Source organism: Glycine soja, chromosome 15 (genome assembly GCF_004193775.1).
Source record: "Glycine soja cultivar W05 chromosome 15, ASM419377v2, whole genome shotgun sequence".
Taxonomy (NCBI): Eukaryota; Viridiplantae; Streptophyta; class Magnoliopsida; order Fabales; family Fabaceae; genus Glycine; species Glycine soja.
This window is the reverse complement of record NC_041016.1, coordinates 46,226,314-46,298,402: the sequence shown is the minus strand read 5'-3', so window position 1 is coordinate 46,298,402 and position 72,089 is coordinate 46,226,314. Positions and strand designations below refer to the sequence as shown.

At 33.0% G+C, this 72,089-nt stretch overlaps 3 protein-coding genes across 4 annotated transcripts; 1 reads left to right on the top strand and 2 right to left on the bottom strand.

Moving 5' to 3' along the window:
* Positions 1-13,793: 13,793 nt before the first annotated feature.
* Positions 13,794-16,942, bottom strand: LOC114387589 (nuclear pore complex protein NUP93A-like). Of its 2 annotated transcripts, none has more exons than XM_028347791.1 (5): positions 16,702-16,942; positions 16,072-16,207; positions 15,507-15,560; positions 15,335-15,418; positions 13,794-15,004 (listed from the first exon to the last, which is right to left on the bottom strand). In XM_028347791.1, the coding sequence occupies exons 2-5, from the start codon at positions 16,141-16,143 to the stop codon at positions 14,906-14,908; spliced, it is 309 nt and encodes a 102-aa protein (XP_028203592.1). In that variant the 5' UTR covers positions 16,144-16,207; positions 16,702-16,942; the 3' UTR covers positions 13,794-14,905. The 2 variants fall into 2 exon arrangements, with proteins under 2 accessions (XP_028203592.1, XP_028203593.1); XM_028347792.1 differs by having other exon boundaries at positions 13,794-14,997.
* A 108-nt stretch (positions 16,943-17,050) lies between these two features.
* On the bottom strand, positions 17,051-18,314 carry LOC114386214 (NADP-dependent malic enzyme-like). The gene is made up of 5 exons (XM_028346190.1): positions 18,304-18,314; positions 17,960-18,098; positions 17,771-17,861; positions 17,497-17,625; positions 17,051-17,353 (listed from the first exon to the last, which is right to left on the bottom strand). The coding sequence occupies exons 1-5, from the start codon at positions 18,312-18,314 to the stop codon at positions 17,265-17,267; spliced, it is 459 nt and encodes a 152-aa protein (XP_028201991.1). The 3' UTR covers positions 17,051-17,264.
* Positions 18,315-51,549: 33,235 nt separating this feature from the next.
* On the top strand, positions 51,550-53,397 carry LOC114386478 (spermidine hydroxycinnamoyl transferase-like). Its single transcript, XM_028346496.1, has one exon. It carries the CDS (start codon positions 51,807-51,809, stop codon positions 53,184-53,186), a length of 1,380 nt encoding a protein of 459 aa, XP_028202297.1. The 5' UTR covers positions 51,550-51,806; the 3' UTR covers positions 53,187-53,397.
* The last annotated feature ends 18,692 nt before the right edge of the window (positions 53,398-72,089 follow it).

The following is a 72,089-nucleotide window of genomic DNA, read 5'->3' as shown; positions in this document are numbered from 1 at the left end:
AATTAATACATGTATTTAGAGATAAACAATTGCAGATAAGGCCAAGTCCCTTCAAACAATTAAGGACATAATAAAATGTAAGAAATCTAAATCAGCATAGAGAATGGCTTATCATTTTAAGTCTCTAACAAAGTAAGTTTTTAATAGAATGGTAAGAGTGCATTATAGACAAAAATCATCCAAGAAAAAGTGAGATGATAAGGAAGATAAAAATGCTTTCCCAAATATGTAGTTTATCATTAGAAGGAAAACTTATATAACATGGAGATAAATAAGAAAAAATGGAAATACTAAGGATTTTCAAGCTCTTAATTGTCAAGACAAGAACACTAAATTTGGGCACCCACACTCCCATTGAAAGTTTTCAACTTAAAAAGGCCGCTCTGTATTCTGACATATCACCCCTTCTCATCATCAATGCACTAACAAAAAGCATACCACAAAATTCTCTCTCTAGTAGTCAAGCCACAAAAAACACTACACGACACCGCCAAACAAATCCCGTGCGTATTTGGAAACCAATTTGCCCCCGACTCGAACGACCAACACAACAACATAGCACACGACAGAAACAAAAACCTAACAATTCTCAAACCACACCAAAACAAAAACAAAAACAAAAAATAACAAAAACCTCAAAAAAAATAGGGGTTAACAACAGAACAACAAAAACAACAGAAATTACAAGCATTGCTGCTGCAGTTTCTCTGGCATTGCCGTCGATATGGAGCATGGTGCTGGCATCGGAGTAAAACTGGTGCATGAACTCGGGTTGGCTTTGAAGCACCTGATAGTATTGTCCTATGAAGTACGTTTCTACCTGAACGAACAAAAAAAAAAACCAAAAACACGTGATTCAAGTTTTTGATATGAGCTGATACGAATCAAAGAAGAGAAGAAGAACAAGAAGAGAGGAAGAAGAAGAAAAACCTGAGCTGCAGTGACGGGAATGGGAAAGGGCGTGACCATTGAAGAAAATGGAAAAACCCTTCAAAACCCTAACATTGCGAATTCAGATCTTCAATTGAACCCTCCCTTCCTTGTTTTCCTGCTAGATCCACACGCACGCGCAGACAAAAGGGGGTAAACATTTTATTATTATTATTATTTTTTGCATTGCTTTCTTCACGGGTTGGATTTCTTTCTATTTTGTGCTGAAGAGATGAATGAAGATGTGTGCTCTGCTGTTATTAACGTGTGCTTCTTTGCACCAATGAGTGGCACTATAACAATTTCAAATACATATATAAAACCCGAAAGAAAAAAAAGACATATTTTCCAAAAAAAGTTATGTACTGCACAGAATCGTTTATGTTATTATCCAATTAAATTATAAACTAATTAACTTTATGTCATGTTGACGTTTATTTATAATTAAATAATAATAATAATAATATAAAATTATTTTATAATAATAATAATAATAATATAAAATTAATTTATATTAATAATAATATAAGTATAAAAATATATAAATCTACTCCACTCACATTAAATAAAAAAATTGTTAATTGCTAAATATAAATTATTTTATAATAAAAATATATTGAAAATATTTATTTAACAGTTATTTTTGGCTTAAATGATAAAAATTGATATTTTTTATTATTTATGGCTTGGAGATATGAAAAGATAAGATTACAAGATCCAAAAGATATTGATATCTACTAAATATGAGCTAATTTGAAAATATTTTTTGGATCTTGTAATCTTATCTTTTCATATCTCCAAGGCATAAATAATAAAAGTATCAATTTTTATCATTTAAGCAAAAAATAACTGCTAAATAAATATTTTCAACGATATTTTTAATATATTTTTATTATAAAATAACTCATACTTAGCAGTTATCAAAAACCATGCATTAATATAAAGAGAAAAGTAGATTATGCAAAACAGTAACTTTTTCATGAGACTTTATAATCAAATTATCTTAGACATTGTTTATTTACTCTTATAAATCTATTAGACCTGACATAGTACCTTGCTCAAATATGGTGGGTTTGGAAGTGGAACTGTAACAATATCTTTAAATTCAACCTTCTATAAAAAAAAAATTTCTTGTAGTGTATTAGTAATAATTTTTAATTTTTATTGTAGTGTATTAATAATAAATATTAATTTTTATAAGATATAATTGTTTTTACCAACATTCTATAAAAGTTAAACTCTATTATTAAAAATAGTTTTTTTCAAATGAACTAATATGCAATAATTTATATAAATGTGTGTTATATTCAAATGATAAACAAAATTTATTTTAAAATTTTAGTTTTATTTTTAAATGCTTACCTTTTGAATTTGTTATTGTTTATTAATTATTATATTTTTTAAAATTAAAATATAATTAATAACTCAACATATGATTTTTTTAAAAATATATAAATAATTAAAGAAAAATTTTTTATATTAACATCGGTTATTTGAAAATCGATGTCGTTAAGCACTTACAACATCGGTTTTTAAATAACCAATGTTAAAACTGAATTTAGTGCGATTTTAACATCGATTTTCAAATAACCGATGTTAAAACTGAATTTTTTTAACATTGGTTACTTGAAAACCGATGTCGTTAAGCACTTACAACATCGGTTTTCAAATATCCAATGTTAAAATTACACTAAATTCAATTTTAACATCGGTTATTTGAAAACCGATGTTGTAAGTGCTTAACGACGTCAGTTTTCAAGTAACCGATGTTAATAGAACGATGTTAAAACTCATTTTTTTAGTAGTGATTTAGCGATCAAAATGGTAACTACCCTATTTTTCCTAAATATTAAATTATTAAATTTTTCAATGCATTTTTTTTATCATAATGTAGTCATCAACATGGAGACTAATAGGACTTTCCAGAATTATATTTTCAAATAATTTAAATAAAATTAGCGAATGAATTAGAGATAGATGTTTGGTGGTTGTATTACTCTTAAGTCAAGAAAAGAGACAACCACCGGCCCCAAAATAGTTTATAATAGTGACCAATTACATCAGTAGCTGGATAGTGACTGATGAAATTAAAACTTCAAAAGCTAATGGTTTAGCAACTTGGGTTTTTGGGACCATATTTTTAGCGACCAATTTATCAATTGATTTTGTTGGCAGCTGAATGGCATTTTTTGTGTTATAGCCTTCTCAAGGTACTTGATTGTTAGAAGAAAGATAAAAGCCTTGAAAAATATATCAATGAAACATGGTCTACCCTACATGTAGAAGGTTGGGGTGCTTATGTCTTAAAAAGAAACTCAAAGGTTGGGGTGCTTATGTCTTAAAAAGAATTTACCAGAATTGTTTTGGGAGGCAATAGGGTAATGAGTTGTTGCTAAGACAAAAGTCAAGAACTGTTTAGAGAGTAACACAAAATTATTTCATACAATGGTGCATTGGAGAAAAAGGTAATATACACACTAGTGCAAAGATGGGATTTTAGAGTAGCTTTTTAGAATGATTATAAACGCCCCATTCTAGAAAAAAAAAATGCAGTGACATTTTTGAAAATAAAGACTTTGTTTTTAGAACGGTTGTAGGGAAACCATTCTTAAAACCTTCACACATAACAAAACTCTAAAAGTACATATTTGCACTTTGCTCTTACTCCCTTCTCCCTCGATGTGCTTTACTCTCATAGTGTCTCCCTCATCGCCCTTACACTCCCTTCCTTGCCCACTGTTATTCTTCCACCGAATTGTTGTCACTCTGACTGTCTTCCTTGCACTCCATCCCTTAGCGCGTTGGGAAACCTTAGAAGAGGATCAATCAGTAGGTTTCACACTCAGTGCGCCACCAGCTCTCCCAGCCTGGAGTTTGTCCCTTCTCGCGCTTAGCGCGCCCAGCTCGCTAAGCCAAAATTCACTTACTCACACTTAGCGAGCAAATCGCACTAAGCGAGCCTTCAGAATCTAAAACATTCAAGACCTTTTAAAACAATGAAGATTAGTGAAAATGATATATACTGAAGAGAGGTCTGAAAGAGAAGAAACCAAAATGATAGAGCTTCAGCTACAAGATAGTTTTAGGTTTTGGGAGTGATTCTAGGTTTCTAAAGGTGGAAAAGACATCCTCACCATTTGTAAACTCAGTTTCCCTTCCAAAAATCTCTTCTTGGTGCTCAAAGTAACTACCTTGCAATCGAAGGCTAAGCCTCTTGTTGGGGATTTTTACTGAACATTGATGTAATATTTTCTTACTATCTATTTGAAGTTGTTTTTATGTGTTCATTGCTTCTATCTGTGCTTATTTCTTGCATGCTCGTGTCTTGATCACCTATTTATGTGTAAAGTTAGGATTTATAGTACTGGGAAGTGCTTTAAATCCTTAGAACTTGATAGAGCAGGCTAGAGAACTGTATGTCTTGACACAAAGTGTAGGGATTTAGTTTATTTTAAGTCGTAATCTTAATGCAACTCGTTTAGGCTTAGTTCGACGAAGGATCTAGAACAAAGTTTAAATAGAGTTAGGCTCATTCACTCGAGGAATCGTGGTTTGGGTAGTTATTTTCGGCATATAACACTAAAACAACCTTAAATGGAGAAAATACTTAGTAACATCAAATAGGTTTAGTAGAATGACCCAACGTTTTTAATCATTTGTTTTATCTCTCATTGCTAGATAGTTAATTTTGTAGTTACTTTAGACTTGTAGACATAACTTCTTTTTATAGTCACTTGCTTTACACAAATGTTTACTCATTGAACACATATTTTTAGAATGAAACAAGTTCACTGAGATTCGATACCCGGTTCTTACTGTTTTATATTACTTGTGCGACTCAGTATACTTACTGATTAGCATCACAGATTAATTCATTTAGCGAAACAAGTTTTTGCCGCGAACAAGTTTTTGGCGCTGTTGCCGAGGACTTTGTTCTTCGTACTTGGTTGTTTGCATAGTTCAATTTTAAAGCAATCAATTTTATCTTTTAACTTTTATTTTTATTTTTAACTATTTTCTATTTTTCTTTATTCACTCTTACATTAAAAAAAAAGACTTTTTTTCTTGAGATTCTATGCTTGCAGGGTGGAACCTCAGAAGAACTTAATCCATGGAAGACATTGTAAGGATGGAAGATCTTTTTAAGAGGTGGACTGAGTATCTTGATAGTCGACAATCAAGGGTCAGTCACTCACCACCGATAAATTATGATTTTTGTGGAGGAGAGCATTGTAATGACAATTGTCATCTCTACTCCATGAATAACTCTTGGTGGGGACAAGAGTTACTCCCTTACAATCAATATGAAGAAGAAAGAACTCCTAATCTTGAAGGTGTGTTTGCGGAATTCATGGCATACCATGCTAGCTCTAAAGCCAATCAAAACTCAATGCAAAATCAGGAAATTCATGTTGGCAAGAGCTACTCCATAGAAAATTATCAATGGGAGCAAGAGTTACAACCCTACAATCATTATGAAGAAGAAAGAGGTTCTAATCTAGATAATCTATTGAAGCAATTCACGGAAACAACTGAATCTACTCAACGAGCATTTAAAAGTTTAGAAATTCAAGTTGGTAAGCTAGCAGAAGAAGTGGCCAAATTTGTGGCCACAAGTGAAGAAAACTTTGCAGAAGTTGAAGCTCATGAGGAAAGCCTTGTAGAAGAGCATGATTCAAGAGAAAAAGATGAAGAAAAAAATGAGGAGAAAGCACAACAATGGGAGGAGTGCTCACAAGTAAAATTTCGACAAGAAAGTATTCTCCAAGTCAATACCGCTCCTCATCAATTGATTGACAAGAAATGCATGGAGAATGTGATAAATATTTAAGCGTCATTTTCTCCTTGATCACCAACACTTCCCTTGCAATAATATGGAAGGAATTTCAAGGATACATGATTTTCATGGAGTTTCTAGCTGAGAATTGAAAATGCAAGGAAAATGTTTTCTATGTGACCTTCATGCCACCTTGAAGTATTTGGCCGTCAAGCTAGTGACGTTTAATAATTGTGTTAGTTGGTTTATTTGTTGATGTCTTGATGTTAGGTCGATTTTGGTTATGCCCATGATTCTGTGAATATTTGTGCTTGTTAATTTGAGTACAAATGTTTTTGTTGTTGTTGTTTATTGTCTAATTATGCTATGCACTCAGCAGTGTGCGCTTAGCACGCATGGGCAACTAAGCCCAATGTGGTGCGCTAAGCCCAATAATGTCTTTGGAGCTAGAATTAATTGTTTGGGCTTAGCACACAAGTCTGGGCTTAGCGCACAAGTTCAGGCTTAGCCAAAAAAAAAAATTCAAAATTTCTTGTGGTTTTATTTTGGCATGTTTGGTTGAATTGATTGCATGATTGATAGATTGCGTACTGATGATTAATGTTGTGAAATTTCCGATTTTGAGTGAGCACGCTTTATTGTTGATTGATTGTTTTGCGAATTAAATGCACGTGAGTGAGTTGGTTAGCTTGCATAACAATAAATTATGGATGAAAAAATAAATGCTTCACATTACCATGTGAGTTGTGTGCACCTTAATTTCCAGAGAGCGACTGATTTCATTTTTTCAATTTTGCATAATTCTTGAACTGCTTGAGTGCATACATGATGTGGATATGATCAAGGCCTTGTTGTTTATTTTAATTTCAGCCACTTAGCCAAATAGTTACCCTATGTTAATGAATGATTGAATCCCTTGCACCCTTTTGAGCCTAAATGTGAATGAATGTGTCATTGAACCCTGAGCAAAATGCAAATGCTATTTTTGTGCACCCAACCTTAGGCTATAGGAGAGCATTATTATGGATCAAGACAAATTTGTTCCAACTTTGGGGGAGTGTTTTGGGTAAATTATGTTCCAGGAATATGAGTAACAAACACATAGAGAATCAGAACTACATTCTTTTGTAATACCTATCATCGTAGAAAAAAAAGGGGGAAATATGAGTTGAAAGCAAATGCATACCAAAAAAAAAAAACCTTTGGGCACTGTTAATTGTGGCATGTCAATAAAGGTTGGGAGGTCAAAGAAAAAGTGGTTCTTTAAGTAGACAAGGAATAGGTGAATGCTCTCCTTGAACCTAAGTGTTTGAATCTAAGAAAAACCATGATTTTCTTGTTAACCCAACCACGTTATAAGCTTACTAAAGTCCTTAGTGATCGATATCATGTATGTGCTCTGCCTTTTGCTTTTTCTTAGAAATTACTAGACTAGAAAGTTTCTTTGCATTGTAAACAACTTGCAAATGTCCTTCGTTGGATAAAACATAATAACAACCTACTCTAATTATGCCATGAGATTGAAGGTTTAAAATGAGTTGATCTTAATATCCTAGTATCATTATATCAACAAAACAAATGAAGCTAATTGGCAAGGTGTCCTGTTGATAACGAGACACCATCCTATTGAGTTTAAGGTCTAGCCTAGACTCCTAGATAAATTTGTTTCAACATGGCACTTAACATAAGAAATCTTGGCCATTGACTTAATCATGCAATACAACATTGGTTATAAGTTACTATGACAATCATATATTAAGACTAACCTGATTGGGATTAGATACCTTAGGAAACACAACACAAGTGTCCTTCCTGATTTATACCAAAATTTTGTATTAAAAAAATGGAGATTTGATGTGTATCAAAACATACAAACATAAACTAGGTACGGTGCAAGAGCAAGAGAAACTATGAAATTTAATTAAATCAATTTTATTCAAATTACTTAAACTAATTCACGTGGGTAAAAGGGTCAGATTCAAATCACTATTGCCAAATAAAACTTATTAAAACCATCTTTGACTCAAAACAAGGTCGTCCAAGTTTACAAAAGAACTCAAGTTAAATAGTGGAATAAAATAAAGTAAAATACATGTTTGCAACATCATGCAATTAAAATAGAAACACATGCCCTAATATCACATCTTATCAAAGCATTGTGTCCTAGTGTCCTCTAGCATGAGGTTCTTTAAAGTCATCCACCTAGTCATCTGCTTCCCCGAACACAAGGTTTGAGATCAACATAGGATCCAAACATAAACAACACATAGTGAGTGAGTTATCACATTTCTAAATAAAATACAGAAAAACAAAGACATAATAAAAATACATTATAGAAATATTTATAACATAGCTCAACTTAACACAATCCACGTCACTTCACCACTTCATCATTTAAAATTCATTTTTCAATCACCAAGCACATTACACATGAATCACACACTCGAATCAAGACGCAACAACACTCTCCAATTTTATAATAAACAATTCACAGAAGTTATGTAACAATTATACTAAGACTCAAACTTATATGCAGTTTGGTACCATGATAGTGAAAAACTACATTGGGCGCTTAGGAGACATAACAAGACACGCCACACAATGGGTATATCAAGTCAATCTCACTAAGTAAAATCATAAGGTGACTAGTTAGGGTCACTCTATTTTGCGAGAATGCTTCAACCATATGGGATCAACATAGACTTAAAGGAGCACTCAAACCGAGTGTATTTACCCCTATGCCTAGACTTCAAAGAATCCGTTAGGGCCTCACCTTCCTAATTGAAGTCCAACCCCTAAAACAAATTTTGCACATAGACATTGCTCATGAATTATACAATACCAATGACTTCTAAAACATGTTTAACACATTGCACTACAATTTAACACTTCATGTTCCAAACTTGGAACTATTGCACTACAAAATTGATTCACTTAACTTGTTGGTCATCATAACCATAGTAATCAATTCAAGGCAAGCTTAGCTGCTAAAGACAACATTCATATACACGGGTAAGATTATTGTGACATTACATGCTTTAAGCCAACCAACAAACACCAGGTATTTCTGTCAATTTTAACAAAGCCACTAATCCTACTCATTACACTTGACGAAGCTAATATGTGATAGTTCCATCAGCAATCGAAAAGTGGTACAATGGATGAACTCCATGGAGGGAACCCTCTCCCCCCACCTCTGCTTTTGGAAAGTATAAACTAAAATCAGGCTCTGATATTCAATTATATGTGTACACTATAAGGCTAGGTACTAGTAGTTCATACAAATCACTCACACCAACAAATACTCATGGTACAATTGTGGGCTTGTCAGGTTCAAGGAGTTTAATGGGCTAATTGAATCAACAGTGCATTGGTGTTGTACACACTCATGACAAGAAAAGCCCTAACCTAGAAGGTCAAGGAAGAGAGCTCAAGGATTTTAATGGGTACTTACTTGTTTGACGGTGATGGCACACGATAGGCAGCACAACACACGGGAGGCAGTTCAACTGTTGGTCAGTTGGGGGGAGTGAGGGCATGATACACACGACACATGTGAGTACATAAGTTGAGTGAGGGAGGGCATGAGGGAGGGACAGTGGGTGAGGTCAGACTATGCGGTTAGGGAGACCACGATGGACAGGGTGGCAATTTTCTAAATAGAGTTAACAAATACGATGATGGTTTTATGCAAAATCGTCGTCATTTTTGTTCCCTCTATTTACAAAATTGTCACTATGTTGCCTTCTAAGATGGTCCGTATAACTGTTGTCATATTCAAGTCATTTTTTTTTGTATTCAAATGGCAACTAAAACAGTTTCAACTAAATCCGTGGTCATTTTAATTCCACTAATTACAACTTTACCACCAAGTGACATTCTAAGACGGTTCCACATAACTGCCTTAGAATGTGTGTCATAAAAAATATAATTTTTAGTAGTGAGCCACTTGTGGATCTAGATGACCATGCATATGCATGTGTATCTAGAGTTCAAAACATCAAATTAACTTAGAAGGCATCACTATCTCCACAAGTTCAATGGTAATTAATAACAAAATTCAGGTATTGGGATAGAATCCGAACAGTCCAACTTAAAGTACCCTATTAAAATACTTCTTCAACTCCCTTGTTTTGATAGTAGCCAATAGCTTATCATGAATTGACCTTCATGTCCTATATAACATCCTTCTTTGCGCTATGCTTGATTTAACGAGAAAATATCAAGAAAATATTGTTAGCTGATTGTGGTATAGTTTGGTAAAAAAAAAAAGAGCTGATTTGAATTGATTAGGCATGTTCAGACATGAGAGATATGTATAATTATGTTGTTGCCCTGCTTTGTTTTACTTGTAAAAAAATTTATTCATAGAAAAAATGTAAGGTCATGGCAATGCAATAGCAACGATATATCAAAGAACTGTTCTAAAATGAGTCACAATGATATATTTAACACTGAAAGGATCTATTTGGTGAAGTCAAAATATCAATGAAATGAAGAGAAATGGGAACTTAAGTTATATTAAACTTCCATAATCTGATTGGATTGAAATACAAAAGAAATCTTTAAAAACGGTGTGGGTCTCACAAAAAAAAAAACCTTTCATGCAAAGTTGTGAAGGAAAACAAGTGTTTTTGTTTGATTGAACTCCATGGATCTAGGTATTTCTTAAACTCTTCTCTCGATAATATGACTTAATATGTCTGATGCTCATTTGGTATTTTATATTATTTGTTAAAATTCCAAAAAGAACTACAATTCTCAAGCTTTCAGTCACATCCAGTTTGTAAAAAAAGGATTATATAAAAAAGATCTCTCTCTCTCCACACAATACTATTTTGTTTTATAAATATTAAGGCCAAAAAAAGTTTGAAAAATGAATGCATAATAATCTATTATTGAAAAACTAAAGTCAAATATTCATTAAATCCATTATTAAACATCATTGTTCTTCCCCCAATAAGTGATAAAATATATGTATTTAAAATATACTTTGTATTAAATGTCTAACTAATTAATATACTCCATTTGACACCATTGAGAGGAATTTTTGGTTCTTCTATAAAGCTTTTTACAAGAATGAAGTATTGTTTCATTATTTACCCTTACAAAAATACAATAAGTATCTATTTGTTTTTATTTAAGTGATGTCTAATGCTCTTAGACTTTTTTTTTTTTACATCACCGAAAATAAGTTAATGATTACTAACAAGGGTAAAATTGGTATATTAATAAAAAAATTAAAGCCCCATCAAACCAACAAGTTTAGAAATTTTTATTAATTGGTCCATGTAATTTTGTTACAAATGTCTTATCCTAATATATTAAAAAAAAAGGAAAAGTAACAATTAAAAAAAAAGTAATCGAAAGAGCCTTTATTTTGGGAAGAAAAAGAGTGCGCCAAAACTTTCTTACTTTATATTTCATCCATTTCATATTATATGAAGTATAAGGTTTAGACACATGTGTATTTAACAAGAAGAATGTAATAAAAGGTAAAGGAAAAGTAAATTTCAATAAACAAATACATAATAATCAATTAATGAAAACATGAAGCCAAATATTCATTATGTATAGCATTAAATTCATTATCCTTCTCTTGATAATAAATAATAAATATGTATTTAAAATCCACTATCTGTTACATGTATCACTTGTTAATGCAATTTATCAAAAAATGCTAGAAATAATTAAAACCAATTGTCTAAACTGCCCTTATTTAATTTGAGAGGTAAAAGTATGTAAAAATTCCATTATTTTATATTATAAAAGATGAGGAGTGCTAGTAGCTTGACTTTTAACACACTCCTTGAAACACAAACTTTCTAACTGGTTAAAATTAATTGAAAGCCACAAAATTAGGAGAAATAATAATTAATTATCATGTGTGACCAACAATTTTTTTTTAATTTTAACCAATTCAAAAGTGTTCAAAAGAATGTGTCAAAAAGATGTGTTCCTGACATTTTTCATAGGTACATGTTTGGGTAAAGGACATAAAATAGAATGAAAAAAAACATGGTAGACCTATTTCACTTGTTTCCCGAACTTAAATAATCGTCATATGAAAATTCAATAATAGAAAAAGAGAAACCTTTCTTCAATGAGAATAACTTCTCATTTTAATTAATCTTCAATTCTCCTAATCAATGGTTGGCAAGGTAAAAACAAGTTTGATGAGTATGACTACAATAGTATAGTAGTATATAACTCATTCTAGTATAATAGAAAAAACAGATTGCTAATAAGATTAATAATTTAAATTATATTTCAAAAATTGAACTAGTATTTTCAATATTGACTAATTGAAACTATATACATTTCATAATGATTTGGTGTTTCTTATTTGACTAATTAAAACTATATAGTGCGCCCTTGGTGTATGATGTTTGGCAATAATTTGTTGTCATGTGCTCAAAAAATATGAAACAAGCCAACATCTCAAATGCCATTTCCCATTCCACCAATTCCCATTCCAACCCTTCCAAATTCTTCCACCTCTCCTCCAAAAAACCCTTTACCAAAATTGCCTTCCTCTTCCTCACCCACACTGATATCTAATTCTCCCCCTTATGGGACAAATTCTTCTCTTCCACCCCTCCCAACCTCCTCAACATTTACATCGACACAGACCCCTTCAACAACCTCATGTGCCCTCTTTCCACCTCTTTAAAAAAACAAATTCATCTCCTCTAAACACACCTTTTGTGCCTCCCCAACCCTTATCTCTGCCATTCACTGCCTCCTTCCCATCACGCTCGTCAATGACCCTTCCAATGCCTACTTTGCTTTCCTCTCCTAGCACTGCATCCCTCTCTACTCCTTCAAATACACCTACAACTGCTTCTTTCTATTATGCAAATTCATTGTTGACGTTGACAATTTACAAACATTTAAGGTGGTATCTCATATGGCGCCTCCTGCAAAAATACAAAAGACCATAAGGAAGTGCCATCTTAGATGGTGCCTCCTCCTACCTACATGGAAAGAGAAACCCTTGCAAGTAAATAGTTTTTTTCCTACACTTGTCTATTTTCTAAATAATGCTTGTTTTTTCAAAAAGCCAAAACATTTTTTTTTGTTGTTCAATGGATAATTATATTTTGGATCTCTATATTGAAAGTCACTATTACTTAATTTCAATGAAAATCAATGTGCTTTTAGAGACACATGGGGGGCATAAACAAAGATATAGTAAAGTATGAATTTAGATCGAAGTTTAGATATAAAACAAGAAGGCACGTAATTAGGATTTGAGAGCTCTTCATCAAATTCATTTAGGTCATGGTGACAATTAAAAAATAAATCTAAATAGTAGTTGTTAGAAAATTCCTTTGCAGAAATGTTGACAATCGTTAACTCATTGGCAAGTGCACCAAATTGTCACAATTAATAAAGTTACTTGGAAGTTCGAGTGTCAAATCCACAGCGACTTTGTTCGTACTTAGATTTGTGCAAACCCAATTTTCAAGCAATAGAAGAGATAAGGAATGAATAATTGTAAAATTTAAAGAAAGTAAAAGATAAGAAGGATATATAAGAAATTTAAAATAAAAGATTAAGAGATAAGATACAAATTTAAAGAGATAAGATATTTAAAGATAAAAAACTAGAAGATAAAATAGATAAGAAATTCAATGTAAAAGATAAGAAAAGTAAAAGATAAAGATGATGATAAAAAGATGAATTCAGCATGCAACAAATATGTTAGGGCCTAGCATGTCTAAACTACTTGTGAAGCAATGCTAATGATTTTCTCTATCTAATGTTATCCCATTTTTCACTCATATCTACTATGACACTCTATCTTTGGTTTCCTGCATGAAGAGCTTAATTTCTCTATTTTTCTCTCCCAAATTTCTTTGCAAAGATAAAAACATTAAATTGCATTAAGATTAAAGATGCATAAAATAGTATAAACAAATATCAATCTATTTCAAGCAATGATTTCATTTAGATGCTCTTTCCCATTTCTTAGAAAATAATCATTTTTCAATGTATTACCCCCTAAATAGTACATGAGTATGGGTGATCAAACCATAATCAATAAACAATGAAGCACAAAAAAGAGCAATAAAAATGGGATTGGTTTAAATAGACAATAAGATAAAATTACATTATAGAGTTGGTCTGTCAAGCTCCCAACAATGGGGGTTTAGCCTCTCATTACCATGAAAGGCTTTAATTTACACTTTAGGAGCTGTTGTGGATAGAAGAAGGGAAGGGAAAGAAAAAGGAAGAGAAGGAGATAATAGACATAGAAAGAGGGTTTCCCCTATTTGAGATACTCTGGCTCAGGATTTATTCATTAGAGAGTTCTGAGTCTCCGTGTGTGTTTCTCCTTTGCTTCCTACTCCTTTTATAGGTCTACGGTAGCTTAAAATTCATGCGACATCACACTAAGTGGGCCTTTTGAGCTTAGTGTGTATGGCGGTGATCATGCGCTTTGTGCGGAATTCACACTAGGCGTGCCTTTGGGTTTCTTCATGGGTCTTCTTGCGTGCTAAGCGAGCTGTCCCAATATTCAACTTTTTTCTTCAAGTTTTTCATCAATTTTCCTCCAAAACACTTGCAATTTTCTTCTTTTGAATCTTGCTGGTAAAAAATTAACATGATATTCAATTCCTCATTAAACCCAAATTTTGTTGTTGTCAACAATACTACAAGAAAAATGACTTGTACCTACAAACAAAATCTGTCACTAGAAGTCCAAAATCCATAGGTAGATGTATAAAGGATTTTGTCCTACAGACATTTTGGACGTCAACTTTGAGGAGGTATATAGTGACAACTAATAGTCTGTCACTATAGGCTTTACCTACGGATATATTTTTCCCTACATTCAAATTTGACTATCACTATAGGTAACACCTACAATTTCAAATGTGTAGATAAAAGATACTAATTTATACCTATAATCTCTAACTGTAGGTAAAAGTCAATTTACTTGTACCTACGGTCTTTTGTAGGTAAATACCATATAATAATAATAAAACTAGTTCCTAATTACACTCTTTGTTGATTATAATTTTTAATTAAATATATTTTTTTCTTTGAAAAAATAATATAATTGAAAGAAGGATTGTTGAAACTTAAAATACAAGAAACCACCAACAATTTATGCACTTGAAAGTTGGAACTTAAACATTATTTCCTATATCTTTTGTTTGAATTTTTTGTGTACTTGGATTTCACAAGTCAATGGGTAATGACAATCAACATTCTTTCACATTCCTCTGTTGCGGCAGCTGCAATCTCTTCAGGTACCATCCCTCCTTTATTAATCCACTCTGCCAGCTGTCAGAAATAAGTAAATTATTAAGAAAGATTAAATCATAAATTAGTAAATAAGTAGTGACCACAGTATGTACCAAAGGAGCAAATTGATGTGAAGATTGGGCAACATTTCTTGCTTCATCGTAATAACCAGACCTCAAGCAAAAATATATTTGTTACCAAAATAAATAAATAAAATAATGCAAGCTTAGCCCATCATCAATATTGATTTCAAGAAACAAAAAAGCAAGTATATATATCAGTGAACTGAGCCAGACCAAGGAAAAATACATCAAAGAAAATAAATAATCTAGTATAGCTAATTTTATAATCAGATAAAGCATCTAAGACCTGCTGCCATGTGGTATCAACAAGAGGCAGCCGCCGAGCATTGCCAGCATCAAAATCCAGTACACCATAATCCCTCAACCGAATCTACACAGCAATAACTAAAATAAGAAGTCTTTTGAGAATTAAATGCATGGCATTATCTATAAGACACATTTTTCAAAATGAGACAAACCCAAAGGAAGGCACGGATTCTTTGCAAATTCCCAACACCAACACCAAGAGCAGCCTACCATTAGATAAAAAAGCAAGCAGAAATTAAGTGTTGATAACAAAAACAAATTCATGCTTGCTCTCTTATATGAATTATGAAACAAAGAACAGCAGATATAAACAAAAAAAAAATTGAGAGAAGGTTACAAAGTATTTCATTATTTCTTGAAGCATGTCCCTCAAAACCATGGCATGCAAACATAAGAAATTCAAATGTGTTGTCTTATATTAATAAAGAACAACCAATGGGAAGCAATAGTCCACAAAGTTTGACAAAGTTATTCTCAAAAGGATCCCTCAAAAGCATAGCATGCAATTGCAGGGACTCAACAATCAACAAAGAAAGAATTAACAAAAAAAAAACATAAAGTACTAGAAAAATTATCAGCAGACATTAGTTTCATGTCTAAAATGAAGAGTCAACATGATACTGAATTAAAAATTCAAAACATTAGTTTCATGTCAATTAATGTTTGATCAATAAAGGCTTGACCAGACTCCCTTGCTTTATTCAGTTTTTTCACTACCTCAGCATAGACAGATGCCTTTTTCTCCGCAATAGGTCTGCCAGTCAGAGGAACAATCTCCATGCTAGGCATACCAAAAGAGACTTGTGAAGTAGAAGACACAAATGCAAGCTGACCCGGGAGGGTACCCACGTTGCTGTTAGCAGCAATGAGAAATTTTAACAGAAAGAGTAAATAAGGATTACAAAGAAGGTTAACTTCACCCAAAAAGGAGATATACTCATTAACAAAGACACATAAATAAAACAAAAAAATAACAATTAAATAAACAATTCTATTAGTGCAATAAATCTATCCAATCCCTTTGTCATAATCAAGTCCTAAAAGGCATAAAAATCTAAAGGTATTTTTTATTCAAGGCATTTTACTACAATTTAACAAATAAAAGAAAAGCAAATATAACTATATAGGACAGATTTATTATTTTCAGCAATGCAAGGGAAATGTAAAAACACATCAAATATGCTAAAAAAAAAATGGTTTACTAATACTATGCCAAGGATTCTTAGCCAAGGCCTATTGCAAAAGATATCTCCAGTAAAATATGAAAAGAAACCAAACCTCTAATTACAAGAAGATAATAGAAAACATAATCAAGGATTATACCATAAAAGGCATCATTACACTAACCTCTAATACTTTCATCATATAATCATTGAAACTCCTGAGATTATCCTTCTGAGCTTCCTGGACATCAGAGACCATTGCCATTTCATGAACATGAGAGAGAAACATAGTACACAATATTTGTCACAATTCCATTCAAAAAGGACTAGATGTATAGTGTAAGAAGATTATCTTGATTTTCCATATCAAATAACAGAACTTCACATACAAACTGAATACTTTTTCTTATAGAACAAAGGGGGCAACAGAAAAAAGCTATGTGATTGAATACATAATAAAAAAAACTTACTAACAATCAAAACTCATAACCACAGAGTACCTTGTTGCTGCAATAGATTGAGAAGGTGCTTCCTTTTCTAATTTAGATTACTGTCACATAACATTTATAGCATAACACAAATTTTCAAGCTACCTTTTTAGTCCAACTACCACCGTCCTAACCTACTAACCCAACAAATAACTTACAAGAACAGAACAGCAACATAAAGAAGGTAAAAAAATTAAAATATTCACAATAAAATGATAAAACAAAAAGGAAAAAGAAAAATAGGCTATTTATTATCGCTTCACCGGTAGCTTCGGTAGGCTGGGGTATACATACAGCTCTCTGCAAACTTCACCAAATCTTTAGGTTGAGGAAGGCGAGTGGCCAAGCCTGACACAAAAACACAAACTCAGTTTTATAAGTCATAGCATTTTTTTTTTCAAAATTTTAAAAAACTTAACGTAAAATTAAAAAAAAAGTGCAACCATAGAACCTCCAATAGCTAAAAAAGGTAATTAAACTTAATAGCTTACCAAGCTCATAAGCCTTAGCAGCAACATTGGCAGCTATGTGTGCTGAAGTCTTTCTTATGTTGGTGAATGGTGGGTATATGAGTCCCTTATCAAAGTTCTCTTGGCTCACTTGTGCAGCCAAAGCCTCAGCTGCTCCATCACGAAATAATATGATATTGTATTAAATTTCAAATGATTATAATAAAATGTATATTTCATTCCTACCATCATCCCATTTTGACCTGTCCCAAACATAGATTTAAAATTAATCTTCACAAGTGTAATGAGTACTTACAGGCAGCCCAAAGCAGGTCATCATGCACTCGAGTGGTCCCAGACATTATTAAACCAAGACCAAATCCAGGAAATATGTATGCATTATTGGCCTGATGAACAAACAAGCAAAATGTCCAAATTAGACCTTGTTGCTGAGGTAATTTTTTTTTAATGTTTAGTTAAAATCTCAAGGGCTTATATTATAGACCTGGCCAGGCACAAACACTTTGCCCTCATACTCAACGGGAGGAAATGGGCTCCCACTTGCAAAAATGGCACTTCCCTGATGGTGATACACAAGAATAAGGGAACAAACAAAAACACATATGAATAAACAAAAATTGACTCTGATAGTTCATTTTTCAATCAAGCCAAAGAAGAAGGGTGTTCACAAAATACATAAAAAGTAGCTTACCAAAACAAAGCAAGCAACACATATAGTTGAAATTCAAATAAAGAAACAAATATATTGTAAATGAAATTTATAATACATACACATGCTTCAATGGGGAACCAAAACTAAATCACTAATTAACATTATCTTTCCAATACCTTGCCTTCATTTACATAAAATATTTAAAAAGGTAGAAGGAAAAAGTTGAAAAGGAAAACATGCAATTTCTTGATGAAATTTGAGGAGCCAAGTTTAGATGAGAAAAGGAGTCATATATTTTTGTTGAAATTGCTACAAATTTCTAGAATATTCTTAAATATAATATGTATGAAAATAGTAGAATATCCTAGAACTATAGAATATGGTAGAACAATCTAGAACTATAATGTGTATGAATATGGTAGAACAATCTAAAACTATAAGTCTATGTATAAGATAGAAGAATCTAGAACTAAAATTATACTAATCTATCATGAAAACTCTAGAAAGACCTAAAGTAATGTAGAAACATTCACCACCATTGAGAGGTTGGTGACTTGAGCCTATAAATAGGCAATTGGTATGTTGTAATTGATCAATCCAAGAAATCAATGACATAGCCTTCTTTCTAAAACAATTCTCTAAAACTATCAACTATCAACTATCAACTATCATCTAACCAACTACCAACAGTGGCATCAGAGCTACGTTCGGTCATACATTGGGCGTAGTTATATTACCTACCTACCATTCCAAAATCCTCCCAACTACTTCAAAAATTTCCTTTGTACTATTAACCCACTCTAATAATATTTTTTCTAAGCTATGGATAACACTACTTAATCGTCAACTATTTCTGTCCCTATCTTCAATGGTGAAAATTATGATTTCTGGCATGTTAAAATGGAAACATATTTTTCATCTCAAGATTTATGGGACATAGTAGAAGAAGGCTTCACCATTCCTGCGGATACTTCAGCTCTTAATGCATCTCAAGAAAAAGAGTTGAAGAAAAATAAACAAAAAAATTCAAAGGCGTTGTTCACCTTGCAACAAGCGGTGACTGATCCAATTTTCCCAAGAATTATGGGAGCTAAGACTGCCAAAGAAGCGTGGAACACATTGCAGGAGGAGTTTCAAGGAAGTGTTAAGGTACGTGCCGTTAAACTTCAATCTCTAAGAAGAGATTTTGAACTATTGAAGATGAAGGAGTCCGAGACAGTTAAAGATTACTATTCTAAAGTTAAAGGAATAGTTAACAAATGAGAGCTTTTGGGGAAGATATTCTTGACAAGAAAATTGTTGAGAAAATTCTAATTACTATGCCCCAAAAGTTTGACCCAATCGTGACAACGATTGAGGAAACCAAAGATCTGTCCACTCTATCAGAGACAGAACTTGTGGGCTCTCTTGAAGCATATGAGCAAAGACTGTATATGCATAAAGAAGATACAATTGAAAATGTCTTCCCGTCAAAGTTTAAATTTCAGCCCCAAAACAAAGAAAATAGAGGAAAGAAAAATTATGGAGAAACTTCCAAAAGAAGAGAAGGCTCTAGGAATTTCCTTAAGAACAAAATAGATAAAAATCCTTCATGCAATATATGCAAAAGGCAAGGTCACGCAGAGAAAAATTGTTGGTTCCGTAATATGCAACAATGCAACCATTGCAAGAAGTTCGGGCACGTAGAGAAAAATTGTCGCAACAAAAATAGGCATCAAGCCAATATCACAGAGGAGCATGATCAAGAACAATGTACGTTTTACGCCACTCAATACTCAATAAAAGAAAAGGGAGGAAACTGGTACTTGGATAGTGGATGTAGCAATCACATGGACAAGGATGAGACTATTTTCAAAAGTATTGATGAGTCTGTCAAAGTCAAAGTTCGACTGGGAAATGGAAGTGTGGTTGAATCAAAAGGCAACGGCACTGTCATGGTGAAGACAGATAAAGGTACGCGACTCATCCATGATGTCTTACTAGTTCCCAGCCTAAAAGAAAATCTTCTAAGCATTGGCCAAATGATGGAGAGAGGCTACACACTTCACTTTGAAGGAGGTGTATGCAAAATCTTAGACAACAAAAATAAAAGGTTCTGAGATAGCCCAAGTAAAGATGAATAAGAGCAATAGCAGCTTCCCTCTAAATTTAAAATATGCAATAAACATTGCCATGAAGGTACAAGTTGATGATTCATGGCTATGGCATCGAAGATTTGGCCACTTCAACTCACATGCCTTGAAGTTGTTACATGAGAAGAACATGATGAGAGATCTTCCAAGCATAAAGGAGAACAATGAAGTGTGTGAAGGATGTCTTCTTGGTAAGCAACACCGATTTCCTTTCTCAACAAGTGGAGCATGGAGAGCGAAAGATCTATTGGAGCTGATACATATGGACGTTTGTGGACCAATGAGGACGCCATCACATGGGAACAATAGGTACTTCATACTCTTCATTGATGACTTCTCTAGAATGACATGGGTATATTTTCTAAAAGAAAAATCAGAAGTCCTTGGAGTATTCAAAAAGTTCAAGGCCCTTGCTGAAAATCAAAGTGGAAAATGGATAAAAGTACTAAGAAGTGATCGCGGCAAAGAGAACACCTCTCGCGAGTTTGAAAGATTTTGTGAGGATGAAGGCATTGAGAGACAACTTACAGTCGCATATTCTCCTCAACAAAATGGAGTGTCCGAGAGAAAGAATCGCACAGCTATGGAGATGGCTAGATCGATGCTCAAGGAGAAGGGACTACCTAACACATTCTGGGCTGAAGCAGTCTACACTGCTGTTTACATACTCAACAGATGTCCAACTAAGTCTGTAAAAGACAGGACTCCAATTGAAGCTTGGAACGGGAAGAAGCCATCAGCAAAGCACCTAAGGGTCTTTGGATCTATATGCTACATTCATATTCCAGACGTGAAGAGGCACAAGCTTGAAGACAAGACTATACGAGGTATCTTCCTTGGGTATAGCAATATCTCTAAGGGCTACCGTGTCTACAACTTGCAAACTAAGAAACTCGTCATCAGTCGAGATGTTGAAGTTGATGAATATGCTTCATGGAATTGGGATGAAGAAAAAGTGGAGAAGAACGTTCTTATACCCGCTCAACTACCTCAAGAAGAAGATGAGGAAGAAGACCCAGGTGAACCACCTTTACCTCTATCACAACAACAAGATCAAGAACTATCATCACCAGAGTCTACTCCAAGACGAGTAAGATCTTTGGTGGACATATATGAAACCTGTAACTTGGCCATACTTGAACCTGGAAGCTTTGAAGAAGCATCAAAGCAGGAAGTATGGGTCAAGGCAATGGAAGAAGAGATACAGATGATCGAGAAAAGCAACACATGGGAGTTAGTAAATCGTCCCCATGGAAAAGATATCATTAGGGTTAAGTGGGTCTATAAGACAAAGCTCAACCCTGATGGCACCATACAGAAACACAAGGCGAGGCTAGTAGCTAAGGGTTACTCACAGCAACCCGAAATTGACTACAATGAGACATTTGCACCAGTAGCTCGTCTTGATACCATAAGAGCTCTAATAGCTCTTGCGTCACAAAAAGGATGGAGTATCCATCAACTAGATGTCAAATCCGCCTTCCTTAACGGCGTACTTGAAGAAGAGATCTATGTGGAGCAACCACAAGGATTCGTGTCTGAAGGCAAAGAAAACAAAGTGTTAAAACTAAGAAAAGCACTCTACGGTTTGAAGTAAGCACCTCGAGCATGGTATAGCAAAATCGATCAGTATTTCATGGATCAAGGATTCAGGAGGAGCAAAAGTGAGCCTACACTTTACATCAAGTCTCAAGCTACACGGCCTGACATAATGTATGCTACAAGTCTTCTATCAAGATTCATGCAAAGCCCAAGTCAAATACACTTTGGAGCAGGAAAAAGAATTTTGAGGTATCTACAAGGAACAAAAGAGTTCGGTATATGGTATACTACCGAAACCAACTCAGAATTACTTGGCTACACCGACAGTGATTGGGCAGGTTCAGCAGATGACATGAAGAGTACCTCTGGCTATGCTTTCTCACTAGGATCAGGAATGTTCTCTTGGGCATCGAAGAAGCAAGCTACAGTAGCACAATCAACAGCAGAAGTAGAGTACGTGGCAGCTGCTGAAGCAACGAGTCAAGCTATATGGCTTCGTAGGATACTTGAAGACATGGGAGAAAAACAAGATAAGCCTACTAAAATCAACTGCGACAACAAATTAGCAATTGCAATGGCGAAGAATCCAGTTCATCACAACAGAACAAAACACATAGCAATCAAGTATCACTTTATCAGAGAAGCTGAAGCAACTAAAGAGATCAAACTCGACTACTGCAGAACAGAAGATCAAATTGCAGACATATTCACGAAGGCTTTGCCAAGACCAAGATTTGAAGAATTACGAGCTATGCTCGGAGTCACAGGAATTTGCATCACGGAGGAGTGTTGAAATTGCTACAGATTTCTAAAATATTCTTAAATATAATATGTATGAAAATAGTAGAATATCCTAGAACTATAGAATATGGTAGAAGAATCTAGAACTATAATGTGTATGAATATGGAAGAACAATCTAGAACTATAAGTCTATGTATAAGATAGAAGAATCTAGAACTATCATGATACTAATCTATCATGAAAACTCTAGAAAGACCTAAAGTAATGTAGAAACATTCACCACCATTGAGAGGTTGGTGACTTGAGCCTATAAATAGGCAATTGGTATGTTGTAATTGATCAATCCAAGAAATCAATGACATAGCCTTCTTTCTAAAACAATTCTCTAAAACTATCAACTATCAACTATCAACTATCATCTAATAAACTACCAACAATTTTCTATTTCTACCTAGACTTGCAGCTTATTGAACACATCTTCCAAATAAAATATCTATGTAAAAACTAAGGTAATTATGCTATATATAATATATACCACTTCAGCTGTCCGAGCATTAGTTATATCTTAGACCAAATACGAAGCAAAAATGCCTAATCTTATCCCATATCAGCTGCTGCAATAAAACCTCCTTAAGGATATGAGTTATACTCCAACCAAGTGCCCCAAACCCCTAAGTGTTTTGTGCAATAAAATTTCACAAAACACTCCGCAACTAATTGCTTATGTTTGAATAAATTCATCACTCTTACTATGCATATAAATTCAATTTATCACTATTGATAAGCGAAATTGAAACGAACATGCGCCGGCCGCAGCATGGCCGCGGACTCACCGTGATCCGCCTCCCGCTGCCTTCCATATCTCACCGAGCGAAGGAGACCTCCGCCGCTGCCACTCTACGCCGCACCGAGCGCAGGAAAAGCCTAAATCCGGTGAGAATTTTCCCGCGAAAAAATGGGGGATTTAGGGTTTGGAGAGCGTCGGTCGCAGAGTGCTTACTCTAACTCTCTTCGAGTTCAAGTTTTCTATCTTGTTTTCACATTTTTGGAAGGGAAGCGGAAGAAAATAAAAAGAAAAAGAAAAATAGAGAAAAAAATATTTAACAAATTGGAAGTTGAAACTAAAAGTGAAGGAGATGATAAAGTTTATTGGTGCTCTCTTTAATTTTTTGAAATACGCTTTTGATTTTTTAGGTGACCATTTTCAGAATTTGGTATGCCAACGACATGGGATATGCATAATTCGGAATGAAATGAATAATTAGTTTTCATTTTATACTTTTTTATTTTTTATTATTACATCTTTTATTTTCTTATTTTATATTTTTCTTTGAAATTATATTTTTATTTTTATTTTTTTCTATTAACACTTATCCAATCCAACCAAAAGTTATTTATAAACGGTTACAACATTATATATTTGTAGGAATGTGTTATCTATACTCTTGGTTCTAAATTCATCATTAAAATAAACAGTGATAGAAATACAAAAAATATATATATATATATATAATTAAAAGATACTTATGTCTATAGTTATTCATATGTAGGTATAAGTTACATATATCCATAATTTTAAATCTAAAAAAAAATAGTGTCCAAATTAAACACTTATAATGATTGTCATTGAAAGTGTATGTAGGTATATAACGAATTTCTTGTAGTGAGTTTTACCTACACTAATCAACCATAGATATAATTTTTTTTTTTAGTTTTACCTACATAAAATAGTTGTAGGTAAAAGTGTAAAGAATTTACCTACACCAAATAATGGTAAGTACAAGTTATTAAGTTTTACCTACATTCATTCATTGTAGATAGAAGTATTTTTGAGTTTTACCTACACTAATTTATGACTGTAGGCAAAAGAAGTCCGTAGGCATAAATTATTTTTCTTGTAGTAAATCTACAAAAGCATTTTGTAATTTTAGTTATTCTTGTCTTTTCAACAAAACAAATTCATATGATATCATCAAATATAACTAGCAAAAAATACCTTACCAATATTCTTCAAATGATAATGTTGTGAAATTACACTAAATCAACGAAAGCTCAAAGGTTCCTAGTATGATCTGCATATCAACTGAAATCCACAACATGTTTAAAATTCACAATTATTTTCATTTATTGCTCTTTTTTATTCTATAAATCAAATCCCAATGAACAAGGACCTAAAACAGAAATATCTAACTTTGTTCACAGTTGCTAATTCACTCTTAATGGAAGCAGAATCATAAACAAGAAATGAAAAAATAGGGTGAATTTTAGAACTTTTAGGGAAGCTAGGTAGCATTCATTAGTAGAGGTCATACTAAGACATTCACTCTCAATATGTTGTCAGCTTGCAAATTCTTTCAATGACACATTCAAAGACTAACTCTTGCCCATAATTCGGCTACAGTAATTCACAACTGGATACTGATTTGGAAAACAACATTACAAAACTCAACATTCACCACTTCAGAAAACTCCAATTCTAAATTCTTACCTCATATCAAGCCTTGGAATTCGAGAGCATGAAAGGTGACTAGGGCCTTGATGCTGAAGCATGCGATGAAGAAGATGTCGTGATTCGCAATTTTACTCTCAATGGATGAAAAAACAATGGTTGTGAAACCAAAATCTCTAAAAACAATTGACAAATGAGAAATGACGCATGGAAATAAAGGGATTGTGTTTGCAAAATAAAAATCCCTAAAAATAAAGGGTAAAATTACAATTGAGGCACAAAAATATCACTTGAAAAAGCATGGTGAGGGTGGCCTCTAAAGGGTGCTCCATTGTGGACGAAGACAGAAATGAGAAAATAAGACTTTGAATAAGCGCAAACGGCGGTGGTGAGGGAGCTCCACTATGAATCAGGCTCAGTTGCAGTGGCGATGGTGGCATTGTGAGGGAGTTTCTCTTTGTGTCTTAGTAGTAGCGAACAATGGGGATTCAAGAGAAGCAACGAGAGAGAATGAGTGAGAGAAGAGCGCGACTCAGAGTGAGTGTACTTAATGGATTTTCTTGAGCGACAAAGTTTTTGGAATAGTTTAACATATAATCTTTCAAAAAAACTAACATCCTACAACCTTTAAGAATGGTAGTTTTATAAAAATAATGCTTTTATTTATAAAAATACATCTCATTTTTCTAGAATGGTAGTTTTATAACTTTTCTAAAAAAATCTTCTAAAGTCTCTTTGTTGCACTAGTGTTACTTTTACCGACTTGTTCAAACTTTTATTGTATAATTTTTTATACTATGTTTTATGGATTCGAAATGCATGCTAATTGTGTTTTTATTTTTTAAAACTTTTGTAGGAACTCCAAGAAATCATGGACTCAATTTTGGGAGTGGAAATTAAAAAAAGCAAAAAATCCAACCATGAAGGTCCAAACAAAATCAGCTACCTATCTGATGTCATTATTGGTCGCATTCTCTTCTTTCTACCAAATAAAGACACAGTTCGTACTAGTATTTTATCCAAAAGATGGATGTAGCTCTTGACATTCATCACCAAGCTAGAGTTTGAGGATGGAGACACATTCTGCCGCAAAATTAGGATAAGGAAAGCCTCCTTTTAAAACTTTGTGGATAAAGTACTACTTCGTCTGAAGAGTTCAATCATCAAGATTTTCTATCTTTTTTTTTTTACAAAGACTTATTTTAATTGCTGTGTTGATTAAAGGATACTTAACATTATAAATCAGAGAGTCAATAAACTTTTTATCATTTGAATGACAACACAGGATATCTCCACATATTCCCTCTAGAATTCCCCTTTCTTAGAGAAATTGAAACTAAAAATTTATGATTTTCTTGTCAAAGTTAACATTCTCACCTTTGTTTGTCTTTCATCCCTCACTATCCTCAACTTGTCCTCAATCACATTCATTTCTGGCTTGGTGACACGCAAAATCTCACCATTAATTGAACTTCCTAGTTCTTAGAGAGTGTGAGATAATAATGAGTAGATGGTGAGATTTTGAGTGTCATCAAAAGGGTAAAAGATAAACATGATTGTGGACAACTTGTGGACAATGAGGGATGAAAGACAAAGAAAGGTGGGGACGTTAACTCTAGCAGGACAATCATACATTTTCACCTCTAATTTCTCTAAGAATTGGGAATTCAGAAAGGAATGTGTGGCAATGTCTTGTGTAGTCATTGAAATGACATAAAGATTTTTGAATTTCTGGATTCTATTTATAAATTTATATATCCACTGATCAACACCGCAATTATTATAACTCTCTGTAAGAAAAAGAGAAAAACTCTAGATGATTGAACTCTCTTCAAATGAAGTAATACTTTATCCACAAAGTTATAAAAGGGGGTTTCCTATATCCTAATTTTGTTGGCAGAATATGTCTCGATGCTCAAACTCTAGCTTGGTGATGAATGACCAAAGGTATATTCATCTCTTGGATAAAACACTAGTACGATCTGCTTCTATAGTTGGTAGAAGGAAGAGAATGCAACCAATAATGACATCAGGTAGATCGCTGATTTTGTTTGGACCTTCATAATTGAAGCTTTTGCTCTATTTAATTTTACCTCGCAAAATTGAGTCTATGATTGCTTGGAGTTTTGGCAAAAGGTTAAAAAAATAAAAACACAATTAGCATGCATTGCCAAGCCATAAAACAAAGTGTAAAAATTGATACAATCAAAGTTTGAATTTGTAAGAGTAAGTTCATATGTAACACCTGCATTGTATCCATTTATTAGTCAAGGGGGTACCAATGCACGCTTTCCCTTTTAAAGAATCAAATGTTAATATCTACAATGTGTATATTTTAACCCCTGTCATTAATTGTTTTTACTCTTTTTGCGATAATAATTATTATTTTTTACTTTTTCAGAAATTAAATTTTAAATAAATCAGACAAAATCTCATTAGTGAAGAACGTACCATGGGGAGGTGGTCGGTAGAAATTTGCTAATGGATGGAACCTTTGACACACGAGAAGAGGCTACGCAGAAACTCACAAACGCTACCAAAACCTAAGGCACCATACATACATATATATATATATATATATATATATATATATATATATATATATATAGAGAGAGAGAGAGAGAGAGTGGGTGAGTGATTTAGAGAGAGACAAAGGATTTGATCCTATTGAGTGAGAGGAGTGAAATGAAAGATGTCAATATAAAGATGTCAATAATGGCTACAATGACATTATTAAACCTCATTATTCTTCTCCCAATAACTAATAATAAATTTTTATTTAAAATATATTTTATATTAAATGTCTCACTAATTAATATACTTCATTTGGTCCTTAATTTATAACACCATTGACGGGAATTGATGGTCCTTCTATAAGGCTTTTTACAAAAATGGAGCATGTTTTCATTATTTGCCCTTATAAAAATACTATAAGTATCTATTATTTTATTTAAGTGATGTATAATACTCTTAGACAGTATTGCTTTTACATCAATGAAAATAAGTCAACGACTACTAACAAGGGTAAAATTGGTATTAATAAAAAATTAAAACCCCATAAAACCAACTAATTTACCTATTTTTATTGATTGGTCCATGTAATTTTATTACAAATGTCTTATCCTAATGTATTAAATAGTTGAAAAATAACATAATTTGAAACAAGTTATCGAAAGAGTCCTTATTTTGGGAAGAAAAAAGTGTGTCAAAACTTTCTTACTTTATATTACATCCATTTCATATTATATGATGTATAAGATTTTTGACACATGCACTTTTGTCATACATTGTGTTTTGGTACTTTTTATAGGTATTGAAGTTTCAATTTATTATACATTCTATTTATGGAGAAATTACATATCTTACTAAGTTTGATTGCGATAAATAAATATTTTTTTAATTATTTATAATTATTAAGTATGTTTCAAATTTATTGATTACAAAACTAATGCAAAGCCAGACATCTAAATTTAATTTAGCAATTGAATTTTTTGGTTGTTAATTCATAATCAAGGACAATATGAATTGCAATAGAAATGTATTTGTCACTATTTAGCGATCAAAATGGTAACTACCCTATTTTTCCTAAATATTAAATTATTAAATTTTTCAGTAAATTTTTTTTATCATAATGTAGCCATCAAGACATAGGACTTTCCAGAATTATATTTTCAAATAATTTAAATTAAAATTAGCGAATGAATTAGAGATAGATGTTTGGTGGTTGTATTACTCTTAAGTCAAGAAAAGAGACAACCACCGTCCCCAAAATAGTTTATAATAGTGACCAATTACATCTGGATAGTGACTGACAAAAACTTCAAAAGCTAATGGTTTAGTAACTTGGGTTTTTGGGACCATATTTTTAGCGACCAATTTATCAATTGATTTTGTCAGCAGCTGAATGGCATTTTTTGTGTTATAGCCTTCTCAAGGTACTTGATTGTTAGATGAAAGATAAAAGCCTTGAAAAATATATCAATGAAACATGGTCTGCCCTACATGAGGAAGGTTGGGGTGCTTATGTCTTAAAAAGAAAATCAAAGGCTTGAAGGCATAGGCTTGATGGAAAAGTTGAAAGAATGGAATTAGCACCATTTTGGGAACCTATAGAAGAGGTATCAAGAGATAGAGCTAAATATGAATGATCTTGATAGACGACAGGAGGCAGTTCAATTATGTGAAGAGGAGTTTCAAGAAAGAATTTACCAGAATTGTTTTGGGAGGCAATAGGGTAATGAGTTGTTGCTAAGACAAAAGTCAAGAACTGTTTAGAGAGTAACATAAAATTATTCCATACAATGGTGCATTGGAGAAAAAGGTAATATACACACTAGTGCAAAGATGGGATTTTAGAGTAGCTTTTTAAAATGATTATAAATGCACCATTCTAGAATAAAATGCAATGACATTTTTGAAAATAAAGACTTTGTTTTTAGAACGGTTGTAGGGAAACCATTCTTAATATCTTCACACATAACAAAACTCTAAAAGTACATATTTGCACTTTGCTCTTACTCCCTTCTCCCTCGTGTGCTCTACTCTCACAGTGTCTCCCTCATCGCTCTTACACTCCTTTTTTTTGCCCACTGTTATTCTTCCACCAAATTGTTGTCACTTCGACTGTCTTCCTTGCACTCCATCCCTTAGCGCATTGGGAAATCCTAGAAGAGAAAATAAGGAAAAATAAATTTTACCGACTTGTTCAAACTTTTATTGTATCATTTTCTATTCTATGTTTTATGGATTGGAAATGCATGCTAATTGTGTTTTTATTTTTTAAAAATTTTGTAGGAACTCCAAGAAATCATGGACTCAATTTTGGAAGTGGAAATTAAAACGAGCAAAAAATACAACCATGAAGGTCCAAACAAAATAAGCTACCTACCTGATGTCATTATTGGTCGCATTCTCTTCTTTCTACCAAATAAAGATGCAGTTTGTACTAGTATTTTATCCAAAAGATGGATGTAGCTCTTGATATTCATCACCAAGCTAGAGTTTGAGGATGGAGACACATTCTGCCGCAAAATTAGGATAAGGAAAGCCTCTTTTTACCGACTTGTTCAAACTTTTATTGTATCGTTGTTTAGACTATGTTTTATGGATTGGAAATGCATGCTAATTGTGTTTTTATTTTTTAAAACTTTTGTAGCAACTCAAAGAAATCATGGATTCAATTGGGGGAGTGGAAACTAAAAAGAGCAAAAAATCCAATTACGAAGGTCCAAACAAAATCTGCTACGTACCTACTTTTATTATTGGTCACAATGTCTCCTTTCTACCAACTAATGAAGCAGTTTGTACCAGTGTTTTATCCAAGAGATGGATATACCTCTTGACATTCATCACCAAGCTAGAGTTTGAGGATGGAGACACATTCTGCCGCAAAATTACGATCAGGAAAGCTTCCTTTTATAACTTTATGGATAAAGTATTACTTCGTCTGAAGAGTTCAATCATCCAAAATTTCTCTCTTTTTCTTACAAAGAGTTATTAGAATCACCGTGTTGATAAGAAGATATTTAACATTATAAATCAGAGAGTAAATAAACATTTTATCATTTCAATAAGAACACAAGATATCTCCACACATTCCCTTCAGAATTCCCCGTTCTTAGAGAAATTGAAACTAAAAATGTATGATTTTCTTGCCATAGTTAACATTCCCACCTTTGTTTGTCTTTCATCCTTTACTATCCTCAAGTCATCCACAATCACCCTTCTGATGACAATCAAAATCTCACCATGAATTGAACTTCCTAGTTCTTAGAGTGAGACAATAGTGAGTACATGATGAGATTTTGAGTGTCAAAGACAAACATGATTGTGGACAAATTGAGTTCAATGAGGGATGAGAGACAAAGAGAGGTGGGGATGTTAACTCTAGCAGGAAAATCATACATTTTCACCAATTTCTCTAAGAATTGGGAATTCCAAAGAGATTGTGTGGCAATGTCTTGTGAAGTCATTGAAATGATATAAATTTTTTTGATATTCCATATCCAATTTATAATATTATATATCCACTTATCAACACGACGATTATTATAACTCTCTGTAAGATAAAGAGAGAAACTTTTGATGATTTAACTCTCGTCAGGTGAAGTAATACTTTATCCACAAAGTTATAAAAGAGGGTTTCCCATATCCTAATTTTTTGGCTGAATTTGTCTGTATGCTCAAACTCTAGCTTTGTGATGAATGTCCAGAGGTATATTCATCTCTTGGATAAAACACTAGTACTAATTGCTTCTTTAGTTGGTAGAAAGAAGAGAATGTGACCAATAATAACATCGGGTAGATCGCTGATTTTGTTTGGACCTTCATAATTGAAATTTTTACTCTTTTTAATTTCACCTCCCCAAATTGAGTATATGATTGCTTGGAGTTCAGACAAAAGGTTAAAAAATAAAAACACAATTAGCATGCATTGCCAAGCCATAAAACAAAATCTAAAAATTGATTTTATCAAAGTTTGAATTGGTAAGAGTAAGTTGATACGTAAGACCTGCAGTGGATCCATTTATTAGTCAAGGGGGTACCAATGCACCCCTTCCCTTTTAAAGAATCAGATGTAAATATCTACCATGTGTATATTTGAACCCCTATCTTTAATTTTTCTACTCTTTTTGCGATAATAATTATTCATTTTTATTTTTTCAATAGATTGTCTACCTTGACTTGGGATTCTATCTGCCAATGCATAAGATACCCCATCATTCTAAGGACATTTTCTTGTGGCCAAATTTTAAAGGAAAAACTAAATCTCAAGTAATGGATAACAGAGGCACAAATAATGGAAAACCAATCGTCAAAATGTCCAAAATAATCAGCAATTGAAATTTAAAAAAATGAGACCCAAAATCTCATGAGTGAAGAACATACCATGGGGAGGTGGTTGGTAGAAATTTGCTATTGGGTGGAACCTTTGACACATCAGAAGAGACTACACAGAAACTCACGAACACTACCAAAACCTAAGGCACCATAGAGATAGAGAGAGAAAGAGTGAGAGAGAGAGAGAGAGAGAGAGAGAGAGAAAGAGAGAGAGAAAGTGAGTGAGTGAGTGATTGAGAGAGAGAGGGGGTTTGATCCTATTGAGTGAGAGGAGTGAATGAAAAATGTCAATATAAAGAGGTCAATGATGGCTACAATCAGAAAGAGATGTAACTAATTAACATAAATTAAATTTTATTTTAATTACATAAAACAGTGAGGCTTGACTAGTTTGTATGACTTTTTTTGCAAAATAAGAAAAAGATGTTTTTGATTAGTAAAAGAAGTAAATTTTATTTTAACTAAATAAAACAATCTGGTGTGACTAGAATCACTTCATGAAAGTCAAGGTCAAACTTATCAGTGTCACCATTTAACATGGTTTTTATTGTCTACTTGATATGGAATATTTATTTTGACGATCAACTGAACCGTCAATGGTGAAAATAGTCAGTCTTAAGTCAATAATATATTTTAGAACAATCTATTTTTTGTATTTAGTTTTAAAAGTATTTCAATATATGATTTTAGCATTTTACTTATCCATATAAATTGAAGAAAGTGTTAGGATTTTTTTTTATAATAATTCATACATCTTGTTCAACCAGCTGACCTAGGTCCCTTAACTTTAGCATTTTACATTTTATCTGTGTAAGATTTTATTTCAATTTTTTTTATTGTTTTTGTTGACTTCCACCAACACAAAAGATGTTAATAATGATGTCATCATGAAAGGAATATTATAAATAATACCTGGGTATGCATATGAATACTAATTAATGGTTTTGAATTTGAATTAATATTAGATATGCAATTGTGTAATTAAATATGCAAAAAGAAATATGTGTCACACATAATAGTTGTGTGCAGCTCGAATAAGATTCCTTTCAATGAAAAATTAATGTAGTTTGAAAAAAAAATCATATAAAGAAGATCTCATTCAATAAATTAAGTATTTAATTGCTTGCACTATTTTTTTAATGTAACTTTTAGAAATGCATGAATACAATCTTTCCCCCTTATATATTATTAATTTAATTATAATATCATGTATCTAGACCCAACATTCAATCAAATGTTTCTATTTAATAGGCACACAACTTTTTGTGTCTGTGCTATACATGAAATTTTTTATATTGGATGTGGATCATAATTATTATTAAAATTATAATTTATATTTTTGTAGATATATTTTAAAATACATTTTGTAATTAAATATCATTGATGCAAGATAAGCAAATAATTATTTAAATATTCTATATTGACTATTTTTAATTGGATAAAATATATATTTTATGTTTAGTTAAAAATTTAATTCTTTAATTGAATTGATTTTATTTTATATATATATAATAATTTTTTCCTGTATAAATATTAACGCCTAATAAATTTGGATAAATGAATACATAATCGCCGATTAATGAAAAAACTGAAGTCAAATATTCATTAATGACATTATTAAACCCCATTATTCTTCTCATAATAACTAATAATAAATGTGTATTTAAAATCTACTTTCTATTAAATGTCTCACTAATTAATATATTCCATTTGGTCCTTAATGTAAGACACTATTGAGAGGAAGTGATGGTACTTCTATAAGGTTTTTTACAAAGATGGAGCATTTTTTTTCGTTATTTGCCCTTCTAAAAATACTATAAGTATCTATTTTTTATTTAAGTGATGCATAATGTTCTTAGACTTTATTGCTTTTACATCACCGAAAATAAGCTAATGACTACTAACATGAGTAAAATTGCTATATTAATAAAAAAAATTAAAACCCCATAAAACCAACTAATTTATTACCTATTTTTATTAATTGGTCCATATAATTTTGTTACAAATGTCTTATCCTAATGTATTAAATAAATAAAAAATAACATAATTCGAAACAAGTTATCCAAAAAGTCCTTATTTTGGAAAGAAAAAGTGTGTCAAACCTTTCGTACTTTATATACCATCCATTTCATATTATATGACATATAAGATTTTGACACATGTATTAAGAAATGAAATTATTATCTTAAATTTCATAAAAACAAATACTACATTTTGACACATGTAGTGTAAAATTGCACTATAGTTGTTGCTTATAAATAGTACTAAAGTAGTATAATGCAACTTCCTAATAAATCTTTTATCTAATCTCTAATTAATCATCTAATAACAACTATTTTCATGAAGGTATTTCACAGGAAAAAAATAATTAATGCTTCATTAGATTTGTAAAATGGTAACTAATTTAGAACATTTTTTTGTGTAAAAAGAGTCATATAATATGAAACGGAAGAATGTTATAACAGGTCAAGGGAAACTAAACTTCAATAAATGAATACATAATAATTCTTGGCATGTTTGATATGTACATATTTGGGTAAACGACATAAAATAGGAAAAACAAACAAAACATGGTAGACCTATTTCACTTTCTTCCCTAAAATAATCATCATATGAAAATTCAATAATAGCAAAAGAGAAATCTTTCTTCGATGAGAATAACTTTTATTTTTAATTAATCATCAATTCTCCTAACCAATGGTTGGTAAGGTAGAAACAAGTTTGATGAGTCTGGCTCCAATACTATAGTTGTCTATACCTTATTCTAGTATAAAAGAAAAAAAATTACTAATCAAATTAATAATTTAAATTATATTTGAACAATTGAACTTGGATTTTCAATATTGATTAATTAAAACTATTGACATTGTGTAATAATTAGGTGTTTCTTATTTGTTTTTGCGTTTAGAAAATAATTAATTCTCATAATTTTTTTATTAGAAAGCACATGTTATAATGTAAAGTTACAGTTAAATTGTAATAAAAAAAATACATTTAAATTATGCTTAAAAATTTAAAGTTAATTTTTAAAATCAATTCAATTGAATTTTACAACAATCATATCCCTTAAAAATTTAGTGAACTACATTTGGGTAATGTAAAAAATTTCAATTTTCATTATGCATAAATAGTTATATAGAGCTATAAATGTTGGCAATAATATAATATATAATGCATTCTTGGTGTGAGGTTTGGCAATAATTTGTTGTCTTATACAAAACATATATATGAGACAAACCAACATCTCTAATGGTGCCACCCAAAGGGCAAAAATGGGATGACACTTCCTATTATGCAACTTCATTGTTGACATTGACAATTTATAAGAATTTAAGGTGGTATTTTAGATGGCGCCTCTTCCAAAAGGCAAAAGACCACGAGGAAGTGCCATCTTTGATGGTGGGTCCTCTTGCCTACATAGAACAAGAAACCCTTTCAAGTAACACCAAATTATAAATTAAGTAATACCAATAAATATCTTGTAAATGATATATAATGTCAAGCATTGATCAATGCATTATTTTTAAATTCTTAAAGAGTATCTTGTCCATTCCTTGCAAATTGTTGTAATTTTCTCTAATTCCAATGGTGTTCCATCACTAAGTCTGCAACATGTAATATAAACACAAGTTAATCACATTGAATAATGAAAAGTGTAATTACTAAAAATGTCAAAGTAAACAAGTACATTTTATAATTAAAATTTTAATATTGAAACTTGTTAAAGTAAACTAGTATATCATGTTCCATTTATTCTTCAAACCCCCCATGAATATGGTACACATCCCATGCATGACATAATATTCGAATTTGTTGGGGGGTTGAAAAAACAAAGTCAAATAGTCTTCTTGGCAATATCCATACTCGAGTTTATTTGTATTAGGTTACAAGTAAATCTTTAAATATAGTATAATAGCCACACTCATAGCCTCTGGATTGAATATGACTCTAAATGCAATATGAAATATAGTTAATCTCATAATTACAAAGTTACAAAATATACCCAATAAGATTGAAGCATTGATTAAATGACTTACCTTTATGTCAATCCAGTAGGTGCAATTAAATTTTTACTCTAGGGGGGATTACCATGGAATATGTTAAATTCCTTCATAGCACTAGTTAAAAGAAATATGCATGTATATTATAAGATCAAAATATCCATGTGTATCCATACTAAGAATATAGTAATAGTGTTACAAATTGAAACTTAACTTGTTAGCTGGGAATTCGATGTTAATTTCAAGCATCTTATGCAAGGAACAATGATGTGGTCAAGGTGGGTGCTGAAGAAGTTTGAGATGCTAATGCTCAAGTTTCTTTTCCCACTTTAGAGGTTTAGTGTATGGAGAAAGCCCTCAACACCTTCATTTCATAGCCGAGAAATCTTGTGAAGCCTATTTCGCACGAGGTATTTACTTAAGTTATATTTATTTGTATAAAGAAATTCTTATATATATTGACAAAAACTCTTTACGAACATTAACTTATGTTATTTATTAACTAAATAAGATTCATAAACATGACCAAAGAAACATGTTGAATTTGTTCATAGGTTGAATCCCATTGGTGATCCCTTAGCTGATTTGTCTAAGAATTTGCTTGACCTTCAGACAAAGCCTTTTCAAGTGTCATGGGATGCAACTACATTTGGGGTTCACAATGATTATTTTCCCTTATTCTTAGAGTTAAGTGTTGTAAGTGAAATAATCTCAAGCCAACAATGTTTGAACATCTCTATATTATTGTTGTGGACATTGTAAGTATATTTTATTAGAAGGTTTTATTAACTAATTACTTATAATATAATTAACAATTTCCATTTGTTCAAACACAAATTGGTTTCTGAATGAGTTGTCAATAAACTTGGGTCATAGTTTTGTGTGTGGATTCCTAGAGTCTCAATCCAAACACAATGCAAATGATAGATGTGATGAATCTCAACTTTAAATTCAAAATGGTTGAAGGGATCACAAAGAGAGATCAACTTACGAGCTTACTTGAATCCGTCAGTAAAAGTCAACTAATGCATTTAAATAATGTTTGCATGATCACTAATTATTATTCTCCTATGTAAGGGCATTTGGCAACACCTTATTATCCAACCTGAATTCTCAATTAATGTGATGCTTGGTATTCAACTTTTATTTATCAGAATTTTTTTCATGCTAAGTTTGGGGAGAAAGAACTATACAAATAAGTTACATCATTTTATGTAAAGCTAGAACAGTGTGCCCATGCAAAAAAGAGAAAGAGAGAGAATAAAAGGGAGGGAGTGGAGTGGGGTGGGGGGTGGGGGAATCAATGGGCCCTTACTGCACAGAATGCTGACATATGTAAGTGTAAAATGGTGGCTGGACAGATTTTATATTACTATCAATTACCTTCCTTGATAAGGACTTATGTGATTCTGGTTTCATTTTATGTAATTTAAGTGTACCACAAGTATTGGGTGCAGTATTATTGCATCTTCATTGACTGATGGAAATGTATCTAGTAAAAGAATTCAAATAGAAAATTAAATATAGCTTTCTTTCATTTTATTTGGTCATTTACCTCGGCTAATTCTCTTTGTAATCTCTGCAAAATGTTCTTTCTTTCAGATTCATGGTGAAACAGAATTGGTAACATCATCAAAACGCCCAGTTCCATAAAGGCTCTTACTCTTGATATTGATTGATTACTCAATGAGAAATGAGTAGGATGCACTAGTAGTTTACTAATTAGTAATTACCAAAAAATATAACAATACTTGTTAGATTATATGGAAAAATATTTACCCATGTCACATATCATGGAAGGTTCTGTTTGTGATGTTTCATTTCTTATATCTTGCAGTGTGTGGTACTGCTGCTTTACAAGATTTATGGGAGGCTGGAATCATCATATTCCACCGCCACACCCAACTCCGTGGTTTTTTTTCAGTACTAGAAACAATTTTGTTTGAGGTAGATAAAAATAACGTAGATGACAAAGTGCTTCTTTGAGTATTTAACACAAAAACAATTTTGTTCTGAGTTTAGATAGAAATTATATAGATAACAATGTGTTTCTTTGAGTATTTAAATTTGAGACATCTTTATTAAACTGAATCAATCTCTTATATTTTCTTTTTCTCCTTTTGTGAAGCATCAAGAGAAACAATCTCTTTGTTCTTTTCAGAACCAATGGTCTAGTGTTCTTTGGTATAGTCTCAAGAGCCATGACTCTAGAAGTGTTATCAACAGGGGTTGCCGGGAACTACAATGGTGCCTTACAAGTGGTACATATTTTATTTGTTAAAGTTGTTTAACATACTATGGAGTTATGCTAAAGAAGCAAATGAACCATTTTTTTCCGCGCATATAGATGACAGCAGAACTACAACTACCCACACCACTTGTGCCAACTCGTGAGAGTTATTTTGTAAGGTATTGTAAGCAACATGCAGATGGGACTTGGGCTGTTGTGAATGTTTCTTTGGATAATTTGCGCCCAAGTCCTTCAGCCAGATGTAGAAGAAGGCCTTCTGGCTGCCTAATTCAAGAAATGACAAATGCCTATTCAAAGGTACGAGACACTAGTATAATAAGAATTTAATACTTGTATACTGCCAAGAGTAAAATTATCATCTAATTATAAATTATCTAGTATGATAAATTGTAATTAGATAACATTTTCAGTACTTGTATACTTGTAATTACTGATAGAGGTGTTCACAATCCGAAAAAAAATTTTAACTTATGATAAATTATAAATTATCTAATATGATAAAATTATAAATTATCTAATATTATTATTTTGTTCTTTTATATAAATTTTAACTTATGATAACAAGTGAGTTTGTTTAATCTTAAAAAAATAATTTTAAATAAACACATTTTTTTAATAAAGAAATAAAATTTCGTTATTATAAGGAAAAAAAACTGTAGCATTCCTTAAAGTCTTTGATGGTGAGAATTTTGTATCTTAAAATTAACTTTTTTATTCTTCTTACTATGATATAAATAGTGATAACAAACCAAGAAGGGAGAAAAAGCATGATGAAGCTGGCTGAAAGAATGGTGATAAGCTTTTGTGCTGGAGTGAGTGCTTCCACTGCTCACACATGGACAACACTCTCAGGGACAGGTGCTAATGATGTAAGGGTTATGACTTGAAAGAGTGTGGATGACCCTGGAAGACTCCCTGGCATTGTTCTCAGTGCTGCCACTTCTTTTTGGCTTCCTGTTCCTCCTAAATGAGTCTTTGACTTCCTCCGTGACGAAAACTCTAGGAATGAGGTATGTGCAAAAATTCCAAAAAGCTAAGTTTAATAATGTTTTAGTGTGAATTATTGTGTGTTCATAGACCCATTATTAATTAATAGACAACCTCATTTGGTATTCTTGCTTACTTGGTGGATTTATTATTATGATTTGACTTGCCTATAGTTGCTGAAATCTATTATGTTACTAAGTTGCCTGATCATGTCTTTGTTGCATTGCTCTCCAAGTTCATTTTGTTTGGCTTTATAACACACATGGATTTTCAGTGTTGCATAATTTTTCATTTTGATGAAATGCATTTTAGATGCGTGTTTAACGATTGTCCTTTTTTTTTGTTTCCTGTAGGTGCTTTGGTTTTACCCATTATACGTGTTTAGCATAGTTCTTAGCACAATTTGGCAATTAGCATATTTTGCTTTACACTACTAAAATAGAAGCCAATTGTAGGCATCATTTAATTTTTTCATTGCATGATGAAAGATATATTCACATTATTTCAAGGGATAAAATTAATAACTATTTTAATTTGTGTTGGGATATATTCTTGGAAAAAGTTGAATTTTTTATTCATTCATGAGGAATGGGTATGGAAGAAAATGTCTTTTAATTTTTTTTTTAAAAAAATACATTCTCAAATGGCTTTTAACTTTTTCTTCGTGTTTTAACATGGTCATCCTCATATATTCTTTGTCGCAGGACCTTACAAGCTTCTCCATCAGATCAATGTTCTGTGTAGCTTCTGAGAAAGGTGAACTTTGAACTACTGAGACTTGCTTCTTCATGATATCTCTAGTCAGATATTTTTTTTTTGAATTAGAACTATACACTGAGAAGTTAGTTACACTAAAGCTAACCAAATAAAAACTAACTTTTTTACAGCAACATAGAACATACTGAGAATGTCTTTTTTATTTAACAAAAGAAAAAAAATTGCCCTGTTTGTTGTTCTTGATTTGGGAGTTACTGCATGTTTGTTTGAATTTGTTCCCCTGTTTGTTGTTCCTGATTTGGGAGTCTAAACCATTTTACTCTTGCTTCTGTGTCATTTTTCAATTTGGAAGTGCTTTTCAAGATGGAGAAGATGGAGACGAGGATGAAAATGCACAAGAGGAGGATGAAGAAGATATTAGTCATGATGATTATAATCAGGTTCCACTATAACCTCTACTTTAATGTGTTAATTTTGCCATTCTAGGACTCGAGATGGTTCTTTCTCATTCTCATCTTTATGATGTAGTAATAATACATTTTATTCTCAAAAACTTACCCAGCAAAATTTTCAAATTGAAGTTAAAGAAGCTATAAACTAAACCTTCCAGGTATATGGTTTACTGTGTCTAAATGAAAACCATTTTGTTGAAATATGTCAAGGGTTGAGCATGACCTTTAAAATTTTAAATTTTAAAAGAGATATACTGAAAACACCTTTAATTTTTAAGTTGATAATGGAGGCAAGTTTCTTAGCTGTGGCAGTATAGCATCTTGATCTTTCCCCCTTCTTTATAGAGAAATTAAGTGTCTCTCGTTAACATATATAACCTTGGCAAATTGGGCTTTGTGATTGTTCAAGATCCACCAGACCCAACTGATGATTCATTAGCTATCCACAATTGTACTGCCCCTTCTGACCCGAAACCAAAATATAAAACTGAAAAAGATAAAAAGAGTAGGTTTGGAGAAGAAAATTAGTTTGTTTTGTTTTGTTAGGTTTCTTTGAAATTTTAAGTGGATTCCATATCAAACTTGGCACTTAGATGACGAAAATTGTGATGTTTGGTTTATCTTGCTCTTGCTATGAGATTTGTTAGGTTTCTTTTAAATTGCAGAAGTGAATTTTATATTAAACGTTCCATTTGCTTAAATGTTGCAAACACATATTGCACTTTCTTCCTTTGACAATAGGTGGTGGTAAAATTGGATTTTTTTTAAGTTGCTTAATTTGATGATGCTGGTTTTGGTTTATAATTCCCTGGCACACTAACCTCCTTTTTTTCTTGGATTTTGCATGTTGAAATGCTGACCCAATTGGGTTCTCTTGCTTGAATTATGAGTACTTCATTTCTTTCATAAGGGCACTTAGATCCTTATATGTGTATTTCTTTTGATGGTTTTTGAAAATACCTTTTTTCATAACATGAATGTGCAGGTAGCAAGTGCCATGACCACTTTTGTGTGGATGAAGATGAGGCTGGAGACTACATTACAAGCCCACTTTTGTAAGTATATAATCTTTCTAAATTTTAACATGATTTGTCATATTTTTCTTTCTGAGTATATTAAGTAAATGTCACACAGCCTTGAATGACTCAATTACCCTAAATGAACTTCAATTTCTTTTTCCCTTTTAGGCATGCAATGCTACAGAAGTTGTCAGGAATTACATTCAAACTGTATTCGTTTTAAAGTGAAACTTTTACCATTTATATTTATTTAAATATTTAATTATAAATACTGATTTTCATATTATATAATAATATTTATTGATTATTAGCAATATTGAAAATATAAAAATGATCATTAATTAATCAATTTTTAATTGCAGGTTATTAAATATTTAACATCGTTTCTTAACTGAGCACCGATGTCGGAAAGCGCTATTTTACATCGTTTCTTATGATAACACTGATGTAGAAGGTCTAACTTCTACATCATTTCTTAACTGAGCCCCGATGTCGAAAAGTGTTATTTTACATCGTTTCTTATGATAACACTAATATAGAAGGTCTAATTTCTACATCGTTTCTTAACTGAGCATCGATGTGGAAAAGCGCTATTTAACAACGTTTTCTTTGATAACACCGATGTAGAAGGTCTAACTTCTACATCGTTTCTTAACTGACCAACGATGTGGAAAAATGCTATTTTATATCATTTTCTATGATAACACTGATGTAGAAGGGCTAACTTCTACATCTGTTGGTACATTAGGCCCGATGTAGAAAATGTTGACTTTCTACAATGATGGTTGGAGGACCGATGTTGAAACTTTTAACTTTCAACAATATCCTATTCAACATCGATTGACCACCGATGTTAAATGTTGATTTCCACCAATGTTGAAACTTCCTTTTCTAGTAGTGATTCCAGTAGCTCCCATGCCCATCTCTTCTATAAATATAGTTTGTATCACTTGTTACATATCTCATTATTTTATTTATAAATACAATAACAGATTACTTCTATCCTCTCTCCTTTGCTTTGAACTTTATGACCTTTGACCTCTCCAAGTTTGATGGGGCACCAATCCTTTATTACATATATATGCATCTCAAAAGAGATAAACTAAGACATTAAAAAGTCCATATGTGCTAAATGCAAAATCTAGATCCTATTTATCTCTAAATACCATGATGTACAGGAAAACTAGCCTAGCTACCTCCAACACGGCTCCGATTACCGCTTGTTATCATTCATGTTATTTCCTTCCAAAAACTCACCTAAGATTTGCTCTAGATCTTCAGCAGTGTATTTGAAGCACAAGGATCTCAGTTATAATTTATATAGCTAAATAATAGCTCGTACCAAAACCACAAGACAAGGCCAACAAATTAACCCTTGAGGTGTTGAAGGAGTGAATTGGTAACTAGACAAAACTGTCAGAAAATTTATTTACTTTATTTGCGAAGGAGGAAAAGACATTAGTTCACATCCATGGATACTTTCCCATAAAGTAAAGATAAATTGATTAGAATACACTACACACTCTCAAAGATACACTACACCCATTTTCTTTTGATAGAAAAGATAAATAGAATGGCTCTGACTAAACGATCATTGTAAATACACAATTTTTTTCTTCCAGAAAAAGTAGGATGCTAAATGAGAAAATTTGTATGAGACTTATTTTGGCCCCTTAAACAAAAGGAACCACCCTTCCATTCATTCATGCACTTAGAACTTTTATGAATCACAATGTAATACTAGAGTAAGAAGCCAAACAAGGGTCAAACAAGCAACTATACAAGCTAGAAGGAAGAGTCTAGTATCAACATTCAACCTCGCGAAGCCACACTTCGAAAATTGTTTTTAAAATTTAAACCAAAGCACAGGCTCAATTAATTATATCATGATAGAAGCATCAATGGGACCATCTCTGTTCTTTTCTGAAAACAAACTTGCATCATCCATACATAGCAAATGGAAGACTACAACTTCCTCTAACACACTTAACCTTTTTGACGAGAACTTCTACCTTATCTCTAATTTCAACAAAAAAAAACAATTATTTGATTTTATATTTATATGAACTCTCTAATTTTTTCTTCTCTGGATATTATACAAGGTGTGATTTACTATAAAAGGTGTGATTCCAAGCCATAAATATAAATTTCAGTAGTTTTTTAAAACACAAGTATGTTCAATGATTTGATTAGTGTCGGCACTTTATTATTTTAAAGATGATTAAGCTAATTAAAATTGAAAAGAACAAACTTCTAAAATGGTTCCCCAATGATTACAATGTTATTACTTTATTCTTCTAAAGTTTTTGTCACCAAGTTAGTCCCTTAAAGATCTAAATTGTCATCACATTTGTTCTTATGAAGGACAAAAGTGATTACCCCAAATGAAAAATTTAGTAACAAGAATGTATATTTTGATAGACAAATTGGTGACAAAAGCATTTTAAAAACCATCAGAAGACTAAGATGGTAACATCAAATGTTTGGAGGATCATTTTAGGATTTTCTCCATTTCAAACAATATAATGGTCAAATAAAGAAGATCAAGCTAGCCGAATTCTTAATGCCTTTTTTTATCTCTTTTTCCCTGGTACATTCACAATTCAAAGGATAGCATCATAATTCCAAAAAGTGAACAAAAATAATTTATGCAACAAAATTCATAAAGATCCACATCACATGAACCAATCATAACCATATGTTTTTCTTAATAATCGTCAGAACTAACAAAAAACTGAAGTAACATCCAAGAAAGCTGCAAGCCATATATATAGTAGACATATAAATCAATAGGAAACCACCTCTGCCCAAACATTTCTTTTGTATTGATTGGCATGTTGTTGCACAATCTTCCTATGCTGTTGTATCCAATCGTCCCCATACAAGTCCTTCTCTTCAAACCTAAAATAGAAGGGGATTAGGAGAACAATAAATTTTAACTAGTAGAGAATGTAGTAAACTTCACGTTTCAATGAAATTAAAACCACAACATTATTAGTTGTTGTATTTCAATCTTAGTTCAGGAGTTGTTGTTTCAGAAGTTCTGGTGTTTCAGAACTTGGTAGTTCAGAGGATGATAGTCCAGGTTCTGAGTGTTTCAAAACTTGGTAGTTGATCAGAATCTGAAGTTTGTTTTGTCCAGCTGTCATTTCGGTTAGTTAGTTAGAATGACAGCTGTAGGTTGTTAAAGTTTGTGGCCTATATATAGGGCCTTTGTAATCTACATTTAGTGTTGTGATCAATAAAATTTCTTCCTTCTTTAATTCAATTTCTCTTAAAACTTAGTAACAATTTTTCTCCATTAGCGTTCAAAACTCCAACAGAATTGGTATCAAGAGCCAGGTTCGCTTTCAAGAACCTCAAGAAAGTTGCAGAATCTGTGAAAGATGGCTACAACATTATCAAATAATGGTTTTCCAGCACACCTACCAATATTTGATGGGAAAAACTATGATCAATGGATCGCGAAGATGAAGGTAATATTCAGATTTCAAGATGTGGTTGAAATCGTGAATACTGGAGTTGCTGCATTACCCAGAAACCCAACTGATGATCAAAATGCTGCGCACAAAGAACAAAAGAAAAGGGATGGTAAAGCTTTGTTCATCATTCATCAATGTTTGGATGCAGACATTTTTGAGAAGATTGTGCATTGTGAAAATGCAAAAGAAGCTTGGGATACTTTGGCTAGGAACTATGGTGGAGATGAAAAGTTAAAGAAGGTACGATTGCAAGCTCTAAGAAGGCAATATGAATTGCTGCAGATGACTGAGGGTGAAACTGTTAATCAATACTTTGTGAGGTTAACAAGCTTAACTAATCAAATGGTGAGAAATGGTGAAAAAATCTCTGATTTGATGAAGATTGAGAAGGTGTTGAGAACACTAACTCCTAAGTTTGATCACATAGTAGTAGCTAAAGAAGAGTCAAAGAATCTTGATGAGTTGAAGATTGAAGAACTTCAAGCATCGCTAAAGGCTCATGAACTGAGATTAAATGAAAGAAGCAAGATCAAAGACAAGTCAAATGAAAGTGCAGCTGATCAAGCTCTGCAGGCTCAGCATCAGAAGAAAGGAAAGTATAAGAAAGGCAAAAGAAAGAATCAGAATTCAAAGAACTCAAATGAAGGAACAAGCAAAGGCCATGATCACAGTTCTCAAGAAGGAAATAAAGGTCAGAAGAAGAAGATCAACAAGAAAGATATTCAGTGTTATAATTGTCAGAAGTGGGGTCACTTTGCAGCTGAATGCAAATCTAAGAAGGTACCAAGAGAAGAATCTGATGAAGCTCAATTTGTTCATGACAATGAGGGTTACGATTCAGAAGGAGCTATGTTAATGGCAATCATCAAAGAAGAAGATGATGATGATCAATGGTATCTAGACACAGGTTGTTCAAACCACATGAGTGGGAAGAAAACCTGGTTTTGTGAGCTTGATGAGTCAGTCACAAGGAAGATTAGATTTGCTGATGACAGTGTGGTGAATGCTGAAGGCATAGGCAAGATCAAGATTCAGAGCAAAGATGGTAAAGACTCATTCATTTCTGATGTTCTTTATGTTCCAAATATGAAAAGTAATCTCATTAGTATTGGACAATTGCTTGAGAAGGGTTATACTGTGAGAATGGAAGACAAGATCTTGAGAATTTTTGACAATAAAATGAGAACAATTCTGAAAGTTCAAATGTCAAGACAAAGAACTTTCAAAATTGGAATCAATATTGTTGAAAATCAGTGCTTGTTGACAAAAGCTGGTAATGAGAACTGGTTATGGCACCAAAGATTTGGGCATTTGAATTTTGGAGATCTCAATAAGCTTCAGAAGAAGAAAATGGTAATTGGATTGCCTCAGATTACTGAACCTGACAAGGTGTGTGACAAGTGTTGTATTTCAAAGCAGTCAAGGAGTTCTTACAACACTGAGATTCCAACCAGAGCAACAAGAAAGCTGGAGACAATTCACTCTGATGTGTGTGGACCATTTGAAGTAAAATCAATGGGAGGTAATAACTATTTTGTATCATTCATAGATGAGTTTACTAGAAAATTATGGATATACTTGATAGTTAAGAAAAGTGAAGTCCTTGATGTCTTTAAGAAGTTTAGAATAATGGTTCAGAATGAAAGTGGTGAAGTAGTAAGCAAGCTTAGAACTGATGGTGGTGGAGAATACACATCTAATGAGTTCAGGTCATTTTGTGAATCAAATGGCATTAAGCATGAAGTGACTGCACCCTATACTCCACAACACAATGGTATTGCAGAGAGAAAGAATAGAACCATTGTGAATATGGTGAGAAGCATGATTAAAGAAAAGGGTTTACCAACCTATCTGTGGGGTGAAGCAACTGCTACTGCAGTTTATTTGTTGAACAGATGTCCAACCAAGAGATTAGAGTATGTTACACCTGAAGAAGCTTGGTCAGGAATCAAACCGTGTGTGAAGCATCTGAGAGTGTTTGGTTCATTGTGTTTTAGGCACATACCTGATCAATTGAGAAGGAAGCTAGATGACAAGGCTCAAGCAGTTGTCATGGTTGGTTATCACTCAACAGGTTCATACAAATTGTATGATCCTATAGAGAAGAAAATAATGTTCAGCAAAGATGTAAAGTTTGATGAAGCAAGTAGCTGGAATTGGGAAGGTAGCTCATCAAGGAAGAATAGTATGGTGTATCTCAATAATACTGAATCACCAATACAAGAGGTGAACACAAATCAAGGAGGTGCATCTGAAAGACCAACTAGAAATGTACAAGCTCCACAAAGGCTGAATGATTGTGTGAGGTTTCCAGATACTGCAGTGGCTGATGATGGTGAACTAATTCAACTAGCTATGTTAGCTGAATCTGAGCCAGTCAGTCTTGAACAAGCAATGAAGGAAGAGCATTGGAGGAATGCTATGTTAGATGAGTTACAGTCCATAGAAAAGAATGAAACATGGTCTTTGGTTAAGTTACCTACGAGCAAGAAGTGTATTGATGTGAAGTGGGTATACAAGACTAAATTGAAGCCAGATGGTCAAGTTGCAAAATATAAGGCTAGGCTTGTGGCAAGAGGTTTTCTGCAGAGACAAGGCCTAGATTATAATGAGGTTTTTGCCCCTGTAGCTAGAATGGAGACAATAAGATTGATTATTGCAATAGCTAGCTGGAAGAGTTGGAAGATGTTTCAACTAGATGTCAAATCAGCATTTTTGAATGGTGAGCTAGAAGAAGAAGTTTATGTGAGTCAGCCACCTGGATTTGAGATAAAGGGCAAGGAGGATTATGTGTACAGACTGAGGAAAGCTCTATATGGCCTTAAGCAGGCACCCAGAGCTTGGAATAAGAAAATTGACCAATTTCTTATCAGTCAAGGCTTTGAGAAATGCATCACAGAACATGGAATTTACTTTAGAAATTCTGATGACAACCAGAAGTTGATAGTATGTTTGTATGTTGATGATATGATTGTAACTGGAAGTGATACAATGGAAATTGAATGGTTTAAGGAAGCCATGATGAGAAAGTTTGAAATGTCAGATTTGGGTGTGTTATCATATTTTCTAGGAATAGAAATTGTGATGTCCACAGAAGGAGTGCTTATTCATCAGAAGAAGTATGCAAGAGACATATTGAAGAGGTTCAATATGAATAATAGCAAGCCTGTCACCACTCCAATTGATACTGGTACAAAGCTAATCAAGGAAGGCGTAGAAGAACCAGTGGATGCTACTTTGTTCAAGCAGATTGTAGGTTCACTGAGATATTTGTGCCACACTAGGCCTGATATTACTTATGGTGTTGGATTGATTAGTAGATTCATGGAAAAGCCCATGACTTCACACTTGGTAGCAGCTAAGAGGATACTAAGATATGTGAAGGGTACAGAGGGACTTGGTATTCTATATAGAACTGGAATTGACACACCAGATGCTGAACTATATGGATACTCAGACTCTGACTGGAGTGGAGATGTTAATGACAGAAAGAGTACTGCAGCTTATGTGTTTATGTATGGTAATGCACCATTCTCATGGTGTTCAAAGAAGCAGGCAGTGGTTGCATTATCATCGTGTGAAGCTGAGTACATAGCTGCTTCAATGGCAGCTTGTCAAGCTCAATGGTTATGCATGCTTATGCAGGAATTGGGTTTGAAGTCTGATGATAAGGTTAGAATTATGTTAGATAGCAAGTCTGCTATCGATTTGGCTAAGCATCCTGTAGCTCATGGTAGGAGCAAGCATATAGAGACCAGATATCATTTCTTGAGAGATCAAGTGAACAATGATAAGCTGGAGCTTCTGCACTGCAAGACTGAAGATCAACTTGCAGACATTCTGACTAAGGCTCTGAAGACGAGCACACTTGAAAACCTGAAGATGAAGTTAGAGATGAATTCGACAAGCTAAGATTGTAATAAGGAGGTGTATTAGTTGTTGTATTTCAATCTTAGTTCAGGAGTTGTTGTTTCAGAAGTTCTGGTGTTTCAGAACTTGGTAGTTCAGAGGATGATAGTCCAGGTTCTGAGTGTTTCAAAACTTGGTAGTTGATCAGAATCTGAAGTTTGTTTTGTCCAGCTGTCATTTCGGTTAGTTAGTTAGAATGACAGCTGTAGGTTGTTAAAGTTTGTGGCCTATATATAGGGCCTTTGTAATCTACATTTAGTGTTGTGATCAATAAAATTTCTTCCTTCTTTAATTCAATTTCTCTTAAAACTTAGTAACAAGTTTTCTCCATTAGCGTTCAAAACTCCAACAAACATGTGTATGAAATACCTCCAAACTGATATGATAATATAATGAACATTGTTCATGAGAAATAGATGGGTCCAAGCAGGGTCTCTATACTGCTTTGATTTCCCATCTAAATTGGTTTGAAGAGCTTGCAATATTCGCATTGTCACCGATGCTAGCTATGAAGAATCACCTTCACCTTCAATTCCTTGCAAAAGTTGGTGTAAGGTAGATCGATGGCTGCAAATATTTATTGAATTCTGGTATGGTTAAATATGTCGAGATCTCGAATAAATAGAGGCACAATTTACAAACATGAACAAAGGAGAAAGTACACAAGGTTTAAGCATTATCCTTGCACAAAGTGAGAGAAATTGAATGGTTGATAAGTAACTTCACCTAATTTAGAATTAATGCATGGGACTTCCCAATTTTTTCATTGAAACATCAATAGAATGGAAAATAAAATTTAGTTAGAAAGAGTTGGAATTTTCAAATTAGTACAATAGAATAATCAATAGGATGATTTGGTAAAGATCTGACAAATTTGAAGGCAACAAATTTGTAAAAGTAAAGGCAAGCTACAACACAACACCCTCACAATTGATCTTATTGGCATTGGGAAATCTGATGCAATATTTTGCAGCTCCCTAAAGCAGCAGATAATATGCTAACTACCATGGACTATAGCAAGAAAAAATAGACCAATATCAAACATATTAGCACGAAAATCATAAAGGGAATATAAAAACTAGTGTTATCAAGCTTACTTGTTTCGCATATATGACATCAGTGGACCCTCATTTAGAAGATCGTGATCCTCAAAAACAACATCCACAACATCAGTGGACTCTCATAAGCTGATATTGTTCCAGAAATGCCTCCTAGCCTCCCATCCCCAACAAAAGCTGCGTGAATACGGAATGGCCTAACAAAAAATATAAAGAACAAACATATTTAACCGAAAAATAAATAAATATGGCAACAATTCTTATTAAGAACAAGATTGCAACAACATAGACCTGTACAAGTAACATCGAAGCGAGCCAGAAGGTCCTGGACTGGCAACTTCACCAACAGTCTCTCCTTACTGGCCCCCCATTCCGCCACATCGTTGAGACATTCACCAAGAGTTTCCAGCACCGTCGAGTCCTTCGGGACCAAACCCTCCCTCTCTGTGGCCAAGAGTGGGGACACGGCCTCCTCCCACGCATACAATGTCTTACAAAGCATCTCCAAGGGGGGCCCAACTCCTTCCTCGTCGGCCAACAGATTTGATGCCATCACAATAGGGACACGTTGATGATGTGGTGGTAGGCGGAGAGTGGAATGTGGGGATTGCGGATGAGGGAGAGTTGGCAGAGCTTGTTGAAGATGAAGTGGGAGTCGAAGTGTCGGAGGGGAAGCCGGTTTGGAGGGGCTTGAGGGAAAGGAGGGAGCCTCTGCTTCTGACCATTCGCGGGATCAGGGAAGGATAGAAAATCGCTTAGGGTTTTTGCTAGTGAGAGAGACCATTGTTGAAGAACGTGAGTGGATGCGTGAAAGAGACACATGCCTTTTGAATAAGTGAAATGTGTTTTCGAAGACAATTTTTTACAACATCAATGTGTAATGCGTTTTCAAAAAGACGATTTTAAAAAAAAATCATTTTAAAAAAGTTATAATTATTTACAAAAATATCACCTTTTTTATAAGATGATTTTTGTATAACCATCGTAGATCCACCGTGATAAAAAATATTTGTTTTTGTAATATAAGTTTGCTCTATTTAATAAGTCTATCTTTAAAATATCTTTCATTTAATAATTGATGCAACTTATATTTAAATTCGGAGGAAATAATTCATATAGCTTTATCTTTGATTGTTAGTAGGGCCTACTTCAATTTAGTGAAGAGCTTTCAAATCCTCGTAAGGTGCCTTCATGTTTTATATTTAATCTTCAAGTGGTGAATTTTGAAGGTCTGAACGGTAAAGAGCATGAGCTGTGTTTCGCTAAATTTGCAATGGATCATGCTTAAGACTTGAAGGGGGTGAGTTTCAAATCAACCGCTTATCTTTTATTTCTAGATTATTTTATTTAATATTTATTTTGAAAAAAAAACAATTCTATTTGGTACGAAGAGTTTTTAAAGTTCTGCCTTTCTGTTGGTTGAAACAACAATTAAATAATTTAAAAATTAAAACAAAAGCGCAGCAGTCATTCGTGCAATGCATTTGTGCAAAATATGTCGTACCATTAGGCTTTTCCGAAAAAAAATTTGCCCTATATAACTCATTCCTGCGATTTGTGCATAACACCTTTTTTAGGAAAAAGCATTCTTGTTCTTCAAAAGCGTCCAAGAAGGCAAGTACTTAAAATCTCCTACTGATTAAGAAGTAATAGTAATAGAAAGGTAGTTTGAATCATATTTATGTCTCTAGACCCTCAAATTGAAAAATGGAACGCTGCAGACGTGATACCAAACTCTGGTAGAAAAATGAATATGATTAGCTAAAGAACAATACATTGCAAATACCTACATACCTAACACGGCCTAGTTGCTTTATCTGTAATTACAACATTTATTACACGTGCCCACCCACTGGCTTTTTACCAGCTGCACGTGCCCACCCACTGGCTTTTTAGTTACCATCTTCATCCAAAATGGCTGCTCAAAATTGAGTGTTTATATTTTGATAATAAAAAATTTCAAACACTTACCTCTCATTTCTTCTTTTCTCTTTCAAGGTATATACAACTCAAGAGTACCTAAGAAACATTTTTCCACACACACACACACAGAGATATATATCCTCAAGCACATTAATTCAAGCCTTCAAGCACAAAAATGGTAACCATTGTGGCTTCTTACAATGTCACTCCAAATCAACCAACTCCCAAGGATCCTTTATGGCTATCCGATAGTGACCTAATCGGCAACCTAGGTCACATATCCGTCATCTATATTTACAAAGCTAAACACAACACCGACACCATTGAGAGGTTGAGGAATTCGCTTAGCAAGATTTTGGTCTACTTCTATCCCGTAGCTGGCAGGTTGAACTTGACAAAAAGTGGTCGAATAGAAGTGGATTGTAATGCAAAAGGGGTGAGATTGCTTGAAGCTGAAACCACAAAAACATTTGGTGATTATGGAGATTTTTCACCCTCCGAGTCCACCGAGGAACTTGTTCCAAAAGTTGATAATACTCAACCCAGAGAGGAAATTCCCCTGCTGCTACTTCAATTAACAAGGTTCCTTGGTGGTGATGAAGGCCTTGCCATTGGAGTTACTTTCGCTCATCCTTTGATTGATGCCACCGGCCTCGTTCACTTCATCAATAGTTGGGCAAAGCTGGCTCGAGGAGAAGCACTAGAGCCTAATGAAATGCCTTTGCTCAATCGAACAATACTCAAATTCCAACACCAGCCATCATCCTCACAAGTCCTTGGTTCGAGTGAAACCGAGTTCGATCCACATAAGCAAGATCTCGAGAAGCCTATAGCACAAACACCGTTGGGAGTAGAGCGAAAGAAGGTAAGTGCTACAATCTTGAAACTCACATCAAGCCACCTGGAGAGGCTAAAGAAGAAGGCTAATGATCAACCTTCAAAAGAAGGGTCAAGACCTTATACCAGATTTGAAGTTGTTGCTGCTCATATATGGAGATGTGCATCCAAGGCTCGTGAATCTGGTGAGAACCACCCAACCCTAGTTACTTTTAGTGTTAATTTTCGCAATAGATTGAATCCTCCTCTCCCTCAGAATTATTTTGGGAATGCTCTGGCAAAAGTAGTGACACCCGAATGTTATGAGGGAGATATCATATCAAACCCATTAGGTTTTGCTGCTCAAAAGATAAGGGAAGCAGCTCAAATGGTTACGGATGAGTCTATAAGGTCACAACTACATGCTAGTTTAGGCCAAGGGCAACTGAATCACATAAGGGCTTTTTTCACGGGACATGCACACAGTATTAATATTCCTTTTGATGTGAATCATAGCATTTTCCTCACAAGCTGGATGAACATGCCAGTGTATGAATCAGATTTTGGTTGGGAAAAGCCTTTGCATTTTGGTATAGTAAGTCGGGCTCAAGTAGATAGGGCAACCATTCTTCCAAGCCCTGATGGGGATGGTGTTGTTATCACTATATTTTTCCAGACAGCACTTATGGAGCTTTTCTTAAAGTTCTTCTTCGAGGATATGGATAATATGGAGATATGAAATATCCTGTGTTTGGGATATGCTTTTGAACATTTCAAATTCTGTTTTGTTGTTTTTTAGAGTTGGTAATGTTAATATTTATTTTAAGAATAAAGGACATGATCTTGGTGATCTGTTATGTGAGTAAGGGAAATACTTGTTTTTATATATAGGAACCCTACGTTATGTAGTACCGCTAATAATTTCATGTCTAGACTGTTATTTAAATCTATGTTTACACAGTCAGGTAATTTCCTGTGTGGTATTTTCTTATTAGGGCAGTATTATAAAAGGAGATAGAGATGGATTACAATACAATAAAAAAAAAAAACAGAGAAGTGAGAGATATAAATAAAAGAAGTTAATATTAAATATAACTCGCAAAACTTTTATTTTTTTCAGAGTATCCTTTTCTTAAAAGAAAATAAATGCTCCTGAGAAAAGTTTCATCCTATTAAATTCATTTCTTTTGCATGATAATGAATATACATTAAGATAATTGCTCGTGTTGCTCGAGTTGCTCGAGTATTCCAGAGATGGGTCAGAACGTCAATAAAAAATAAGTGAGCATGTTCCTAGCTCGCCGCCCGTCTTCTGTTCATTGAATACGAACACGTCACTCACTCACAAAATACTCCACGTTCTCCCACTAACTGGCTTACAAAATGTCACTCACAGACAATCACTGATTTTTTATTAAACTTTCTCCCGTGAATTTAACACAAATGAAGTAGAAACAAAAGCATTTAATTTGAAAAGGGTTTTATTATTTTCTAATTTTTAAATTATTTAGGATTTTTATTTTTAGTCTTTAACTTATTCTTTTTTTTACTGATTTTAATTTCTTAACATGGACTAAAAGTACTGAAAAAAAAGAGACATTGACCTGTAAAAAAATTATAAACTAGAAATAAAAATCATAAAATGTTTAATTAAGGAAGTAAAAAGATTGTAAATCCTTCAAGAAAATAAAAAATAGATAAATGCGTGAATAAAAATATATGAAAAATAAAGTGAAAATAAAAAAATAGATCTTATATCAAAAGAAGCGACTGAGATAGCTAGAGCTGACAAGGATAAACGAGCCAAAACACATTGACCTAAATAATGTTATTGTTCATCCGTCAGGAATTTTGTAGAGTTTCAACTTTTGTGCCACAAAAGATGTGCGATCAAGATAACAATGGAAGAAAATGTTGGACACCATATTTCATTAAATCTATGTTATCTCTTCCATTCAAAGGTAGACCTATTTATTTGTATAAATATGGGTAATGTATGGAGGTTAACTCAATATCTCATAATCTATAAACCATTTATTTTTCTCAAAAAGTTTCATTCATTATGGACAATACACCGTGAGAATTGCTTGACATTGACAACTTAGACCCCCCATCCTTTATAACCCAAATCTATCATCCTCTAATTCAAGAGCACTTATTTCTAGTCCCATAGGATAGTACAAGCTGTCATGATGAATAACAAATCTAAGAAAAATTACTCTCAACTAGAGAATTCATAATGCGTGCCCACCAAAAAGGCCAATGTGAATTTAAAAGGAATCTATGGTTGTGTGCTTTAGATTTCATTCGATCACAAGGTCAGCTATCGTAAAACATTTATTGTATTTGACACACAACCCTCAATTAATTGTTGAATTTGTATAATTCTAGAATTGATAAATGCTAATGACACACCTCACGAGAAACCGTTAAGGTGCATTGACTATACTTTTGGTCGTGTACCTTTAACACACATTGTCAAAACTTGTAAATAACCTTGTGATCATAAGCAAACCAATGCACATGATGCATTGTATTGTTCGTACGAAATAACCTCATATTCATAAGTATAAATATCCAACAAAGACCATCAAGAAACTATTCAAGTGCAAAAACTGATTTTTTTTTGCGTTTCCAAACACCTTTTTCAAGTCATTTTTAAAACTAAGTCAAGATGTGAATCTTATACAATTGGATTCATTTACATGAAAACTATCAAAATTAACTATTTTTTGAACAATAAAACATCATAAATATTCAAAACAATGCAAAAATCACCCCATAAATAATTAGTTACGTTATATATTAAAAATTACAACAATTAATTATATTATTTAAATATAATAATTAAATATATTACTAATTATCATTTTATTAATATAATTAAAAAAATTATAAACCAATAAAAGTCATAACAAAAAAAAAGAAGAAAAAAGACCTGTTTAGAATTCGGGTTTGGGGTCCCAAATTCTAAGTGAGGGTTTGATAAAAGTAAAGTAAAAACTAGATGTGAATTGGGGAGTTAGGGGCTCCAATTCATGTTGTGAATAGTAAATGAGATGATTATGTTAATAATTTGAGGGGAGAGATAGTTGGGTAGATAAAATTATTAAATGGATTAGTTGGATCTTTAACTAGAATATTAAGTTGGTTTGATATAAAATCTTATTTTAGTAGCTTATTTTGTTTAGTTATTTAAAGTAGCCTATGAAAAATAAGTTAATTTATGAGATATTAACTTTTTTCTTCTTCTCAATTTTATACTTGTTATTTTATTTGAATTTTCATTGTATCCTTATATTCAATTTAAAAATTATCTTATCTTTTTTGTTATTTGTCTAGAAAATTACTTGTATCTAATTTTTCTTAATCATGCAAGAGATGTACACATCTAAATCCAAATTCTTGTTGTAAAAATAAAAAAATGATCTTTTTAAGAAAATTATAAAGAAACAAACTTTTTATCTTTTGTTTTAAAATAATATTATTAATAAAGTATTTAAATGTTAAAAATTTACTTTTAAAAAGTATAATGCTAATAAAGTTTATTTAATTTAATGTTACTTCTCCAAAAAATAGAAAATTTAATTTTTCCATTTCCATATTATAAAACTAAAAAATTTGTTATCTTACTTTTTAAGATGATAAGTTATTAGATATAAATTCAAATATTAAAAATATTTAATATGTCATTTGACATTTATTTATAAGTTAAGTTATTAGTTAATTTTACCGAACATTTTTAATTAAATCAGTTAAATTAATTAAATCAATTAGCTTATAAGATTTTAGTTTTTTAAATGCTACTTATAACTTACAAATTTTAGCTAATATATCAACTAATTTTTTTCAAACATAACTTATATATGAGTATTCTTTATTTTTCGTGTGACACTGATAAGCAAATCCATTTTCAGTTTAGGTTTTGGGTGAACTTATTTACATTATCTTTAGGGTACATGAATAGGTATGTGGGATATATTTATAAATTTTTAGTTTATTCCGATTATTATTTTTGGATAGCTTACGCAAGTATTTTATATGAAATTAGCTTAACTCAATTTTTTATTTAATTAATGTAAAAAATTATACATGAATTATTTTAGTACATTATGGAAAGTAAAAAACAAAAATGTTTATAGTTATATAATAAATTCTTGTTTTGATTATCCAAATTGGACCGTAAATTAATTAATAATGACTTTTAATTTAGAGGATCGGAATATAGCTATGGAATAAACAACAAAAAAATAATATCCATAACTTATAAAAGCTGTTTTAGTACCATGTACAAGCTACAAAATGATTCACCATTCTTTTTATTTTCTTACTTCTAAACTTTTTTTTTTAAAGAAATGCATTTTCTTTGGAAATTATTTTGGGATCACTTATGATCTGTTTGGTAGAATAGAAAGGAATGAAAAAATGTTTTAATTAAAATTGTGTAGTGAAAGTATTACTAATTTTTAAAAACTTTCCTTCATTTCCCTGCTACTACAGTGCATGCAGCAAAAAAAGGAGTTATACATTTGATTTTTCAGAATAAAAGGAAGGCGACATGTCAATGTGTATGACATTCAGTAAAAAAAAAATAAAAAATTTCAACTTGTATGACTTATATCTGTGATGCAAATATCCAGTAGAAGGGCATTGGCAAGGAACCTAAAAACTGGTTTTTAATTATTTTTTAACAAAATCACTACTAAAATTAGAATATTTTAAGTCGGTCATATAGGACCCTATACGACGGTTTTGAACCGTTGTAAAAAGCCACATCGTAAAATTACAACACACTTATAACGATAGTTTTGTAACCATCTTACAAAGTAGAGTTTTCTAAGACAATTATTTAATAATTGTCTTAGAATGTTTCCTCTTCGAATGAGCTTTTTTGTAGTAACCCGTCTTAGTACGACTAACTTTCTAAGATGGTTATTACAATAACCGTCTTAGAATGTAATAGATAATAAGACGATTTTCAGAATAACCGTCTTAATATGTCATCATCAACATGTCAAATCTAAGACGATTATTACAATTACCGTCTTAGAAAGTTAGACATACTAAGACGGTTATCAGAATAACCGTCTTAAGATGTCCTCGTCATCATTACAAATCTAAGACAGTTATTATAATAACCGTCTTAGAATGTTGGATAAACTAAGACGATTATTGGAATAACCGTCTTAGAATAACATTATTGTTGTTGCTTTTCTACAACGGTTATTCTAATAATCACTTTAGTTTCTCTACAATTTTAAGACGGTTATTAATAACCGTCTTAGATAGGATTTTTTTTGGTGTTGTTTTATTTTATTTCTTTTGGTTTTTTTTGGGTGTTCTTTTTTTTTTTGTGATCCTTGGTAGCTTTAAGCAAGACACTGTACATTGATGGAAAGAAAAAAATATGATCATGAATTTCAACAATTATAAAATCATTTAATTACATATTACAATAATTTACACAATAAATGAGACTAATGTCAAGTATATATATATATATATATATATATATATATATATATATATATATATATATATATATATATATATATATATATATATATATATATATATATATATATATATGACCATTACACAATTTGTAAGCTTCATAACATGTATGTAATAAGTAATGGTTGAAATACTATACAACACAATAGCACGTACAATATGATTTTACTCCAAATTCTTAACACGCAAATGAAATAAATGATATTTTAACAACACACAATTTACCCAATTGTCTAGTATCCAAGCATCCTGCAAATAAAGCAAATTGTAGTTTGCATCAGTAAATTGTAAATATATATGTTTCCCACGTTATTATTCATTACAGATTTAAACGGGTGGCAGTGAACATGCATGATCCATTCACACAGATAAAAAAGGTTGAAATCCGAACTGTTATATGGTTAGTAGAGTTGAACCTAAGAATGACTCATCTGCTAGCAAATAAATGGTAATACATTATGTTGTTTTTCAGAAATTTCACAAATGAAATCTGCTGAAACCTTCATCAGTTGACTGTTATATGATTAGTATCTGTGCATGCATTTAGATGACTGAGACCTTCATCAGTTGTTACACTCAAGTTACATAAGGTTTTCCATGTTAATTTTGTTTCTGATATGTGCAAAATTGAAGGTAATGCAACTAAGTAATTGCCTAAGCATTGAAGAGCTACTCACTAGTCACTGCTATAGCAGATAAGATATTAGCTAATATCTTATCTAGCATTTTAAAACAATTGATTCAAAAACATCACATCTCCAACAGGCAAAGCATGAAGTAGACTAAAGTGCACATTTATTAAATATCACATCAGTACTTTAGTAGAATAAAAATAATGACATCGATTCTTGGAAATTCAGGGGGGGAAGGAAAATTTATACCTGTCCTATAACATCTTCTCCATTGAGGTTCAAGGGACAAGCGGATTTGATAAGCAAATACTTTTGTAGGTCTTCAAAGCATAAGCAATGCAGAAGCACGAACCTTAAGTACAATTACCATTTATAAGTTTCCAAGAAAAGATCAATCACCAAAATTAACCAATAGATGTAAAAAAAAACAATTAGGTAATAATCAAAATAGATAAGCAAATTGGAATATCCCATGCATCATCAATGAGTAAGCATAATGGTTCAAATATCTTGCGCTGATTAAGGAATCAAGCATAATGATAGATGAAAACTACTGGACCTAAAATCAGTTTGTAAGCAACACCATGGCAATGATTTCAATTAAATAAATATAATCCCGTATGTGGAGCTTATAATGTTCAAGCCTAGACAGAATAAATGATGATAACAAAGGTTTAGTAAAAAAAATGCTTCTGCTCACCTTAACTTCACACAAACTGCAATATATAGAACATGCCATCTTCACTTTCTTGTTGATCAAAAGATTCGTTACTTGAACTTGAGCAACGACAGATATAAGCATAAGGAGAGAAAAGCATGTTAGATTACGGGATAAAGAAGGTGATATAGAACATCCCAATTCTTCCTTATCAACCGATTTTGGTCCAATAGTTCAAGCATCTCCATCATGTGCTGCATTGATGAAGTTGATTTGCCTCCTAGTTTACTATTGTTGAGTCCATCAACCTTTTTGTTATCTACAATTTAAAGATATTTTTTGGACTTCAAAACCCCAAGATCTGCAGGGTTAGATGCTGCACACCAAATGTACAATCCAAAGACACAAGTAATCGGGAAAGAGTTGATGTATTAGTATATTACTAGACCAATTAATGTCCTTTCTACAGTTTAAGACTAATACACAGATAGTTCCCATCTTTTACAAGCGTATAAATTGGTATGAAAATAACCATTTGTCAGTCAATATTGGTAGTAGCACGGTAGCATCCCTAAAAAGCCCATAGTCATATATAGGTCTAACAAAAAGTGTAGAGTATGTGATGCACAAAACATACATAATATTCACCCACACAGGCAGAGTGATGCAAGGCAGTAGCAAGGTAGCAGCCCTAAAAAGGCCATAGTCATATATAGATCTAACAAAAAGTGCAGACAGCAACACAAATTATAAGAGAGTTGAACATAGGTTGCAAAATCATACTAGCCTAGAAAAACTTATCCAAAATTACAATAATGAAGCATATTATATTTATTGGATAGTCGACATATATTGTTACCCACCCATTTAATATTCCATTAGCTCTACGATTAAAGAGTAACATTATATAAGTCAAGGATTGTTGTGAGTTCAGTTCATAAACCCAAGAATTTGTTCACTCTCCACTACTGAATAGTTAAAGTAGTTTTTGGGTTCATTCTCGACTTGTGGATACATGGATCAAATCAAACTACACCATAATTATGTCATAAATCATAATTACAAATAGCACACACAAACCAGAAGTTCAGTAGTCAATTTGCCAGAGAATTCCTTCTTAACTAAGTGTTTAATGCAGATTATGTTGGATCAAGTGGCCTCGGAATAATTAAGAAGGGGGGATTTAATTAATTATGAACGTGTCTTGACAAATTAAAAATCTATCCTTCTTAATGTTACTAGATTCAATTAGGCTTTTACTACTAAGTTAAGAAAGTAAAGAATAGAAATAGAAACTTAACCAAAAGTAAAAGTGATAATTAAAAGTACACAGCGAAAATTAAAGAGAGTAGGGAAGAAGAAGACAAACACAAGATTTATACTAATTCGGCCATAAACTGTGCCTACATCCAGTCCCCAAGCAACCTGCGGTTCTTGAGATTTCTTTCAACCTTGTAAAATCCTTTATAAGACAAAGATCCACAAGGGATGTACCCTCCCTTGTTCTCTTTGATAAACCAAGTGGATGTACCCTCCATTTGAACTGATCCACAAGAGATGTACCCTCTCTTGTTCTCAGTATAACAATCCCCAAGTAGATGTATCCTCTACTTGTACCACAAAGGATGTACCCTCCGATGTGTTGGGACAAAGAATTCTCAGGCGGTTAGTCCTTTGAATCTTTGTAAAGAGGGAAACAAAAGATATCTCAGGTAGTTAGTCCTTTGAAATCTTTTGCTTAAGGGAAAGGGAAGAATCAAAAGAATTCTCAGGCGGTTAGTCCTTTGAATCTTTTGTAAGGGAGAAGAGAGACAAAAGAATTCTAGCGGTTAGTCCTTCGTTCTTTTGGAAAAGGGAGAAGAGAATGAAAAAGATGAATAACACAAGTTTTTGATCAAAGAACTTTTCTTGGAAGAGAAAGTGTTGAACAAAAACTTTTAGAAAGATGAAGAGAAATGAATTAGAAAGTTCTATTAAAAGTGTTGAAAGAGATGAAAGAAGATATTGAGAGATGTTGAAAGATTGATTCAAGGATGTTGAAAGAAGATGATGTAAAAGATAGATGATTCAAAGATGATTGATTATTGATTGTTATTGAAACTCATGCCATGGTCGCATATTTATAATCTCTTGATGACTCAAGTCAAAGCTTGTGACTCTTAGCAATTTCTTTAAAACTAGTCACTTAAAAAGTTGTGACTTTTGAAAGAATCTTCAGAAATAAGTCACTTGAAGAATTGTGACTTTTGGAAATGTATTTTTCAAAATCAATCACTGGTGATCTATTACCATTAAGGTGTAATCGATTACACATCAACAGATGTGACTCTTTATTTTGAATTTTGAAAATTAAAACGCTTAGAAGCTCTGGTAATCGATTACAAGTATTGTGTAATCGATTACACAAGTTTAAAATACTTTAAAACTGTTTAAACATAAGTTGTAACTCTTGAAATTTGAAATCTTAACATTTTAAAACACTGGTAATTGATTACTACCTTCTGGTAATCGATTACCAGAGAGTAAAACTCTTTGGTAATGATTTTGTGAAAACTTCTTGTGCTACTCAATGTTTTGAAAAAACATTTTAGTACTTATCTTGATTGAGTCTTCCCTTGATTCTTGAATCTTGAGTCTTGAATCTTGATTTTGATTATTCTTGAATCTTGATTCTTGAAACTTGATTCTTGAATCTTGAATCTTGATTCTTGAAACTTGATTCTTGAATATTTGGATTTTGCTTGATTCTTGATTCTTTGGCATCATCAAAATAACCTTGGAAGACATTGGTTCCACAGACTACCCAAACGAATTCAAACATTTTTTTGCAGCTTATGGTCTCGTGGCTCATTAAGGAAAACAATTCATTTTACCAAGAAGCTCTATAATGATATCCAATGAGTTTCCCTAAAACTCTCATTTAACTTAGCAATTACGTAAATGAAAATTCTAAATTCTCAAGAGACCACCTAAACCATTATCTGCAATGATCTCCAAACAGAACCACCACTAAGTTGCAATTGTTAGTGGTATGCTATGTTAAAACAGTTGTACGAAACTGCTAATTTTTGTACGAAACTGCTAATTTTTATACGAAACACATTTTCCTTTATCTATTATTAATAGTATAATGTTTGTGTATTGGTCTAATTCCACATTTTTGTTAAAATCTTAAAAGTGAAAGGTTCAAGACGATGTTGATGGTTCAGTTGGCAATTGGCATAATGACCAGCAGACAAAAGCTATCTCCGTCATCCATGGATATGTCATCGGAAAACATACATAATATAATTCCAACTTCCACATCTGCTTAAATGTCACCCATATTCATACATTGAGGCTGTAAAAATTAAGCATAATGTTGAAGCCATTGCAAAATTGAATGTCACCAGATTGAACATTCAAGTTATATTCCATTAACACTTGAACATGTCCCAGATTCAACAAAGGGGTTACTGTACATGTATCAGCAATTTAATAGTAATTGAGAAGAGGATAATTTAATTAAGGAATGGATAATAAGCAGGAAAATGGGCCACTCATAAGCTATGTAGAGACAACTCCATACAACATTATATTGAACACCATGTAAATGGTAAGCCCAAAATAAACTAAAAATAAAAATAATAGAAAACGAAAAGGAACCCAAATTGGACATCAAGATTAGAGACACATGAAACCAAAACCTTGAATCAGAAAGCAACAATAATAGATCTCATCACACTTTCCCCCAACCCACATGAAATCAGTAAAATGAGCATAAAGTAGGTGAAAAGTTGAAGATTGGGTTACCAGGGGTGTGTAGAGACCCATAACAACATACTGATATACATCTTCTTCCCAAGAAAAGGAGCAAAGAAGACATAGAAGGCAAACCCCAGAGTCATATACACAGCAATAGGCACCACCTTGACACATAAAAGAAAATTTGTCAAAATGACAAAACCCCGACAAAAACAACAGTAACAAATCCCCACAAAAATAATAAAAATCAAAACTTTACACTCACCTGGAGACAATGAAAAGGTAGCTGCCACCAGTCATAGTAAATAAGGAGTGTAATAAGTGGGTAAGATATCTACGGAAGGGAACTACAAGTAGAAGTTCCAAAATTTCTATATATGATTTGTTACTCTGAAGAGAATGATGAGGTAGTTATTCTGTTAAAAGTGATGCTCTTGCTCGCTACGAGATTCTACAAAAGGTATAATATAGCATTCATTTAATAAACATTAACTTCTAGTGTCTCTAATGTTATTTTCTCTCTACTTCCCTAATTGTACATATTTTAGTCTTGGCAATGGGAAGGATGGACCTGGGTGTTTGCTTAACGTTTCACCCTTATGAATTCAACACCAAAAAAGTGTCATGTAGGCTTAATAAAACTTTCTTAAGGAAAGGCAAATAAAAGATAAATGGGAGTCATGTGGGCCTAATCAAAACTAAGCATAAAAAATGTAAATGTTTTCCTGCATTGACATGCCATGTTGCAATCAATCTAATTGATGATATGCAAGTCCAGAAGGAGAAAACACAGCCCGGGAAAATAAAGAAAATTGGTTGTAACTTGGGAATCCTTTGAGGGAGTGACGAACCTTGCAAGCACAACCTTCGCAGTGCATGAACACTTTAAGCACGATGTCTGGCGGCGTAGATTCCTCTTTAGATTCCTTATCATCTTTTGATTCCTGTGGCTTTTTCTCTTCTTCTTTCTTTTTCTTCTTCCTCTGCTTTTTTCTCCTCCACTTTGTTTTCCTCTGGTTTTTTGTCTTCCTATTCAGAACATAAAAAAAAAAAATCAAAACCCAGAATGATACAATGATGGAAATTGAAGAAAAAAAGAGGAAAAAAGAATAGTTATGTAGACCTTGACCATTGGTGTTGATGGCTACAGAGATAAGGTTGTTACTTTGGATTTTTGGTTCTTTTTATTTTTGCAAGTGTGTGTGGGTTCTTTGTTATATATGCCTCAATTGGTTCAGAACCATTAGATTTGAAGAAGCGACTCATTAAATGACGTCGCATCTTTTAACAGGCATGTGCGACGCTGAGAGTTCCTGCTTCCAACACATGGTACTTCTTGGTGGTTACACTGAGTCCCATTGCAACATTACTTGGGCAATATTGTTTACTTCCACCCTCAATTCTTTCTCTGCTAGTCCCCTGTGAATTGAACAAATTATGCAATGAAGGAGCAAGTTCAAAGGTTATTGTTCGAGCAAAATATAGGGGCAATAGGATAAAATAAAAGATCGAACCAATGATACTATGAAGGTCAGATTCTCCTAATTAAAGACATAAAAAAATATTGTTGTAAGGGGAGGAAAAAAGTACAAAGAAACCCAACAATATATTTCATTTACTATAAAGTAAGGCTAGAAGCAAATATGAATTTTGGTATTTAAAACTAAGACAAAAGTGAAAAATGACTAAAGTTATGTGTACAACAAAGATTAAGTACAATTACAAATTAAATTTCTCATAATTGTCACTAATTGAGGGTCAAAGACAAATAAATAGATATTAACAAGTTCATTTGCTAGGATATAGAAATACAGCATATCCCGTCAGTGTCATAAGGATATAGAAAATATAAATTAACAAGTTCATTAACAAGGATAAAATTTAAAATAGCACTAAACACTGTTATGAAGTAGTTAATAACAAATTAACACTGAAAGCCACTTACATAATTGCACAAACATAGGCTCTGCCATAGCTTTATCTGACTCACGAAATTACTTTTTCTTGAATATCAGTTTACAGTGCAAGATTTCTCCTTTACTTCGATCCTTTGCGGCTTTGAATTTCTCCAGGAGATCCCCTATATATTTGTTTGCATCTAACCCAATGTACTCCTCTTAGTAACAATAAAAGGAGTTGTCAGACATTTAACTACAACTTGATTACAATATAACAAAAATAAGGAGAGGAAAAAACACATGCCATTCCCAACATCAACTGCTTTGGAGCGAGTAACAACTTTACGACATTCAAATAGACTAAAGTTGGAGTAAGTTGATAGTTTAATGACCCCTGCAAGTTCTTGGAGGTAAGGAATAAAATGATATAAACTTTGTAGTATAAAGTATAAACATAAGTGTTTAAGGTATGAAGAACTTCAAATATAAGTAAACGGACAAACACCATATAGCATCCTTTTAAGAAAATTAAGTTAATTAACCAAATACATTGTTCTATTTATGAAAAAAGTTTAAGAATAGAATGTTGCAATTTAGCAGCTACTAAATATGTCATGCAATGAAAAGAACACATCAAGTAGAAGAAACAAAAATACAGATAATGAGATTATGTTACAAAAGTAATCTGCCTATGTATAACACAACAAAGCAGTAACCTGATGCAAAAAACAGAGCAGAATGGCTATTTGTTCATCAAAACAGTTAGTTGCCTAAAACAGTAAAAATATAGTCACACAGTCAACACAGCAAAAAATCTCCTCACGTCCAGGAATTATATGTCTGGGACCAACCTTGACAGAATGTTTAAAAGCATTTAATGTATTTAATGCAAGGACTTGAATCTCAGAATCAGTAGCCACACCATTTGCTATGGTATGAATGTATTCTGATAGATAACTGCTAATATCTTTACTAGGAGACATTGAGGATGCACACAAATACATGAGGTCCTATGCTTTAATCAAGTATTGTCTATTTTTGACAGACACATATCAATGAGCAAAAAACACAGTGGATATACTTGTAATGATTAAAGGCCAAAATTGACAAAACATGACACTCAATACTGAATCTAAATGTTGCATACCTCTCAGGGTTATTTCTTGTTTGCTTTGATATTTGAAGAAAAAGTTCATGTCGGAGTTCTGGTCATTTCAAACTTTGCTTGTACAGTTTCCCTACAGTTTCAAACTTTGGAATATTAGTCAGACAAATCATTGACATACAAAGGAAATAGGGAAACAATAAGATTTCAAGAATTATATTTATGTCTAGATTAAAAATAAATTTTTTCACCTGGAATCTGTTGATCAAGGGTACAACTCCACCTAGTTCTATTGGAACAACCATTGACATAGTTGATGGCGTGCTGGAACAAACAAATCATTACCAAGTTACAAAATGGATAATGTTACACATGGAAAAACAACAAATTCTCTTGCTTGATATAAAATTAGCCACACAGTTCAATGGGAAAAGGCGAAAAAAACATGTTGTTTTCTTTGGCTTAACAATTACAACAGTTGTTGTTTCCCAGACTAGTGGCTTGTCTCTAGATACTAAGAAGGCCAAAGATTCTGCAGCCTCCACATTTGAAATTCTTGACAGCAAACCAGCTATTCACTCCAGCAGTGATGAGGGAACATCATTAGACATAGTAAAAGGTTAAATTGAACTTGAACAAGTCAGCTAGCTTCTGTTACCCAACAAGACCTAATATTCAAATTTTCAAACACATGTGTCTAACCATGCCAACTGGAAAGGTAATCAGTAATCATTTTCAGTAACAACAAAACTTACATATAGTTTCCTATATGTTTCTAGTGTTGCTTGTTAATAAAAAAAAACATAGTTTCATGTCAATAATCCATGTAATAAAGAGTTGCACAAGGGGAAGGGAAGAGTGTTAAAACCTAGCACCTAATCTTTTTATTTTAATTTTAAAATTCACAAATGTGAACCTGGATAGCCAAGGCCAAGTGACTATTGCAGTCAATAGACATGCTCAACCCAGTCATATTTATAGCACTAAGGCAAGGAGCACCTGATACACATGATCAGGTGATGACTTATCATTAAAAGTTAGCACAAAGTCTTTGTTTGTAGGAGTCAACAGAAGCAAAAGTCTCACATAAATAATGTTACAAAGCCATACTATATTAAAGATAACTAGAAGAAAGTTAGGTTTCGAATTTACCAGTTGTCACAACCTACCCTTCGGCGGGAGGGCGACGCGGGGCTCACGGGTGCGTCTTCCAAGAAAGGAAAATGCGCAGAGTCGCCACCAACGTTTATTTGAGAAAAACGTCGGAAAAACCGGAAAGGTGTAGTCTACGAACTTTAATTTGCGAAAGGTCCGGGAGTTATTTTTACGCACGGGGAAGGTATTAGCACCCCATGCATCCGTCACAAGGGACGACAGCCTTTAACCAATGTGCAATATCATGTCTTCGATTTGTTTTATTTTCCCTTTTTTACGTTTTTATGTCTTTTTATGCCTTTTGTATTTTTTATCTTTTTGTGGTCGACAAGGGTATTTCCCTTGCTCCTACGTATTCCTCAATTGTGATGAAGAAATCAGACCTACGTAGTTCTTTCAGAACTAAACGTTGGTTAAGTTGTTTTGATCTTTATCTGCAAGATCGATTTTAACCGCACAAAAGTTGTTTGAGGCATTGGACCATTAAACGATCTTTTGATTCTTTTGAAAGGAGAAAACGTTAAGGCATTGGACCATTAATGATCTCCTGGTTTTGAAAGGAGAGAAACGTTAAGGCGTTGGACCATTAATGATCTCTTGGTTTTTGAAAGGAGAGGAACGTTAAGGCGTTGGACCATTAACGATCTCTTGGGGTGGTCGACAAAAGCGGGGCTTTTGCTCCTACGTATCCTCAATTGCGATGAGGAAATCAGACCTACGTAGTTCTTGCAAAAGCGGTAAAGTTACGTCTTGATTTTATGCTTTTGAACGGTTCATGTTAACCGATAAAAGCAAAGACCATTTAAGGTGTTTGACCTTAAAACGGTTTTTAGTGATTTTTGCGGACAAAACTTGATTTATGAGTTGATTTTAGCCTTAGCTTCACTTTGGTTATTAGTAAATTCATTCAAGGAAACTTTCAAAGAAAAATGTCCGATTGATTTTTTTGATTTATTTTATTATTATTTTTTTCCAAGATATTTTGATTATTTTATTATTATTTTTCCTTTTTTGGTTTAACCGAGGTTACAGTGTGAATGATTGGTTAGATTTTGCTTTAACAGTGATTAAACGAGATTACAATGCAAATGATCGGTTAAAATTCATTTTATCATTTATTAGGCCAAATAACGACTTAAATAAACAGTTAAAGCACGTTAAAAACGAAAGAAAAGAAAATCGAAAGTGAACGATAAGAAGATGAAAGCAAACAAAACAAGAAATGAATTGAAAGTCTCGGATTCAAACACTTACCGATTGAAGAATGAAGAACGAACGAAGAACGGAGGAAAATCTTCACAAATTTGCTCACGGGAATGTCTCGGAAGCGTTACGAAAGCACTTCGACTCGATTTTTGTTCGCGGAAACGTGTTTTCTTACCCAAAATAGTCGAAATGCATAGCCTAAGGGTCATGAACATTTTTGTAACAGCCCCCCTCATCTATTTATATGGAAAAAGAGAGGTGGTTGCCGCCCATAGGCTTCTTGAGGAAGATTTCTAAGCGCACCCCAATTACTAAGTTCACCCCCCTTTACGTACTTTGCGGAAAAGTTACGGAAGCCTTACGGAAGTTTTTCGGATTTGATTTTCATCTTTTTTTCTCTTCTCTTTCATCAATATTAAGTGAAATATGCTTACCCAAGGTTTTCAGAAATTTTATGGAAGCATTACAGAAGCCTTGAAAATCATTTTTCAACAAAACGTGGAGGAGCTTGCCGCCCAGTTGCTTCCTCCTTAAGCAACCCAACTTCCAAAATGTCCCGGAAGGGCCTAGATTCAAATTGCTATTTACACCCTTATCTTGATAAGTTCAGCCCTCGTTTTTGTGGTTTTGGCTGTTTTCTTTCCGAAATCTCACGAAACTTTACTGATTCCACCGCGATGAGTGTTAAGCCTTCCGAAGCGATCAACAATGGTCCTCGGATGAAATTAGAGTGCAACGGTTTATTTACACACACCCCACTTTGCTAAATACACTCCCGTAACAATTGAAATTTGAAGTAGGAAATTTACCTTGTTCCACTCATCCTTCAAACCGACAGTAACTATGCACCACATTCAATGCATGACATAATATCCACACTTGTACCCTCCGGTTTGAACATGACTCTAAATTTAACAGGAAAAATATATTTAACATTCAATCCTTAAAAAATTACAAAGGGGTTTAGTGAAAATAGGTATTGATTAAATAATTTCTAACCTTGGGTTCAACCCATCGAGGTGCAGCTTGATCAGACATACCTTCGAAAGAACTAGTTATTATCTTCATTGCCCAAGTAAAAAAAAATATAAAAAACCATATATATGACAAACATTTTTCCTATATATCTAACAACAATTCCAAAGACCATCATTTGTATATTTGAATAGAACCTGTTAATTACAACTTGGATGTTAATATTAGGCTTCTTCCGCAGAGAACAAAACCAAACAACCATGTTTTCCCTTGTACACAGAACAAATAGTTGCCAATGTGCCCTGAAGTTGACAATTATAATTAGGTAATTCTTCAACCAAATAATTTCCTAAATTAGAACAAAAGTTGAACTTACTGATGCAAGTAAGCTCCTAAGTACAATTGTCATTGTGATTCCTTGACCCATGTTTGAATGTATTGTTGGCATTGTTCACATCTGTCCTTAGCATTGTGTATCGACTGAGGCTCAAGGAAACCATACAGTGACCCATCACCTCTGCTTCTACCGCACTCATCCTTAAAACTATTTCGAAGACAAGGAAATGAATATTGTTAATTTATTAGATATAAAAATGTTGGTTATAAGGTAATCAAACCTAAAGGTTGTAGTTAAATGGCTTACATGATCCAAAACTGCAATATAGATATGCTTAAACACTTGTGACCTGATATTATTTCTGCTACATCAGCATGTGTGTGAAAAATTTTGCCCCAATATTTGGAAGTCCAAATTGGCTCCCTTCCCACGGCAATTCCACTAGATTCAGCAGCAACTTCTACCTGATCAACACGTCTATCTGGCTTCTGCACATTATGATTTGAATCCTATATGGTTAAAGAAAATAAGTATTAAATTTAATCAAAAAGTAGGTATTACCAATGCAATTTAAATGACATGAAGCAAGGTGAAAATTAAATTACTTACATCAGATATAGGTTTCACAAGATGTGTAGGTCATCCAATGAATGTGTTACTCGCCTCCCTGACATACTGAATCTCTGACGTGGGAAATGGGACCCTAGCGTCACCATTGTAAATAGTCAGAACACAGACCCTTACCACATCATCTGCAGACCCTTACTTGCCCATAGTAGTTTCATCAACTGCAGACCGGTCCTTAGCAACAACATTTGCAGCAGCTTCAACACAACTTTCTTTGGTGCTAACACGTGCAACCAATACATCAGGGTTAAGTGGTCTAACAAGGGCTGAGTGTTACATTTGAATTTGGGATAACTCAGTCTTGATCGCATCCAACTCCTTTTTCATTATGTCCATAGTCCGTTTGTTTTCATCTACTACCTCTCTCCTCCACTCTTGCTTTAGATTTCCTATGATTTCCACCAATTGATATGGGGTGATCATTGCCGAAGAACTGTTGGAGCCACTGGCATGCTGTCCAAAAATTACCTATGGTGACACCATGTCCAGCTACACGAACACGACCAGGATGCTTTGGACTGCCAAGCACAGTGTTGAGAATGTCTTGACGACCATGTGGGACAAATGTTCTATGTGTTGTTTGTTCCTGTAAATCATCCCGTCACAATGACACAAAAAAACTCATAAGTGTGATTAGAAGAGGGATTATTGAAATTTAAAAATGTGTCATATATTGAACCTACAATTTTGTCAAAGATTTCTTGAGCTGCTATAGATGTCATTTGGCCATATTTGTTTGTTCTAGCCATCTTCCACTTGACATGTCTTGCAATGGGGGATGGAGGGGCGACGACCATATCTGTATTTTCAGTAAACTCAACATGATTCAATCTTGTCTTTGTTTTCTCGGCCATCAATTTTTTTCAAGCACATCGTACCCTCCATGAGACAGTAAGTAGGGAGAGTCGTTGAATTTTTGTATTTCCTGTGCTTTTTTGCGTATTCCATGTCCGTATTTACAAATACAATTCAGTAAATAATGACTTTAACAAAAATTACCTAAGTTAAATGTTGTGTAAAAATAATTAAATTCAAACCTGCCAAGTAGGGGTCGGTCGAGTCTTTGCAAATTGTTCCCATGTTTCTCGATCCAAACCATACTTAGCAGATGGATCATTTTTTTGTTGATCGTCTTTGTTAGCGTATACATATCTGATGGTGAGGGAGGACTTAAATTGCCTCTATCTGGTCGCAACTGTGGACATCACCTTCTTCTTGGCAGATGTTCCTTCAGGGATGTAAAATTTACCCTTAAATAATAAATAGTTTTGAAATAGTTATTGCATTAACCACATTTGCACCTGCATCAAAAATAAAGAAAACCAAATTGGTTACTTAAGTGCACTTACCAAAATGTCCTCCCATATAATAATTTTTAGACTTTCGGGGACATCTTTCCAAGTAGAATGCACAATAGGAATTTTCTCCCGCACCACTAACCCCAGGTAACTAAGAAATTTTTCTTTATGAGGGCCAGATCCTCTACCAGTAATAGGGTTGATGTTGACAGTTGGTCGTGGTTGATCCAAGCTTCTGCCAGTCAACCTTCGCAGCCTGGTAGTTTGTCTAGTCTTCCTTTTTGTGATTGCGCTAGGAGAATCTGGAGGTGGAGGGGATCTCCGGGGTGTTGCCATGGCTGCATAGAAAAAGAAAATAAAAAATAAGCCAAGTTAATTAGCACAACGTACAAGTATGAAATTGTAATGAAAGACAGGTAATTGGAAATTCAAAATGACAATGGACAAGGTAAATATTATTTGGGTATATACCGCATTCAAGTAGCCATATTTT

Bases quoted from the DNA above. Each gene is read 5' to 3' on its own strand.
- LOC114387589 (XM_028347791.1), bottom strand. From the start codon at position 16,143: ATGCCTAGCATGGAGATTGTTCCTCTGACTGGCAGACCTATTGCGGAG. The intron at 15,561-16,071 runs GTAGTGAAAAAA...ATCTAATGGTAG, and splicing joins AGGCATCTGTCTATGCTGAG to GCTGCTCTTGGTGTTGGTGT. The intron at 15,005-15,334 runs GTCTTAGATGCT...TATTTCTGACAG, and splicing joins TTGATACCACATGGCAGCAG to CTGGCAGAGTGGATTAATAA.
- LOC114386214 (XM_028346190.1), bottom strand. The intron at 17,862-17,959 runs GTCTATAATATA...TTTGTTCATCAG, and splicing joins AAGTGTTTGTGCCTGGCCAG to GCCAATAATGCATACATATT. The intron at 17,354-17,496 runs GTAAGCTATTAA...TTTTTGTGTCAG, and splicing joins TGCTAAGGCTTATGAGCTTG to GCTTGGCCACTCGCCTTCCT.
- LOC114386478 (XM_028346496.1), top strand. From the start codon at position 51,807: ATGGTAACCATTGTGGCTTCTTACAATGTCACTCCAAATCAACCAACT.